The sequence below is a fragment of the Salvia splendens genome, chromosome 2 (genome assembly GCF_004379255.2).
Source record: "Salvia splendens isolate huo1 chromosome 2, SspV2, whole genome shotgun sequence".
NCBI lineage: Eukaryota > Viridiplantae > Streptophyta > Magnoliopsida > Lamiales > Lamiaceae > Salvia > Salvia splendens.
This window is the reverse complement of record NC_056033.1, coordinates 40917688-40989776: the sequence shown is the minus strand read 5'-3', so window position 1 is coordinate 40989776 and position 72089 is coordinate 40917688. Positions and strand designations below refer to the sequence as shown.

The 72089-nt window shown below is 36.4% G+C and overlaps 7 protein-coding genes, 1 non-coding gene and 1 pseudogene across 14 annotated transcripts in view; 6 read left to right on the top strand and 3 right to left on the bottom strand.

Moving 5' to 3' along the window:
• The window catches only part of LOC121792863 (uncharacterized WD repeat-containing protein C2A9.03-like), a 5501-nt gene extending 4260 nt beyond the window's left edge, over positions 1-1241 (top strand). The window contains exons 6-9 of the mRNA XM_042190985.1: positions 5-115; positions 198-395; positions 471-557; positions 646-1241. Coding sequence (XP_042046919.1) covers positions 5-115; positions 198-395; positions 471-557; positions 646-1059 — 810 coding nt within the window. The 3' untranslated portion in view covers positions 1060-1241. The remainder of the gene's footprint in view (positions 1-4; positions 116-197; positions 396-470; positions 558-645) is intronic.
• A 10486-nt stretch (positions 1242-11727) lies between these two features.
• LOC121792862 (ethylene-responsive transcription factor RAP2-4-like) lies at positions 11728-13704 on the top strand. The gene has a single exon (XM_042190983.1). The coding sequence runs from the start codon at positions 12392-12394 to the stop codon at positions 13445-13447; it is 1056 nt and encodes a 351-aa protein (XP_042046917.1). The 5' UTR covers positions 11728-12391; the 3' UTR covers positions 13448-13704.
• A 2537-nt stretch (positions 13705-16241) lies between these two features.
• On the bottom strand, positions 16242-20814 carry LOC121766716 (annotated as a pseudogene).
• An 11585-nt stretch (positions 20815-32399) lies between these two features.
• On the bottom strand, positions 32400-34568 carry LOC121766707 (probable trehalose-phosphate phosphatase D). Of its 2 annotated transcripts, XM_042162976.1 has the most exons (9): positions 34261-34568; positions 33947-34087; positions 33796-33867; positions 33603-33698; positions 33453-33509; positions 33272-33373; positions 32956-33174; positions 32777-32869; positions 32400-32669 (listed from the first exon to the last, which is right to left on the bottom strand). In XM_042162976.1, the coding sequence occupies exons 1-9, from the start codon at positions 34498-34500 to the stop codon at positions 32610-32612; spliced, it is 1080 nt and encodes a 359-aa protein (XP_042018910.1). In that variant the 5' UTR covers positions 34501-34568; the 3' UTR covers positions 32400-32609. The 2 variants fall into 2 exon arrangements, with proteins under 2 accessions (XP_042018910.1, XP_042018906.1); XM_042162972.1 differs by having other exon boundaries at positions 33453-33698.
• A 24952-nt stretch (positions 34569-59520) lies between these two features.
• On the bottom strand, positions 59521-60654 carry LOC121779956. Its single transcript, XM_042177445.1, has one exon. The coding sequence runs from the start codon at positions 60652-60654 to the stop codon at positions 59521-59523; it is 1134 nt and encodes a 377-aa protein (XP_042033379.1).
• An 811-nt stretch (positions 60655-61465) lies between these two features.
• Positions 61466-63398, top strand: LOC121766701 (pentatricopeptide repeat-containing protein At4g31070, mitochondrial-like). Its single transcript, XM_042162967.1, has one exon. The coding sequence runs from the start codon at positions 61512-61514 to the stop codon at positions 63324-63326; it is 1815 nt and encodes a 604-aa protein (XP_042018901.1). The 5' UTR covers positions 61466-61511; the 3' UTR covers positions 63327-63398.
• Positions 63399-64228: 830 nt separating this feature from the next.
• On the top strand, positions 64229-64301 carry TRNAK-CUU. Its single transcript has one exon. It is a non-coding gene; the product is annotated as a tRNA-Lys (tRNA).
• A 1450-nt stretch (positions 64302-65751) lies between these two features.
• On the top strand, positions 65752-70060 carry LOC121792859 (serine/arginine-rich splicing factor SC35-like). Of its 6 annotated transcripts, none has more exons than XR_006048954.1 (9): positions 66979-67198; positions 67308-67386; positions 67673-67752; positions 67843-67909; positions 68051-68122; positions 68489-68707; positions 68801-68987; positions 69069-69504; positions 69788-70060. XR_006048954.1 is itself a non-coding variant. In XM_042190981.1 (8 exons), the coding sequence occupies exons 1-8, from the start codon at positions 67123-67125 to the stop codon at positions 69072-69074; spliced, it is 759 nt and encodes a 252-aa protein (XP_042046915.1). In that variant the 5' UTR covers positions 66977-67122; the 3' UTR covers positions 69075-70060. The 6 variants fall into 6 exon arrangements, 4 of the variants coding, with proteins under 4 accessions (XP_042046916.1, XP_042046915.1, XP_042046913.1 ...); XR_006048953.1 differs by having other exon boundaries at positions 69069-69663; XM_042190981.1 differs by having other exon boundaries at positions 66977-67198; positions 68516-68707; positions 69069-70060.
• Positions 70061-70633: 573 nt separating this feature from the next.
• LOC121779947 lies at positions 70634-71770 on the top strand. The gene has a single exon (XM_042177434.1). The coding sequence runs from the start codon at positions 70634-70636 to the stop codon at positions 71768-71770; it is 1137 nt and encodes a 378-aa protein (XP_042033368.1).
• Positions 71771-72089: the final 319 nt, after the last annotated feature.

Genomic DNA, 72089 nt, shown 5'->3' with positions numbered 1-72089 from the left:
ACAGAACTCCCCTGGATCTATGGCTCAGACTCTTTCACGAGTTCAAATAAGCACCATGGCCGTGAAGGACAACCTAATGGTGGCCGGTGGTTTCCAAGGAGAGGTTATGTGCAAGGTATATTTGTTATTCCCTTCGCCATTTTATGTTAGTCCCCGAGCTCACTTTTTGTTAACATGTATGTTTTCTGTGGATGCAGTATCTAAATCAACCTGGGGTAGCCTTCTGCACTAAAGTAGCCACTGATGAGAACGCTATCACCAATTCTGTCGATGTGTATCACAACCCCAGTGGTGCGATGAGGGTTATCACTGCGAACAATGATGCCCAAGTGAGGGTTTTGGATGGTGGAAACTTCTTATGCCTGAATCGTTTCACGTTCCCATGGTCTGTCAATGTAAGTGAAGCTCTAGCCACTTCCTAAAATATGCCAGTGTCTTTCAACCCCATTCTTATGTTGGTTTGACCGCAGAACATCTCCGCGAGTCCGGATGGGAAGTTGCTTGCAGTTCTTGGTGACAGCCCCGAATGTTTACTAGCAGACGCTCAATCGGGGAAGGTCAGTTTCTGCTAAATAAACGACACGAATGCTTAACCTTATGATGCAAATAAGTCTGGGGCTCATGTTCTTAGCACTTAAACTGCAGGTTGTCAGCAACCTAAAAGGGCACCTGGACTACTCGTTTGCGTCAGCCTGGCACCCAGATGGCAACATTTTGGCCACGGGGAACCAAGACACGACGTGCAGGTTGTGGGACGTGAGGAACCTATCTGAGTCCGTGCAGGTGCTCAAGGGGAGGATGGGTGCTATCAGGACCATCCGGTTTACATCAGATGGCCGGTTCATGGCCATGGCTGAGCCAGCCGACTTCGTGCATGTGTTTGACACGAAATCAGACTATGCAGCAGGGCAGGAGATCGACCTGTTTGGTGAAATAGCCGGCATCTCCTTCAGCCCGGATGCAGACGCCTTGTTTGTTGGCGTTTCAGACCGGACATATGGCAGTTTGTTGGAGTTCAATAGGAGAAGTTATGACAGCTACCTTAACTGCATCTTTTAGTTCTAAAAGATGAGATCGTAGCCTTTTGCTCTGGATGGTTGGTTTCTGTGATTTTTATTATGCAGAAAAAAAAATGAAGAAAAATTTTGCAGATGTAAATTGTTGTTTGTGCTTGTTCTGTAAATGAGAACAGTTTGTCGCTTGTGTATATATTAGTAATATAAATTCTATAATTGTCTTTCTTTGCTTTGTTTTCTTTACTTTGCCAAAAAATTGAATTGTCGATCATAACGAATAATTTCGTAATTGATCTTAAATTTTCGAATGTGCAAGTAATGTATCTCTTAGATTCATAACCTTATCTTTTTTGCGAATTACTTTTTGCCCTTTGATTTGAAGTTCGCTTGCTAATTTATATATGCTCTCACTTTGACAAATGATAAATTTTTGACATCACATTTTACAAGATGTTAATTTTTGAGGTTGGCAAAAGACTCCAAAGTCGAAGCGGGTATATACCTAATTGTGAAAAAATTGTGATTAAAGTAATTAGATGGTATTTTGGACTTGTATTTACATTCACGAAGGTGTGATATCGGAAAATATTCATAAGATAAGTGGTTCAAAACTTCAAATCAAATGCATAAAAAAAGTACTCCCTCCGTTCCATGTTAATAGAGTCATTTTTCTATTTTGGGAAGTTCCAAGTTAATTGAGTCATTTCTATTTTTAGCAAAAAGTAATTCTTCTTTTTACTTTATTCTCTCTTCATCTCTCTTACTTTACTCTCTCTTACTTTTTTCACCATCCATTTAACACACTATTCTTAAACTCCGTGCCGAAAAGAAATGCCTCTATTAACAAGGAACGGAGGGAGTACTCCTTTAAGATGGAATATTACTTTACTATAAACAGTCTAAGGGTAGTTGAAGATAATATGAAATGACTCTAATTTAAAACTAAAAAAGTTTATTAAAATGAGTTGGATCATATTTTGTAGCAACTCAAACGCAATAAAAAGACTTCCGTGCTGATTCATTTCACTATAAATATTGACATATTTTTATTGGTTGTGACCATATGTGGTAGTGACATAGGTAACTATGTTTCCTGCCGACATTTAATATTATTTTTATTTTTTTTAAGAGTCTGAAACAATATAATTTACAAAAAGAAGTGATATTAATTGATTTTTCGAAGTAGAAAGAATTATTGAGCCCTTTCCAAAGAGGTTCTATTGTCTGGCCCCTACATATTTCGTGGGTAAGATAACTTTTAGTCAAATGGGCACATCCCAATTTATTGCTATGACAGAAAAAATTTATAATTTTTAAAAATCTAAAACTAACATATTATTATGAAAAAAATATTCGTATACTAATATATCGTCCGATCACACATTCAGTTTTTCCAGTTGCACGAGAAGGTGAAGTAGTGATCATCACTGATCAATGATACACTTGAGTCCAAGAAAAATCAAATAAAATGTGAAAACAATCTAAATGTTTGGCAGCTCTTTGATTTTAAATACTAGTGTGTATTGCTACAAAAAATACTATCAAATTCAAGAAAATACTAACGTGCTTTAGTTTCAAGATGTAATACTTTTACTATTTTTTACTGTTATAAATTAGTTAGTATATTTGTTATGATTTCACTCTCGAATCAAAAATTAAGGATAAGCTACTGATTGCACATAATAGTGGAATAATTTTCCGTGAAAGCCAAGTCAGCAAAATGTATGATTCCAACTGTATTTAACTTTAATATTACTACATTATTATTTAAATAATAACTATGTAAATAGTTAAGACAACGTTATGTAAACAATTCGATTTGCATAGAGTGAGATTAATAACCACTACAAAATGGAATACAATTTTCAACATTACCTAACACAATTTCGTGTGGTGTATATATTTACACACAATTAACAACGAGTTATAAAAAAGAAGCATTGAACAATTACTTCAAAAGGCATGAAAATGACACAAGCCACATTTTAGTGTCCCCTACCACACAACACTTGCTACTCATTCATTTATAGCAAAATGTGAAAACGTGTTAACATTTAAATCTATATATGATTTTCGAGTCATAAGATTGCAGATTGAAGATTAGATGGAGATAATTTGACCCGAACCGCTTAATCTTGAGATTAATCAAATTAAGAATTTTGAAAGTGTTGTTTTCCCAATAGTGTGCTTATTTTTACCACCTACGACTTGCGATGAAGTAAATTTCACATTTAGTTTATGTATGTAAAAAATTTCCTAAATTATCTAAAAACGGTTATTTCCGGTAACCAAGATTAAAAGTGAGAATAATATGTTGTCATACTACTATGGTAGAATTAATGACACCACAATATGTACTTAAGCAAAGACAAAGAGTTTAAAACTCGTTATAATGTAAAAAATGGGCCTTTTCCATCTATTTCTTTTCCAACTTCAAAATTCTTACATCTTCCATTTTTCAAGCAACGTATAGTCTAGCACTCATTAAAATACTACTACTGTTTATAGCTTTGATTTCTTTTCTTCGTATTTTGTTAGTTGTATTGAATGGTTTATTTCATAATCATGCACTATCGATAAAATGCATGCACCTTTCATATTAAAAGGCTCACTTTTCGATGAATATAACGTAAGATAATCCATATACAGCTAGCAAAATCTTTTTACTTCCTTTTCAATATAAGAACATACTTAATATATAAATATTTTTTAAATTATTAAAAATGCTCTCTGAATTGTGACTTGTGGGTGATCTTCAAACCACGAAAATGGACTTGTCAGAATATGACATGAATTTAGAAATAAATAAAAAAATATTATTTTTCATAAACTTTTTCAAATAATAAAATTAGCGTAAAATTATAGTACTCCACTAGTAGTAATTGTTTTTTACTACGCCACTCGTGATTTTGTCAAGGAAATTGCATGTACATTTAATGTTTTGATGTAGTATTAGCCCTACATTAATTTGACTAAATAACTAAAATTGGTCTTTATAATTAGATAATTACAAGTTATGCAAACATCAACCATATCACATGCATTGTCGTGTAAAGGACAAATTATAATTCAAACCCTTCTAGCATACAGTGACGTGATCAGAAACTTCTGGTGAAAATGACAATTCAATGAAATGTTACTGTTTTAGTATAATTTTATTTTATTTATGATACTTTGATAATCAATTTTGACTTATCATCGGAAAGGGACGAATGGAAATTTGGCGCAAATTAGAATTACTTTATTAATTTATGGATTTTTTGTTTGTACACTTTTTTCATGGAGTACTAAATTAATAATCACTTCAAATATAAAAAGGGTGCAAATATATAATCCATAAATTTGATGCAAATAGGATTGGGATTAAAGAAATTATACTCCTAATTGATAATTAATTAAGACAGCCAATACACAATATACACACGCTTGATCTCGAAGTCCAATGAAACAAAATATTATCAACTTGTAGGAGCATTAATTATGTGAATTGGTAAGAGTGAAGCACGATTTTTAATTTACCAAGGCAAATACCATTTGTTTGCATGTGTAATGTGTTTATTCAATATAAATACTTTTTTTTAATATTAAATAACCTACAAACACCACAAAAAAATGTATTCACTCAACGTGAATGAATCACATATTCACAAGATACTTCAACCACCATCATCCCTCAACTAACAATTTTGGCAATAATTGGTAGTATAGAATTGTATATAAGTATGCGTTTAGTGATATTCAAATTGTAATAAAAAATACGTTTAGCGATCACAGCATATTTCGTGAAATGTTCGCATTTGTGTATCACGTTACGTTACGGGTCTTTTCCACCTTATATGATCATTATTCATAATGAAATTCAAATTATAAGAAATCAATTCATCAAATCCGTTTTATTGTTATGCTATAATAATGACCCACATGATTGACATAATTAGGGGCAATAATACCGTTTTTCAAGGTGGATATAATTGAAATCGATCGGTGATCGGTTATCAATTTATCTGTAATCGGTCTGAGATTCGATTTGATCCTGAACACACTTGGCTCTTGGGTAAGGGTTTGGCTTAAGCCCTTACTCAAATTCATGTTTTTTTATTATTTTTCTACTTCTAAATTTTTAAAAATCTTAGAAAATTGTGTTAAGCCCTTGCCAAACCACTATTATTGAAAAACAAATTCATACCGGCAGTTCTTACTATTAACTTTTTCTGCGTCTGCCCTTGTCTGATTGGTATTTTTCATTGATTATAATAGATAAATCAATAAAACAATTATTTTTATTTCAATCGTAGTAATTTTTGTTGAAATAAACTCTAAGTTCCAAAGTCTATAAAATATGGATTCAAAGCTAGTTTGACATTAACACATGGACTTGAATAATTCTTTTGAAGAAATCTGTCATTCATTAGTCATCTCCTCTTATTGTTCACTCCTTGAAATGAATGCGTACAATTGGCCCATTTCTAAGTAAATGCTGTCAGAAATATTAATTACCAGTATTTAAATAATTTGATATGAAGATTTGGGTAGATACATACAATGTATTGGAAAATTAGTAGTAATATTATAATTTGAAAGTCAAACGAGGGGTTTTGAAGATATGCCATTTAGTTGAGGGCTTTTGTCTGAAATTCCTTAATTTCCGGTCAACTACCCAAACATCTTATTCTATTTGAAGAATCACAACTTAATTAGGGAGTACTAGTAAGTTATGCCTTTATGGAGTTATGGGTAGTTATAAATGTGCATAAATTATTATATATAATTGATTTTTTTAATATTTTATATTAAAATCAGATTATAAATATTAATTAATTTAAAATCAACTACTACATGCTTACCATTTCCGAAAATTCAGAAAAAATTCAAAATTTAATTTAAATATTTGCATATTTAAGATTTTTTTTATTTTTTTTACTAAACACTAGTATATAATTAATTCAAATCAAGCTCGAAATCATGTTAAAATCTGATATAAAATTTCCATATTATTTTTTTCTTATTGCTACGGAATAATATACAAGACAAATGTTTAATTTAATTCAATCATATCTAAAAATTAAAGGTATTATGTACATGTACAATTTATGTACATTTATCTTTAATGTTTATTTCCAATCAACATGTCGCAGGTTCAAATTATCTAACGATAAATCATAACTTAATTAATAAAACATTTATTTAATTAACAAGTAAAGAATTTGAATCATCAGACGATGAATCGCAACTTAAATCACTGAAACTTTTTTTTCAATCAATAGGTTGAAAGTTCAGTCTTCACATATACGAACTAATTAAATGCATTGTGTATTACGAAAATAGTACATTCGTTTATTATACTAGTAAGTAATTGGATAAGAGACAACATTAGTTTTTCAAAACTATAAGTTAGGAAAAGTTTTGTTTGATAATTTCACGTAAATCTATTATGTACTGTATAATACAAGTATATTTATGTAGTACTCCGATTTATTATAGAGCTCATTGTAAAATGACAATTAAGAATCGAGTGATGCTAAATGGCCATAATGTGGCCGGCCATAAAAAGTTAACTTAGTCCATTTACATGTATAAAAAAATTAGAATTACCGATATAAACTTATATGTGTGTGAATGGACTTGTGAGTTGATACTTATCTTTGAATTCCATTACGTAAAACACATTAATATCACGAATTACTGTATACGTTGAGCAACAATCAAGAAATGACAGTAGTAATAAGTTGAGCAAAAACTACGAAAGAACAACACTAACATGTTGAGCAACATATAATGAAGACGATATAAAAGTAAAATCAAATAGTAATAAACCAAAAATTTGAAAAAAAATCAATTTTTTTTGTTATTTACTTAATTTATGGCTGGCCATAATGTGGCCGCATAGCATTATTCTTAAAATCATTTTCGATAATAAACAGAGAGAGTGGCGCCGCAAAATAGAGATTGTGTCCCCACACGTGATACCCACGTGTTCCGCGCATCTTCTCACTCTAAACTTCGCCGTAGTTTCCGCACAAAGCCGAAACCATTACTTCTAGTCAACGTGAGTATTTGACGATTTGGTTCGAGTTTTCGATGCTAAATCCTACACCGTTGGCCAAAAATGTCAGCATGCTCATTTAAAATTCAAACCAGTTTTCCTGTATTTTCTATAGATTAATTATCAATTTTTTTTGTTATATTTTATTAATTTTTTATTTAAATTCGTGTTGTTCATTGTTAAAAATATTTTTTATAGATAGAAGTAGTATTTTTTAAATTGATGATAGATATTGTGATTTGTGACGTAAACTTTTACTCAACAAAATAAATATCATAATACAATAAGAAAATTGTAAGAGGTTTCAATTTAGCTTATATTTAGAACTCCAATTTATTGTTGGAAGTCAAACAAATATTCAATGGTAGTTGAGATAGGTGTAATAAATATATCAATATACATGGCAGCTCCAATATTTATCTCCAGAGTCAAATTATTTAATGCAGTTTTCTTCTTTTACTTCTGACTAGTTATTTTATTGTTTATTTTATTATCTTGAATGTTTTGCACCGCAAAAAAATCAAACAAAATGTCATAACACCTAATTTTGTTTGCAAAATTACAACTATCGAAATCTCACATGTCATACACTAAATTTGGTGAAAGGAGTCCTAATATCATTCCACCCTTCATCCCACAATAATTGTCGCGCTTTTCCATTTCGGTCCGTCCACAATAATTATCACACTTTATTTTTAGCATAAATAGTAAATAGGTCGCACATTCCACTAACTCACTTCACTCATATTTTATTATAAAACCAATCTAAAAAAGTGGGTCTCACGTTTCACTAACTTTTCCAACCAACTTTCTTTACATATCTTAAAATCCGTGTCCACAATAAGAGTGACAATTATTGTGGAACGAAGTGAGTATCATATGGACATATATAACTTGTTATTTAATTGTTATAAATATATAGCTCATACAATTCTTAGTTCAAATTGTATATTTTACTTTTATGGCCACAACTAAAAAAACTCATGTAAAAATTTAATGAAATTAATTCAATCAGTAACTCAAAAAGATTGTTAGGCATACATTAATATAATATTTCAATGTATTTTGGCCAACCAAACACATAAAGACAATAATTTCGACATTAAATAACAGCAACGAATTACAGATTGGATAAATTAATACCATGATGAGCCAACTATTTAGGATAGCTCACGATTGTCACATAATATTGAAAATACTTTATAATATAGCATAATATAATTAATTAATAAATAAATAATAATAAAAACAGCACTTCAGAAAATGACTCTTCTAGAATCATTATTAACTGTAAAAATCAAACACATTGTTAATCAGTTTAGCTTAATCCCCTCAATTTTACTTTAAAATAATTTAATTTAATGTCACCAACTATTATAAATATCTTATTATATGATTTGACTTAATTAAAATATGAGCATTTTGTGGTCGTAATCTTTCCCTTGTAGTTGCAATTTCATATCTCACGCATCATAGCTGTTTTTAGACGTCAAACATTTTTTCAAAATCAATTAAATAGTCAAAGCTTGAAACTGAATAAATAAGGCGCAGTCACTAATTGAATTCTGACCAAATCATGATTACTAGAATTAATTATACAATAATTGAGTGATTAAATGTTTATCTGTTTGCAAGTGCATGATGCAATTGATAATATTTTAGTCCATGTTAATCCATATATACGCCGAACTAAGAAGCAAATAGTGTGCAAAAAACACAAAATAGCAAGCGTGAAACCTAAAACAACCTTTTTAAAGACTATCTACTATAGATAGTTCATCATCAATTCAAAACAAAAAATAAACTGTATAAATAAATGGATGAATAAAAGAAGAGTATGAATTTAAATTTTCGTGTACTTTTTAAATTTGATGGTCTCATAAACAAATTTGATGGTCTCATGAGAATATACTTAATTAAAATTATTAGCGTAAATTAGATGTCTGCGATACTCTGATAAGGTCAACAACATGACTTTTTTATCTTGTAAGTACTACAAAACAGACATAACTTTTAGAAATTTGGGTCCGTCTACCCAAATTACAAATAAATCATAGCTATTAAATACGTATTAAATCCATGCATAAAAGATACTCATATTTTTTTATTTTAGTTTGCCCACCAAAATTAGTGTTAATTTTATTTATGAAAACTTTTATATTACATTTTATCTTAATCTTTTACTTAATCATTTTTTTCTTCAGCTTTATTAGTTGTGCATTAAAATTTGAACTTAATAATATCGTGGACGGATTGAGTATGCAATAGAGTCTCGATTATTATGATACTCTCTCCGTCCCAAAAAATAAGGACGTTTGGGACGACACGAGAATTAACGTATAATTGGTAAAGTAAGAAAGATGATTATAATAATAGTTAAAATAGTGTTAGTTAATAATGAGACTCCCGTTATTATTAGTGTTTAATGGTGGGCCTTACCATCTCCAATCATTTTCGCCAAACTCAAACTCATTTTTAGTACTTGGATACCAAAAAGTAGTTTTACTTTAACCAGTTACACCATACTTAAGTTTTACACCAATTTTGAGTATTTGTCTCACAAAAAAATTGAAGTAAACACCATATTTGGTGTTATTCCATTGAAAAACCCAAAAATGAGTTTGAGTTTGAGTTTGATGTATGGTTGGAGAAATTATTTATACAAAAAATGAGTTTTGGTGTATAGTTGGAGATGGTCTTAGTGATATAAGTTGTAAATAAATTGATGTATATGACTAATAAGTTTGGGAGAACTTTCCATAAATAGAAATATAATATTTTTATGAAACAGACGAAAAAAATAACATTTTTACATGACAGGTGAAAAAAAAGTATCCTTATTTTTATAGGACGAATGAAATACTAGACCTATCTAGTGAATAAAAGTTAAAATTCAAAAAATCTGTGTTCGTAATTTTAAAAAATGATTTAGCAATAGAAATCTGATTTTTTATTCTGTTTGTTTGTAAACGGAAAAGGAAGTGTGAAAAGGAAGAGGAAATACGCGTAAAGCCGTAAAGAAACTGGTCACCGGCGCTCAACGGTCAAGAAAATAGTCAAGACAATACAATTGACCGGTTGTATCGACCGCCAGGTGGCGGTTTGCGACCACGGCGCACATGTGCGATGGCCGGAGATGACGAGACCTAACTGACAAGCATTAATAAACGTGAATCATTTCACCAATTTCGATTTATTCATTACAACAAAACACATGAATTTTTCGAAAATGAGAAACAAATAAATTACTACTCCATTTAAAAAGATAAAATGACACGAGAATTAAAATAAAATTAGTAAAGTGAAGGAGATAAGAAGAATGATATGATAAATTAAGATAAATGAGAGTTGAGAGTAATGGTAGTAAAATAGTATTAGTGGATAGTAAGACCTATATTATTAAATTGATACTCCTTCCGTCTCGGGGCTACTCTCCCTTTTCCTTTTCGGCACGGAGATTAAGGAATGAGTGTATAGGAAAGTAAAAAATGACGGCTGTAGGTGAAAATTTTTACTAAAAATGGAAAGAGTGTAAGTAACTTGGGACGCCCAAAAAGGAAATAAGTGCGAGTAGCTTGAGACGGAGGGAGTATAACTTTTTAAAAATGAAATGCATATATTTTTGTGGGACGGAAGAAAATAAAAAATGCACATATTTTTATCTGACAGGATTAAAATTTTAAAATATATTTAAATTTTATGTAAATAAAAATGCAAAAGCCCCTTTCAATAATCTAAATCACTCAAAAATATAGTTTCCATACAATTCACAGTCACCTTTAAAAATAGAAGTTGCTTCTTGTATGTGTCTATGCACCAATAACCATTCGTATGCTTCAGTCCTTCTCTCTCTTTCTCCCTTAGAACACTGTACTTACATTTATATGCATATATAAATTTATTTTATTTTAATATGAGATGTAAAAAGAAAAATAATATGAAAAAAGAAAAATAATAAATAAAATATGAGAAAAAGTGATTAATATTTTTATAAAGACATGTGATTATTTTTTGTTGCTGAACTAAAATAAAATAAAAAATTATGATTAAGTTTTAAGTTTTAACTTTAGAAACTAATTTTCTACACCTTTAGCTCTATAATTTGTTGTATTAAAAAATAAACTACTCCATAAACCGTATTTATTTAAGAATAAAGCTATGTGGCCACATTATGGCCAGCCATAAATTAATTAAATAATAAAAAAAATTAATTTTTTTTCAAATTTTTGGTTTAATCCTACTTGATTTTACTTTTATATCATCTTCATTATATGTTACTCAACATGTTAGTGTTGTTCTTTCGTAGTTTTTGCTCAACTTATTACTATTGTCATTTCTTGATTGTTGCTCAACGTATACAGTAATTCGTGATATTAATGTGTTTAACGTAACGGAATTCAAAGATAAGTATCAACTTACAAGTCCATTCACACACATATAAGTTTATATCGATAATTCTAATTTTTTTATACATGTAAATGAACTAAATTAACTCTTTATGGCCGACCACATTAGGGCAATGTAACATCACTCTTTATTTAAATCCACAAATAAATAACTTTCGTGTGAACGCAGCTAGAAAAATAAAATAAAATTACAGAATTCGAGGGGGCAGTGGAGCGCAATCCAATGAACTCAAACCCCTATATAAAGAAGCAGCTGAATTCTTATCTCCACAAAAAAAAAGAGAGAGTGAGGGTAAGAGAGAGAGAGAGCACTTTCTTCTTCTTCATCTCACTTGCACACACTTCACAGTTCTAGAGAGAGAGAGAGTGAGCGATAGTCTTTCCTTTTCTACTGTAGATTTCTAATTCTTCAATTCCCCCCTTTTCTGTTACTCCCCGCTTCTTTGATCCCTTTCTGCAAATCATCTGTTTCTCGAAATATCTCTGATTTCTGGGTTTGTTTCCTTGTTTTCAATTAAAAATTCATTTCAAAAAGCAAACTTGAACCAGGATTTCAAGATAGCCAGGTGTTTTTCCAGAACGAGATCCGTTTTATTTTAGATAATTTAACCCTTAATTCTTTTTCATTTTTTGTGACCTGATTTCTGCTTCTCCAAATTTGAGGGCTTTATTTGTCGTTCCCTCAAAAAAGGCTGTTTTTTTCTCAGCCAAATTGGATTACAAGGGTTGCCTATTTTAAACCCTAATCCAAGAAGCAATTTTTTTCTTCAAAAAAAAAAAAAACAAAAAAATCCCTCTTTTCCTTCTTTGTCAATATTTCTTTATTGTTAGCAGCCTTGTTTCTTGAATTTTACTAAGAAACAAGCACTTTTGTTATTTCCCCTCCCCATTTCTTTAATTTAGAATTACTCGTATTATATATTGTCATGGCAGCTACAATGAATATTTGGAGTAGCTCAGGTGATGTAGATCCATTTATAGGTGGAGAATTAATGGAAGCACTTGAGCCTTTTATGAAAAGTGCTATTTCCTCACAACTTTCTACTTCTTCCAATCTCCCTTCTTTCCCCCCTTCTTATTCAAATGATCAATTCTTCTCTATCCAAACAGACCCTTCGCCCTCTTATTCCTCTTCCTCCCCCTCCAGTTTCTTCCCCTCCAGTTCCTACTTTTCCCCTATTTCCTCCTCTCAATTCGAGCCCAATCTCTACCAAGATCAGGCCCAAACACAATATTCCTTCAACCCGGCCCAAACACCTCAATTTGGGCTCGAGCTGGGCCTCAACCCAATTTCCCAACCTCAAATCCAAGATATTCATGCCCAAATATCCTACCCGGCCCAATACCCATACCCGCCCCCAACATCCCACGGACTTGGGCCGCGGCCCGTACCCATGAAGCAGTCGAGCTCGCCGCCGAAGCCCATGAAGCTCTACCGCGGCGTGCGGCAGCGCCACTGGGGCAAGTGGGTGGCAGAGATCCGCCTCCCGCGGAACCGGACCCGCCTCTGGCTCGGCACGTTCGACACCGCGGAGGAGGCCGCCCTCGCCTACGACAAGGCCGCCTACAAGCTCCGCGGCGACTTAGCCCGCCTCAACTTCCCCCACCTCCGTCACAGCGGCTCCCACATCGGCGGCGAGTTCGGCGAGTACAAGCCCCTCCAGGCCGCAGTCGACGCCAAACTCGCCGCTATCTGCCAGACTCTGGCGGAGGGGAAGAGCGTCGACGCCAAAAAGGGCGGGAAAAAGACTTCGGATTCAAAAAAATCGAAGTCAAAAAAGACCGCCCTGGCCTCTGCCTCAGCAAATGAGGTGGAGGGTGGAATGGTCAAGATAAATGAGGCCGAGAGCGACGGATCGGGCGGGTTGTCGCCCGAGTCGGAGCTTGTGTTCCCGGAGTTTGTGGAGGAGGAGCAATTCGGGCTGGATTTCGGGTCGTTGGAGAAGTATCCGTCTTACGAGATAGATTGGTCGGCTTTGTGATTTGGCGGGAGTTGTTTGCAAATTAGTTCTTGTTTTGGTGTAGTAGTTTGTAAATTTATTGTTTTGTAGGGGACCTGCGGTGGAATTTTAGGCATTTGCAGGCGGTATTTTGTAATTTGTTGTTGTTTATGTTTTGCTTAGTTTTTGTATTAACCGGTTTAGCTGATTTTTGCATGGCTAAATCGGATTAAGGAGAGATCCTTTGTTATCTGTTTTATGTGTAATTGTTATTTTAGTGGAATTTAGCTTCATTATAATTCTTGTGTATTGAGTTGTGTGACCAATTTATAAAACTTCTTTCATCTTTGAAAAATAGACTAATTAGTATTATCTGTAGCGTCACCCAAAAATAAGACCAAGTCTAAATATGAATTTTATTTAATCAATTACGCATCATCAATAACGTAGACTCCATAATTTATTAACAATACTTTCCTGACCTTTATCTACCTCTCTTTTCTATTTGATCTCTTTTTCAAATTTGTTTATTTTTGAGGATGAAGCGAATATACTTTTAGGTGAAATTATATAACATTGTTAAGTAATTTTCTAAAGATAGCATCATTAATTAATTATCTAAAGATATAAGTTTAACTCTTTTACACATTTAAATATAAGTTACTTAAAATTTTAGAATGCGAAGAACGTTTTTGGGATGCATTTAAAAGAGAGAATTCTTAAGACGTTGACTTAAACACCTTCGTAATTTCTTAATTCACGTTAGAGAAAATTCCTATTTGTACAAGTTTGAGATACTGCTATTAATCTTTGAGCAACGGGGAATAACAAAAAAAAAACAGAAATAGATATGGGTTTAAGTTTTAAAATAAAACAAAGTTCTAAATTCTCAAATTTAGCTAATTCAGTTAAGTACTAGTATTAGTATTTTTTGTAACATATTATATTTATCATATAAAATCATCAAAATACACCTAATTTTTTTTCTAAATTGTTGGCCATGGATCTAACTAAATTATGTGGAGGTGCATTGACACCAAATATAATATCATACAAATTATATATACAATTTCTAATCTAAATAGTATAGCAGATATTTTGTCATTTCTACTATCTTTGCTTAAGATTTTTTTTAACAACAATTATTGAGTGGGATGTTGCAGTCTTTGAAGCTAATTTTGCTTTGTATTTTTCATAAGTAAGAGACCAAAAACAAGGCATAAAATTCCAAATAGTCGGCCGATACCCATTCCCATTTGATAAATCACTGGTAACAAAAATCCCCTTTCACTATACTCTCAAGATTCATATAATCATTTCAAATCTATTCCAATAATTTCTTTTTTGTCCACATTTTTTCTTGTTTTTTTAACTATTCCTTTTGTACAATGATGAGTTGGATTTTGAACAAATATGGTCAGCAAATTAAAACAAGTGTCTAAAAATTAGTACTACCAATTTGTGTTAGACGAGATCTGACAAGTCAAAAGTCTCTTCTAAACTTAACTTTAAGCGCCCGTCTTTGATGGAATATTAAGAATTATTTTGGACATACACAAAAGTACCAATTTGGTACTTTAATCATTCAATTATTTTGGACATACACAAAAGCACATTTTGAATTAATTCACTTAAATTTTTTAAATAATTACTTGAATAACGTATAAATTAAACTTTATAATGAAAAAATTACTATAGTTTACTTTAATATTTTTAGTAAAAAAATGTTACTTGCTAGAGTTCGCTTTAATTTACATTAGATATAATTCACTTAAATTTTTATTATTTTACTTAAATAATATTTTTCTCTATACTATATTTTAATTAACGTAATTAAAATATTTATTTTTCACTTAAATATAGGGAGTAACATTTATAAAATAAAAAATTAGTATAGTTTACTATAATATTTTTTTCTTCTCAAATTTAAAAAATTTAAGTTGAATTTTCTATAGTTCACATTAATATTTTTATTAAAAAATGATACTATTGGAGTATTTAATTATAAAAATAAATAAAGCATAATTTAAACATTTGGTTTCTTATTTAAATTTTTGCAATCATAAAGCATCAAATATTATTTAAATGAAGGTTTTATTGAGTTTTTAAAAGAAAATGATTATGGAAGAAAAAATAAAAAAAATTAAAGGGAGAGTGGAAAGGTTCAAAATGCTCCCGAGCATTAAATATTCACACTAGTAGTGACTAGGGTTACTTTAGTCTTATTGTACTAAAAATGATAAAAAAAATTTAAGTACCATTGATGCATTTTTTAACAAATTCAGGGACGGCGAGAGTATAATTATCTCAATTTTTACTTTTCTAGAACCTAGTAATTTCAGTTTACATTTGACAAGCTTAGCCAAAATTACACTACACATAATCTTACTACGTTTACGTTACGTTTTCTTCGAAGGCACATTTATTTATGTTTGGAAAATGGATCTATCAACATCATAACCAACATCACTGATTAATTTTTCGTTTATTTGAGGTAACTAATGTGAATATTTTTCAATGATGGCAATAGAAATTAGCAATATGAACACGGCTAGAAAGTAGAATCGTTTCTTTTTAGGGTTTAGCGTAACGGCTAAAAAGAGGTATTATTTCAAACCTCTTTATTGAAGGACGCAGTGATTTATATTTTCTACCGCAGGTAATTTTGGCTTTCGGCTTACTTTGAATTATGCTTGCTTTTCTTAGACAAAGAGATCACTAGTAAATCAAGCTTTAATTTTTATAAATATAATTTATAAAATTAATCATGTGAATAATAAGTAACTTTTAAGGCATCAAAAGTTAAACATAAAGGAAAAAAATGACCGATCAAACATACACGTTAAAATTGTTATTAAAACTAATAAGCAAATATATTAAGTATAAATGAAGTAAGATATATATCTCAAAGTAGCGTGGAACAACATTTGGATGAAGTAAATATCAAAGCCTGTCTACATCTAAAACATAGTCATGTGATGAGAGTATACCATTGTCGTGACTGTTGATTCATCTGATAACTCCAAGCATGGACCGGGCAGCACGAAAGTGCGTTCCTTCCGTTTTGAAGGGACGCCCTATTCCAACTGAAAATAACCAAGTGCCATTGCATCAACCATTAGGTGAACTTACCTAGTTCCATTTTCTTTTTTATTGCCCTATGGCCGTGATATACAAAGGAGTCGACTATCCCCGAAACTGTGAATATGCCTGGAAGTTAAGCACACACAGTCAGCATTCAAGTTATTGTTAAATAGAGAGAGACAGAGGAGTGCAAAAAGGGAACATGCGTCTCTGTAAACATCACCTGTCCACAGAGGAAACGGAATAACAAATTGAAGATTATTGTGCTGTTCCTGATATATAGTAACCAATCCTCCTCTTGTACTACTGTACTAGGGAACGAGATGCCAACCTTAATTGGGGAAAGATCATAAAAGAAAAACACTCCCGGAAGAGCTTGGAGTTGGCTCAATTCGGCACCTCTGACATGTTCAGTTACGGAAAACTGCGATAAGTGGAAACTTCATGAATTTAGTGTGGTCCTCCAGAAAAAAAATTCAGACAACAAATGCACACTGCAAAATAGAAAATGAAACAATTAAGTCCTAATAGAACCTGATTTGACTGGATGGTATGTCCACCTATATCTGTGAACACAGTTGATACCACCTGCAACGTAGTGACATTGCTGAATATTCATTTGACGATTCGAATTAGGGAAATCAGTCAATAGTGCAGCAATGCCCAATGAAAATGAAAAAGAGGGTGGAAGTGACATGCATTCTATTCCAGCTTTTCTGAGGCTCAGTATCACTGAATTTAATTATAATTGTACGTAAATGGGATGTCAATGAAATCTGGACACTAATAAACCTGGTGCAAAAAGAAATCGGTAAACTATCAAACAGAAAACAACACAAAAGTGGACGTATTTTAAACTATCCCACTGACCTTGAGAAAATACTGATACATTGCATTAGCTGTGTGCTGTGTCCATTCTGCACTGCAGGGGTAACAAATGTAGATAAATTTCATATCAATTCAGAGATGCCGTAAGAATATATATATATACATCCCTATATATATATATATAACAGTTAAATTGCAGTAGGAAATTTACAAAAAAATACCCATTAAGAGGATTTACACCACCAGGGAAGAAATCTCCATATGCTAATCTGTTGATTTTGTAAGTAAGCTGTGGAAAAAAAACATTATTTATGAACTTCAGTCTTGTGTGTGAACTTCATAAGGAAATGAAAACTACAAATGTCTCATTCAATCAATAACAGAGAGTGGAGCAAACTCGAATCAGAAGGATCTCTTACATTAAAACTGTCCTTCTGAAAGGACAGCAGATCATGAACATGGGAATTTGACTGCTGGAAACTCTTCCCAGGTGCAAAATGAAAATTACCAGCTACCTTATTGACATCCAAGAATCCATAAATGTTGCAACCCCCCCCCCCCCTCTTCATCCTTGATCTTTTGTAGAAAACCTTCTCTTTTGCACTGATTTGTTATAAAGAAATATGAAAACCATGAAATGTATGGTTCAGAGTCACGACATGAACTATCAAGACATGCATTAAAAAAATTTACATTTGCTACTTACAACTAGTTATGTGAAATATTTTGGTCAGGAACTGAATTACAGGAAAAGAAAAGTAGAGAGCGTCTAGGTAAGAAAGGTGTGCGGGGATGCTTCATCATTCAAATTCTGACTACATCTACATTCTACACAAAGGCAGGTAAGCAAGAGATTCCAACCTGATCAATCATATCCGGATTTGATAATGCCCAGCCTTTCTTACTATATGCTTCACGTACTTCTTCACAGTTGTTACAACAATCATCATCCGACTGAAAAATAGAGCAATTTAAGATGGCATGAAGGCATCAACATGACCATAGGCATAAAATACCAATGAACAGCATCACACTGAAACTCATGAATAGATAAAACAACATAGGACAGTAAACTCGGATTACCGCTTCTGCACCAAAACATGAACCACATAAGTTTCATTGTGTTCAAGTCTTCCACCATGCTTTTGTAGAGGTCGATCAATCTGCCAGTTGAAAATGATACAAACAGAAAATAATATGTCGGAAAAATAAGAGTAAAAACCAACTTTATATCTTTCTACAAGTTCTGCAACCAAGAAAGGCTAGTTTGGCAAACTCTAAAAAAGATAACCCTTAGTTCACATGCAAAAGTCAGAAAGATGGACTAGTTCAAAAGCTATACTATAAGTGATTTTTCAGTTTATGTACAGACTAACCTTGGGGGAACCAATGGTATCAGCTCTTGTCTCTATTGCATTACCATGGGTATCAATTCTTTTCTTGATAATGTCATGTCTCTGCAGGAATAAATAAAACATCTCGTCAACGGATATATGAACAAAAATGAAACTACAGTCTACATTATAGATGGCAAGGAGAAATCTATTGTACTATATTGAATTCATTTATTGTCTTCATAAAATTATGTGTTTATGCATTCAACTGGGGAACCCCAATTCACATTATAGATGGATCCATGCTTTATTACACAATTCACACTTGTCATTTGGCAAAAGATATCCATTTTGTAAACACATCTCAAGTTTGGAGAGCATATACATAGGATGTACAAATAGTTTGCATAGGATCATTATATGATGGCAAACTCCAGGAGAACTAGACAGAATGATGTTACAATAACCATGATGCCAGTATGCCACACACTTCCAAGGAATGTAAACAATCTAAGACTGCCTAAAGAATACATAATAACAAAGGAGACAAGGAGGTGGCTATCACTTTGAGGAACTTACGACATCCAAGTGCTGCTCTCCACTTATATCCATGGCATCAAGACTGACTATAGAGCACGGTAGTGCTGGGAAAGTCACATCAAACTGCAATTTAAGGGGTAATATGGGAGCTGTCAGTGATTTTTCTAAGTTGAACACAACATGTTACTAAACTACACATCTGAGTACGGGTATTCAAAAACAGACATAACAAAAGAGTATATTACATTAATACGGAGCCTTTCTGCTCTAGACGTATCAACCACTAACTTTGTCTCAGTAACTGCATGAAGATATAATCCTGCAAATTTAATGAAAAGGAACAAATAAAGAAGATTAACAACCCCAATATTGGTAAGAACAAGCTAGTCCATTAATACGTCACACATAGCTAAGGACTATGACAAAATTCTAATGCAAGTGTCATGAACTTGTAATATACATTGACAAATAAATGTCATGACTTAATATTTAGAGCTAATCTTCTTACATGCACACTTACTATAATAACGTCCAAGCAGCATGCATCCATATATAAAGTTCGGCCGAGATATAAGAAATAGTTATATTTGGAAGGATCGCATGGAAAAGTGAAACAATTCTTGTTTTGGCTTAGTTAAAACATGCACACATCAGAATGGCAAAGATCTTCGAAACTAAAACCTCATCTTAGAGAGGAGAATACTATTCCACTATTACCAATCATGCATATGTGAAGCAATAAATAGTAAGTAGGAGTATAACAAATTTGCACTTTTTCGTACTGGTCCACAGCTTCCAGCCCCCGAGCACAACATAGATACTAAAGAGTAAAGCACAGGCATGGGAAAAGCGTACAAGCAGTTTTGTTCACCAGCATTTCGTTTGAACACTAACAACTTCCCACAAAGTATCTACCCAACTCAATCTCGTAACACTTGAAATTCAGCCTTTCTCATACCCACACACAACACAATCACCATTAAAACTCAGCCAGAATCTTGCCAAAAGCACAGTTGCACACAAGAAAACACTAACACTCCCCCAATCTAATCACCACGTCAAACCAATACCGCAAACCTTAAAACAAAATTCACCAAAATTAAGCAAACAACAGCTGACAATTCACACGCAAGCACAAAAAACGGATAAAATCTAGACGCACAGATACAAAATTACAGGCTTAAGTGTACATACTGAGCTCAGAAACGAAGAGGAGGAGCATAACGATGGACGAAGCTAGGGTTATAAAGCCGCCGGAGAGCGTTCTGCTGTAGAAATCTTCATTAACCTTATGATACGCATCCAAACCCCGAATTCTCCCAATCAGGCTCGCCATCATCCATTAATCACGAAATTTTCGAAAATAAAAAAAACCTACACTAAGAAAACACTGAAACAAACGGATCAAAACTCGGTATATGATCGGAAAGCCGCTGCCAGTGGCCTCCGACGAGGCGTTTTAAGTTTTGAACTGGATTTTGTTGAGGAATTCGCCTGCTGTTGAAACTGGAAATGAATTTCTCCAGATATTTTATTTTGAACAGTAAAATTGGAAGCAATTGGGGAAGAAGACGAGGAAGTAAAAGAGTCGCCGGAGAAGAGAAGAGCGTCAGCGCTGCTTCTTAGGCGTTTTCTCCCGTTGGGCCTAAATTGGTATTTACGTTAATGGGCCTTAATAACCCAATCCAATTTCCAATCCTACGCAAATAGTAGCAATATTTTGATTATAATTTATGTGCTGAAATAATAAGGAGAAGATACCGAATAATAGTAGTACTATTAAATCACTAAAAATTGATATTTTCGCAATTATATCGTCCTTCTCTTTTTCAGGCGAATTACGCGCTGATGTGGTAGTCGGTTTAAAATATGTGGATAAAATGTATTTTCAAATTTAGTTAGTGTTGTTTTGCCCTACTGTTTTGTCTACGTGTTTTGAACCGACTTTAATATTAAATCTGTTTTGTTCAATTTTTGGTGAGAAATTAACCAGGCCCATTTGAACTTCAGTGATGGGCTAGGTCTGGTTAATATTACAAACACAGATAATTAAATAAAATTCAATTGGAATTAAATACTAATACTAACTTTTAAAGCCTCCAATATCATAAATTTTTACGTAGATCAATTGCACTAACTTAAATTAAAACCCGATACAAGTCAGTTTTGAAAAACTGGGACAGCCTAAAATGCACAATCAGTAACAAATAATTTCTCTTTTTGGTTGCAATTCGAATAATCTCCATTGTAAATTAGAAGTATTTGCTAAAGTTGGTTCATCAAAATTCAAAATGCGTTTAAAAACTTCTTAATTATGTCTTAATTGTATACTCGAAGGGCTAAAGTTAGAAGAAAACACACAATATTGCTCCTCCAAACAAAATACGATTTTCATTTTTTTCAATTTTCAAAAAACTCACTATCCAATAATTAACTCCACAACTACCAAAAATATATTACTATGTTTTTACAGATTGTATACAAAAAAATATACTAAGATTCCAACATCTCAGCTCTCTGCTCCCTCCAACAACATCACTTTTTATTTCACATGGAAATCGAACTGTCCAACGTGAACCAAACACAAGCCACAAATCATCGATGCAATTTATTTATTTTTTTTATAATATTTAAAAATTCATTTAATTGCGAAAAAAGAATTTGTGGCTCGAGCATCGAGGTGGGGACCAAATTATAAATTCGACACGTCTATTAAATTTAGTACTACAAAATATGTCTAACATTGCCGCATGAAAAAGCTTTAAATAATGTGAAAAAAAATATAAAGGAATAAATCCAAGTGTTTCACATTATTGTCGCATGTTTATGCTTTTTAATGCAAAGAGTGCTTTTACCTTAGGTAGTTATTAATTATATGGTAGTATTGTTATAGGGGATCTCAATGGGATTAATTTATATGGGTGTAGTACTTATGGGGGTGATGCTTCTTTAATTTCCACCAATAATTGATGATTGTGTGTGATTAAAATAATTTATTTTGTTTTGAGACATATCTGATGGATTCAATCTAGTGGCACCCATTCTTTACACGTATTTAAAGATTTATTGGTCGACATGTTAAAATCAAGAAGGCATACAAATGTCACTTTATTAGAGTGCGTTGCTCATTCATGTGTAAATAATTATGATCTAAACAATTTAAAGTTTGTTTGTTAAAAAACTAGTCTTGTACGAGAAGATCTTACTTCAAACGTACATTCATTCATTCATTCATTCATGTGTAAATGCCATCTGGACGCTTTTGAGGGACAAGCAGAAATTCCAAGGTGGAATTCTGCACACTAGTGCGCCAAAGAGGATGAAGACCACCGAAGTTGGTGGTTACACGAGCAGCGGCAGCGGCAATCAACCGGTTGACCTCAACCGGTTGTACGTGGACGACAGCGGTTCCGGCACACCGATGTCCTCCCGACGTCCTCCCGGCGTCAAGGCTGCGAAGGCCAAAGGGAAGGCGGCCGCGACCTCATCCTCGACCGCTGCAACCCCACCTCCGCTCCCGGAAATGCTCCCGCCCCAGGCAGCCGAAGTGTATTCGTCGTTGGCGACAGCGTCGATGGCGAGGACGTTGTTGGAGACGCACAAGGCCCTCAAGAAGTGTACCGACCCCGACGAAGCCGAATACCTCCGGGCATTGATAGATGAACTGCGTCGGAAGTTGGGAATTGCACCGACTTAGTTTTTTTTTTTGTAAGTTGAACGGTGTAACTTCTTTTTTTATTAATGTGTCCCCGTTTGTTATTTCGACCTTTTTATTTACTCGTTATTAATTGTTAGTTGAAAACATTTAAATCAATTAAACAAATAAATAAAATGATGATGTGGCGCGCCATAGGGCGCGCCTTAGGGCGCGCCTTAGGGCGCCCCACTGCAGGTGGGGAGGTAGGAGGATAAAACTGCTGACGTGGCGCGCCATAGGGCGCGCCTTAGGGCGCGCCTTAGGGCGCCCCATTGCTAATGCCCTAAAAACGCTTATAGTATGTTTTGACTGAAGATTATAGATGTATCTTTTGGAAAAATAAATCATATATAATTGATCATATTATCTTTGAATCAACTTGTATTGGTGAAATCTCTACATTTACATCTGTTTATCTAAGGATTCGATTATGTACTTTAGTAACTGGATGGTGGCACCATTCTTCAAATTTGAAAATAAGATTTGAGTATTTCTCTTCCACGTGATTTCAAGGCATTTGGTAGGTCATGAGCATAGTTACTTAATTTCAGGAAATTATAGTCGAATTGGGATGTTGAGAAAAACTCATTCTTGGAGCCCTATTTTCCTCTCTCACCATGACAAGTTTGCGAGGGTTTACTCGTGTTAGAAGATGGGAGGGAGGGACTCGAAAATCTCACCGTACTTAGGTCATCTTCTATCCCTTCGTTTTGTTCTATTCCTTCTTGTCTCCTTATGATTTTGGTGAGTTTTACTATTAGTTGTTTTTTGTTTCCATTCAGTATTTTGTTTTCCTTTTTCGCCGTCTACATTTATGCTAGTTTGCTAGTTTGCTCATGACTAGTCAAGCGATTTTAGCCTTTTATCAAATCGGGTTTTTTTTTCCATACAATTATACTTTAGTCATGTTTTTTTTATTGAAGTAGTATAATAATTGGAGAATGTGTAGGTCACAAACTTTATATTTGAATCATAAAATTTACAGTCAAAAGTTATACTAGTAATGTTATTGTATCCGTACCTCATCCTCGACTACATTCATTAATTCCCATACTATTTTACTTTGCCTTCCAATAAGCTTTGATCTCATTATATAATTATATTTGGAAGATCTCTTCGATATCCTTTTGCTAGAAAAGAAATAAATATACGCTACTCCCTATTTAATTAAGTGGTTTCCCTTTTCCTGATTTCTTGCTCTAAAACAAACAAAAATGAGCCAAAAATATACTGTAATGTAAATTCTTGCAAGTTGCTATGGTGTGTGATTAGATTGCAGTACTTTATGAAGTGGGTTATATTACGAGAAACAAGCTAAGTTTTTTTTTTCCTTTTCTTGAGTGACTTTGATAAGTCATTATTATGCAGTTATGTGCAGTGATCAAACATAGTGCTTTTGTTGCATTTCACTATCCACATCTCCAATCATGACTCATATTTTGTTCCATATAATTTACTTATATATGGTTTCCCAATTACATATTTTAGAACATACCTCACACTCTAAAAATTGCTTGAAGGTTTATAGATTTTTGGGGATAAAATCACTTTGTTCTCAAATGTTTTAATATTAGAATAAATAGCTCAAGTCAAAGTTCAAGAAAAAAAAAGTACTATATAAAGTCAAATAAAAATTGTTGCACACAAACAATATAATCTAGAAACCAACAAAAGAGGAGAATGAGGCATCCTCGGTCAAAGAAAGCGAGGGAAGAAACTAGCTCCCTACCTAAATTATGGTACAAAATGATAATTTTCCATTGTCTTCTCCCACTCCTTGATTCATACAATTATTTGATATATAGATGCAACATATTATGAGTTGATGGTGTGTTTATGGTGTCTATGTCTTGTTGTAGACAAAAATCAAGCACTTAGAGCATTTGTAATGGCGCCCGTCCTGACGGACGTTCGACCGGCGTGCCAGACGTCCGTCATTAGGCGAGAGAGGCACGGATACGGACGTCCGCTGCGGACACCGGAGTTCCGCGGCGTTCCGGGGACGTCCGCCATTGCGTTGACACGACGAAAGTCCCGATTTTTTATTTTATTTTATTTTTTATTTTAAAAAAACTCTATATATGCTAGGGAGATTTTTAAGGAGTTTCGAACATTGTAAATCAGTCCTTCGACCCCAGCCAGGGGCTGCCGCCCCTTGTACCCCGCTACTCAGGGGCGCTGCCCCCGAACCCCGTCTAATCTTAATGAATTCAAACAAGAGTGCATTCCGCGCTTCCAAACTTATATGATGTCTCATTATGACAATATTGATCAATCAAGTTAATCCAATGACACTAAAATAACCAACAAAATATACGACTCGTTGAACTATGTATTTTTTTTTAGAAATTATGTATGTTTTTTTAATAATTATGTAACTTTTTTTAATAAAGTGGTTGTATTTTCTCCGTATTCGTGTCGAAAATTTAATTCCGTAAATTATTTAATTTGGTGAATTTGTGAATTTTTATTATTGTGGGAAGTACGACGGGATGTCCTTGGGGATGTCCGTCACTGTGCAGTGGGAAGTCCTTATGACGTGTCAGTGCAGTGGGAAGTCCTTATGACGTGACATAAAGTGTTTTTGGGATGTCCGCCGGGACATCCGCACCACTGTGGATGCCCTTAAAGTGGAGTCCAACTCCTTCTTCAACAATGGGTGTATATTTTTTTCTTCTAGGAAAGTGGGGGTTTCACTATCACCACCTAACCCTCTATAAAATAAAAGAGGAAAGGTGGCCTTGAACTCCATTAACTAAAACAACTTTGTGATTGGCTTTAGTCTTTATAATGTGGGGTCTCACAAAATCCAAGTGCCCAATAGTGTACATTTGTTGTTGTGTTTGATTTGAAAGCAATGCCCTCGCTCAACCCATTATGGGTATCTTGCAATTTTGCAAAACCTATTGAGTTCATTTTTATAAGATTTTTGGACCATTTGTCGACAATTTGGAGGTTTGCACATTTGCTCCATGTAGCAAATTTGTAGAATCCACCACCCCTAAGCTTTTGATCATTCTTATGAATATCGTGTTTCTTTTAAAAGTAAAATGAATTTTTGGTATGAATAGAACATTTTTTATTTTTCCTTAAGTTTAACAAAATATTAAAACTAATGAGGCATGGTGCATTAATTAGATAGTGATAAAAGGGTAATATAGAATTATAGATGCTCGGAGTCATATGCTTATGACAAGCCAAATGTCCAACAATAAAAAAATACTAACAAATTAAACAAGATACAAAAACATAGAATGTCAAAGACACATTTATATTTTCAGAAAAAAAAAAGAATATTTATGATGTGAGTTTTGTCTCGTGTGTATCCTTCGATGTGTTTCGTCGCTTCTGCTTTGTCTGCTTTTATATTTGCCTTAGCCGGGAGTAGAGGTGCCCATGGTTTGTCGAACCGGAACCGTAACCGCGAAATCGCGGTTACGGTTTCGGTTCCAAAACCGCCGGTTTCAGTTTCGAAGCGGCGGTTTTTCGCGGTTCCAGTTTGAAACCGCCCGGAACCGAGGGTTCTGGCACGGTTTCGGTTTGAAAATTTTTGAACCTGAACCGAACCACGGTTCAAAAATCGACGGTTTCAGTTCGGGTAAATTCTCACGGTTTCGGTTCGGAACCGTAACCGACGGTTAAAGTTTCGGTTTTAACCGTCGGTTCGGTAAACCTTGGACAGGTCTAGCACGGAGTGCCTCTCACTTTATTTGGGTTTTTTTATGTGTGAACATTATTAGTGTTGTTGCCTTGTATTTATCTTTTGTAGAATGCCTTTTATTATTATGTGTGAATGCGTGATACTTTGCCCCTGCATCACTCTTTTATGTGTGTGTGATGTTGATCATTTATTTAGTCATGTCATGATAAATGGATGAGATCAAATTATAGTCCTTAAAATTCAGATGGTTTTTGCCTAACTAGAATATATTCATACTTATATAAAACGTTTTTTTTCACTAACTCATACTTAGTTATTTCAAAACAACTTTATAAAAATGGGACCATATTCTACTATCGATCACATTTTTTAAAATTCAGAAAGAAGTGTATACAAATGGGACATCTATAGATACGTGACATATGTTTAGAAAATCATTGAAATCGAAAAGTTTTACTATAACATAGAACGTGTATGGTGAATGTACATTCCCTTCCAATAGAAGAAAGAAAACATCAATCATGACTGCAACATTTCATACAAGCATGTGCATAGAAGATCATTAATTACCTAATAAGAAACCAATTATAGATCATATCACTCAAATAATTACCATATTTCACGGGGATATGGAATCACTATTTTTGTGATTCTTTTTCCCTCTTTCAAAATATATAATTATAGCAAGATGAATAAAATGCCAAAGGACATTATAAGAGCATCTCCAGTGGGCGGACATCCCACTAGGACATCCCAAAAACACCTCCTGCCACGTCACTAGGACTTCTCATCCCACTGCCACGTCACTAGGACATCCCCTGCACAATCCGCCCTTCCCACTAGGACATCCGGCAATAAAAAAAAATCACAATAATTTAATTACGTAAAAACAGAAATATAATTTTGACACGGAATACGGGAAAGCAAAATACGGGCAAAAATACATATTCATAAAACATAAAAAAAACATAGTTAGAAAAAAGCAAAATACATAGTCATTCGAAAAAAGAAAAATACATAATCTGTTGGATATTTTAGTGTAATTGGATTAACTTGATTGATCAATATAATTATAACGAGACATCAAATAAGTTGGAAGTGCGGAGTGCACACTTATTTGAATTCGTTATGATTAGACGGGGGTTTGGGGGCAGCGCCCCCGAGAGCAGGGTCCAAGGGGCGGCAGCCCCTGGCGGGGTCCAAGGGGCAGCGCCCCTGGCTGGGGTCGAAATCTTCATCCGGAAATGGAATTTTCGATAATTGAAGTTACTGTGCAGAAATCTTCATCCGGAAATGGAATTTTCGATAATTGAAGGACCAAATTGCAATTTTATAACCCGCCAACAATCAGTTATTTTCGGTTGTGAAATGAAGGGATGCAACGCTTCATCCTAAACCTCTACATAATCCAACATCCCCGGCCCACTCCGCGTTGAAATGAAGTTCAACGAGCCGTATATATAGAGTTTTTTTTAAAAAAAAATAATAATTTCCGGACGTCCGACCGGGACGTCCGACCCTTGCCACAGTGGCGGACGTCCGCCCGCCCGTCGCCGGGACGTCCGAGGACACCCGACGTCCTCACGGGACGTTCGTATCCGACCTAAACGCCACAATGGCGGACGTCTCGGTCGCCCGTCACGACATCCGACCGGATGTCCGACCGGACGTCCGCCATTGGAGATGCTCTAATAATTGGTTGAAGTCCAACATTAGACTCGTCCGACAAGACCCTTCAACTGCCAAAAACAATGACAATAATTGAGCTATCGAGTTTCAAAATAATCTAACTCAACTAATCGGATTGGATGGCCACTAATTACTTTTTCTTTAATCATAATGATAGTAGTAATTCTTTTGTAAAAATGTTTTATGTGATTTTTGTTTTTTTCACGTGTTCAATTTACATTCACTCATTTGAAAAGGGGTGCTTATGTGCTGGAAATGTTATGATTTCTAAAGATTCTACGAAATCAATTTAAGTACAAATTGAGTGTGAATTGTTTTTTATATATATAGTTCATTATATATATGCAAGCGAAATCCAAATTAATTGTACATTTATAAAGAAGACATGGAATATTTCAAGCGTGGGTCTTTATTGATGTTGTACAAATGCCGAGGCATGGAAATTACGAGCAATATAATTTATAAGCAATATAGAATAAAATCGGAGAAAAAAATGCAACAAGATTAAAGAAAAGCAAATCGGAAACCTAAGAAACCAGAAGAAAAAAGACAAATACTACCGTTATCTGCAAGTTTTATCTACCAGAGATGAGTGGTCTTACAATAGCTTCAAGCTGAATGAATAAATCCAAGCAACAACCATAAAATACACCAGATAAACAACAACTAGAACAAAGCCTTGAATCGTACAAGTAGACGGTATTCTAGAATTTAAAGAGCGTTCTATATTCTGCTAGTCGACAACTACGTCCTAAGAAGAAATTTAAAGTTAGAAAGAATATAACCAATTTAACATAACAATATCTAAGTTTGTAGCATCACCATATATGAAAAAATCAACTCATTGATTTAATGCGACTATGCTCACAACTTGAATGGTGCAATGACGACCAAATTGAACAAGGCTATGATAAAACGCACTATTTTTTTTATAAAAAAATTAATCAATAATGGTTTCACATTTACATTCGTAGTGCGTTGAACTTCAACCTATTGGATAAATATGAAGCGTTTTGCTGACTAAACTTTGTATCATCATTACATATATAATTCTTGTCTATTCTAAAGCTTCTACCGTCACCCCTGAACCATTTGCATTGCACGACGGTGTGAAAGAGTTCTGACTTTAATGTTGATTTTGTTGGAATTTAGCAAAAAAATTAGTACTAATACTTTACAACACATCAAATGTAACTACATTTGCACGTGCATTCATGATACTAGTCAGTTCTATTTGTTAATCTATGCTAATCTATTGGTTCCAATGGTCATTCAAGTCAAACTAATCAATACACAACCTCAATTATAACCAAGAAATGTTTAACGACAAGTGATGCATATTCTTCTTACATTCATAATTATTTTGGTTAGAATCCTGATGACTTTTTTTCTGGTCCCAAGTGTCTTTACAACTGTTAAGATGCCTTCCAAAGTATTTATTTATGTCACATAAACATGAAAGAAAATGGAAATTTTTTGGATCAAGAATCAAGAAACACACTTTTCTTAACGCCTAAAGTTATACACCTTTAACGTTTTGAGTTATTCAATGCATGTGAATGCCATTATCCCTCATTTATAACCATCATAATTGGTTCGTACTCATTTAAATAAAATTGATGGTACTATTCACAAAATAAAAAAACGATAGAAAACTAATTAAGTTATTTGCTCACATAATGTGAAGCTTATCCGTGGTTTAACATAGTCAGAATTTGACCAAATTTTATGATTTATCGAACAATTTATCCTAAAGTTTTAAAGGTGTGAATAAAATAATAAAAGGCACATCATGTTTCATGCACCTATTGGCTGTAGAGAGAGCGTGCTTATGCACGAAAATACATGCATTAACTGCATACTTAAGAATCTGCAGCATCGTGCTTAAGCACACATGCACATTCTATTCCATTCCTTAAGCACGATGATGTTGATGGCCTCAACTTTCAAACTGATAACTACATTGATTCCTCATTTAGATAACTTCAACGTATTAAAATATCGGTACAAAAACAATAGAATAAAAAAATACGATATCTTTTGAGAGGGTTTTGTATACAAATAGGCCCCCTGCTTATTTTACTTTGATTTGTTTTTTTTATGAGAAATAAAGGCTTAAATCAAGAATGGTGAACTTAAACCATAGAATAACAAAGCAAAGTAAAATATCAATCCATGCTAGCAAATAAATCTCTCTAAGCGGTTGCAACATCAAGCAAATTAACAAATAAACACACAAAAAACAATAAGGTCAACACACCGTGACATCAAATAATCTAGGAGAAAACCACCTAATAAAAACACTAAACAACATATTGGATAAAGTTATCTAGAGCAAGATTTTCAAGGAGCACCAACTCTCAAGTCGGCAAACGCATAGAATCGGACTTCAATATCTTGAAGTCAGGATTCAGTACCCCTATAATCTCGGATTACACTCAATTCTAAGAGCATCCACAAAAGCGGACGTCCGCTGGCGAGCGGGTCGTCCGTCCGGGACGTCCACTATTGGGGCGGACGAGTGCGTGAAGGACGAGCCAGACGGACGGCCTCTCGTCCGTCGGATAAGGCGCTCGTCCGTCGTCTCGTCAGCTATTGTAGGTGCTCGACAGACGAGAGCATTTTCGTTTTTTTTTTAATTTCAACTCTATATATCCGACACCCCCGTTCGGCTAGCGGCAAACTATAAAGATTCAAGGCATACTAAACTTTGTTTAAATTGTTGTTTTTTTTGTTGCATTGTATTGTTTTAAATTTTTTTTATTTAATTCAATTATTATTGCACTTTCTCCACCTGTATTCGTGTCAAAATTTTAATTCCGTAATTGCGTATTTGTGAATTTGTGAATTTTTATTATTTTGCTTGTCCGCCGGGATGTCCTAGTGCTTGTCCACTATTGTGCAGTGGGATGTCCTAGTGATGTGACAGTGAGGTGGGAAGCCCTAGTGACGTGGCAGAAGGTGTTTTTGGGAAGTTCTAGTGCTAGTCCGTGGGGAAGTCCTTCCTATTGTGGATGCTCTAACGCAATATCTATGCTAAAACAAATTTTTAAAAACAAGTTCTCGAATATTACTCCATATATCTCATAATAAGAGTCACATTTTGTCATTTCTGTCTGTCTCATAATAAGAGTCACATTTCACTTTTACCATATATGGTAAGTAGGTCTCATATTTAACTAATTCACTCCACTTATATTTTATTTTAAAAAAGTGGACTCATATTCTACTAACTTTTCTAACCCGCTATTCTTTATATTTCTTAAAACTCGCGTCTACATCAAATGTGACTCGTATTGTGGGACGAAGAAAAAAAAAAGTAAAAAACTGGTCTAAACTGTTTTGACTTTTGCCCTTCAAACTTAATCTACCTGATTCCAGCTCTCTATTTTTCTTTTTTGCAATGTTCGATGTTACTTCGATTAAAGCTAATAAAAAAAGGAAAAGCGGAACTGTTTTTAAAGAAACATACAATAACAAAACAGCAATAATTAAAGAGTACAACATAATCAGTTGCCTCAAATTACTTGAAATATTATAAAGACAGTTTTTCAGTTTTGTCAGAATTTGCCTTATGAGATTCAATAGCAATCCTGATGTCCCACTTCTAATTTTTCTTTATAAAAGTTCTGTCATTTTTTTCATCTTTATTTTCAATTTTGTAACCAATAACTAGGATTTAACGTGACTATTTTTTTGTTTAATTTTAAAATTTTATATTAATAATTTGAATCGGGATGATATTTAATGGTCCACTTTAATACCTAGCTCAATATATTATTTTGAAAATTTTAAAATTGACTTTAGTATGCTTTAGTTGTTTTTTTTATTAAATTAGGACTTATAATTATATTTAAATATATTGCCACTTTTTTTTGATAAATATTATTATATTAATTCAAGAGTAGAGTATATATTCTTTAATTTTAATTTTTTATAATTTCTTTTTATTTTCATCTTTATTATTTTTTACTAGTATTATTTACTATCAAGAGTTTAATTTACTAAATTAGGATATATTTCCACTTTTATTTAATAAAAATGATTATTGATCAAATCAAAAGTAGAGTACACAATTTTTAAAATTTTACTTGTCGAAATACAATTTTTTAGAATTTTACAATAATCAACTTAAGGATTGGACATGATAGATTCGATACGGACATCACGATACTGAATCTCATCCAATAAACATCAACCCCTTTGGGATCAAATTACAATTGAAAATATTACAAAAATAAAAATAAAAATAAAAATATAAAAAAGAAGAAGAAGAGCAATTACAGAAATTCACCCATATCCCTCATAATTGAATCAATTAGGACAAGGTTATATCTCTCTACAAATCTCTCTCTCTAAGAGGAACTCTCACTAGTGTCTTAGCAAGGACAACTTCTTCCACTCCACCAAGCTTCGTAGGAAGTGCATTACCTGTCAAAAATATCACATGTTAATAACACTTAAAAATAAAATATAGTTCAAGTAGTTATATTAATTTAATAATTAGTTTGTTACAGTTTGTTTTGTGTGCTACTTGCCTCGGTTGGTTCTTGCAAAGTGTAGGAGGCATTTGTTTCCTTTGGAGCCTTCGAAACTAGGATTCCTAGTCCTTGACCCCTTTCTCGCAAAACCTAAATAAATCCCGACATTAATATCAAATATTCGATCAATGAAATAAAAATAAAAACTCTATCACACGTGCGAAATTATAACTTACTCTAAATGCATCTTCATCAGTTCTATCGTCGCCTATGTAGATAGGCAACACATCACTCGACTCACTGTAGCCCAACGATTCCAACAAGAACTCAACCGCATTCCCCTTGTCCCACTTGATAGTTGGCCGAATCTCGAATACTTTTCTACCGTGATTCAACCTGAGTTGCGAGTAGTCCTTGATCACCAACTTAACTTGATCGGCCAACTCGACCCATTTCTATAAAACAAAACCACTTTTTAAGTAAAGTCCATCCCGCAACTTTCAAAATAAATATTTCAATTTTTTGGCCAAAATGAAGGTCGGGTTTTCGCACCTTTTCCTCCACGCAGCGGTAGTGAACGGAGAGACAGAATCTATTGTTTTCCACTTTAGCTCCGGGAATGTGCTTCACTTGCTCTATCAAAGCTCTGTATACCTAAAAAAATAAATTTTTAGAAAAATTTAAATTACTACTTACTGAAAATTTTAATGTATTTTGTTAAACATAAGCCTACCTCATCAATTATAGGCAGAAATGCCCTTGCAGGCTGGCAGAGGACAGTTTGATTTCCCTGAATAATACATACATTAAACATAAGAAAATTAGTCAATGAAAAATAAATTTTGTGACAATAGTAATCAAAGTAAATTCGTTTTTTACTCACTTTTCTTTGTGATATATGCCTTTTTGATGGCCCTTTAATGTCCATTCCATGGCTACCGGCGTAGTAAAGCTCCGACAATTTTACGAAATCGTACACCTGAAAAATGCAAAATATATTGAAATAAAGTTTTCAACATACTATTACTTTATATATTTAATTGAGTTATTGGGTAATAAATGAAATTTAAATGTACCTTAGCTCTGCATCTCCCACTAATAATGGCCGATGGGAACAATTTTGCGACGTCTCTGACAGCTTCTCTCATCTGATCACAGAAAAAATTGAATATTTAGTTATATTTCGTTTTAGAGTTTGGGTAAGGCAAAGGCGAATTGGCGACGAACCTCAGTGGTGATGAAGGCGCGGTCAGGGTCCTCGACGATGGGGGAGAGAGTGCCATCGTAGTCCAAGAACACGACAATCTGTTTGCCGTTGGCGGCGGCCGTGATCTCATCGAACATGGTAAGAGCTGATGGGTGGTGGAGCTGCACAAGCAGAAACCCACGTGCGTCAGCCACACATATTACAAAATTGTAAGGACAGCAGTGGTTGTTGTCAGTATGAAGTTACTGCTGCTGTCCTAACAGGCATTTACATATAGTAAAATATATATATATATATAAAAATAAGCAGGACAGGGAATTTTAGCGGGACATACATTCCAAGAGCCGTGGTCCTCGGCATCCGAGGGCCTCCGTGTGGGGGAGGAGGCCCTCATCGAGTCGAGCAAGGCATTGATCCTTGCTCCGTTCGCATTGGGTGCGAGCTTCTTGAGCAGTTTTTTCACTGGGAAGAGGTTTCCATTGAGCGGGAAAAGGGCCGAATCGGGCATTGCAATGGGGAAGGCCATCGGGATGCCCGATTTCGCGTCGGGAATGACCATTTTTTGGTTCGTCATTGCGTGGAGGTAAAATATGCAGAAGAAGAAGAAGAGGAGGAATATGAGGTTCTAGATTTTGATGAATGAAAAATGTGGGAGAAGTGAGATAGGGAAGGTGGGGTGTGATCAATTTATAAGTAACTTAGAAAGCATTATGAGACGAAGTATTCCAACTTTTCTTTACCACCTTTATTATACTATTTATTTTACAATTATGCTTGGCCCCCACAATATTTAAAATAGTGCTACTAAAGGTTTACATTCTCATATTATTCGTGTAGATAATTTTGAGATCCAAGACATGTTGCATGGGATAGCGACACGTGTAGATATGTCGATCGGGCCCGCGATCGCTAAGGGCATTAGCAACATTGGCTCGACTCGCAAGTCACCCTTATTTGCCCAGGGCTTACCGCCATTATGGAATAGAGACCCAGAGGCTAGAGCCTCGCCTTAGGCTCAAGGGTCGTAAGTTGCACCTTGCGCCTAGTCAGAGTGTGAATGCACGACACGCACTTTGCTTGGGATTTTTCTATTTTTTAATTTTTGTAAAAAAAATCTGATATATTTTGTCTTATATGACATCCGTGAAATTAAATGTTGACATCACCGCTAATAAGTTAAATGATGTCTATCTATTTATTAAAAAAATGATGAAAAACACCAACAGTATTACATTATATATAGACGCGCTGCCGAAATTCGAATTCGCTGAATTTGATCAAACTTCGTAGTACTATTTTTTTTTTCTTTTTTCCTGAGAATGTGCCCTTTATATATGTTGAAACAACAAAGTTTACTAAACAACATTATGATATTCTCCGTTATAAAAAAAATTAAAAAAAAACTTGGATACATAGAGGATGAGTGTGCGACATAGCAATATTTTATCAGTTGAAAAATAATCGGTGATACCAAAAAAATCATTGGGTTATTGCAGTTCAAGAGAGAAAGTTGGATTATACGTAGTATTTTAAACTAGTAGGAGTAATATTTTTCGGTGGAGCTCCCACTTGTTTTCCAGATTAATTATGAGTGTCTTGGACCTTAACAAAGATAGTGAATCGCATTAACATAAATAAATAAAACAAGGACATTAGGTTTTTATTTTATTTATTACTCTGTGGTTATCTTTTAATCTTTTTGTGTAATTTTCTTTGCATGACAAAGAATCTGACTTTCAATTCATATAATATTTTTTATTATTATTTGAGTTTAACATCGTTACTTCTAATAATTTGCATTTCATTTATTGTTATTTATTGAGAGGCGGAGAGAATATATATTTTAAATTACTAGAATTATGAAGAAGAAAAAGTATCAAATTAACTTTTTATTCTTCAGAAAAGAAAAGATGGTTGGATCCATTGTGTGCATTAGTGAATAGTGAGAATTATCTAAGTCAAATCGGGAATCATTGATGAAAGAAAGTTATAAATTTAAAAATAATTAGAGGTTAGTATTATAGTAATTTGTAAATGAAAGTGTAATATGACCGTACGTGTGTGTGTGTGTGTGTTATGGTTGATGTGATTTACTGATTAGTAGGTTTTACTATACCGTGACCACTAATAACATTGTTTAATATTTCAATAAATATGACCCATTATTTTATAAAATGTCCCAAATATAAAATCTACTTTATATAATATTTTACAAACATATTCCCTATTTATACAATAGAATACACATTGCTGCGATCTAATTGTCACAATTAATGGAATTTAAAATAGGAATCCCATTTTAATAGTTTAAGAAAATCAATGGGTAGGGGCAATTAAACCGTGTTCTAGAAGAGACTATATTTCCAAGAAGTAATTAGCAATATTATTATAAGTTTGACGACTGGAAAACCCAAATTAATATGAGATGGTGAGGAATGATATGCTACATACCTTATATGAGCTTTTTATGTGATCACCGGTCTCGTTTGACGCACATTTAGTATTGTTTATTTCGATTTATATAGTTAGTTTGATTCTAATACATTAAAAACTATTATCAAAATTTTTAATTTCACAAAATTTATAAAAATCTAAGCTTTATTTATTATTTTATTAATTATTTGAAATTATAGAGAAAACGAGCAAATCGAGCTTTAAATTTTTAAATTTTTGTGAAATTAAAATTTTCAATAACACTTTTTTACAGTATTTGAATCAAACTAAATATATAAATTGAACAAATACCGTTAAACGTGTGTCAAACGAGAGTGGAGCCCACATAAAGTATTTAGCATATCATTTCTCATTTATTTTTCTAAAATGAAGAAACAATCAAACAAATTAGTCTAAGCTACCAAATTTCATGAGGAAAGCAATATTGTTTTGCTTTCTTTATTCAAAATATTATGATCTGTCTTATGATTCCATTAGTTAGTTTGCACACATAAATTTTATTACTACTAAAGTTCTAGAAAATAAATAATACTAGTAGTTTATTGAAACATAAATATTGCATAAAAAAGTTAATACTAGTATAATCTATATATCTGAAAAAAAATGGATCTTGCATGTATATATTTGAATAATACTCTCTCCGTCCCACAAAAATATGCATTTTTTCCTTTTTAGTCCGTCCCACGAGAATATGCATTTTTCAATTTTGAAAATCATTTTCACTCTAATGAGGTGAGACTTATTCTCCACTAACAATACTTTAATTACCTTTTCTCTCAACCTCTCTCTTACTTTACCAATTTTACATTAAAACCCGTGACGAACCTAAAGTGCATATTCTTTGGGGACGGAGGGAGTATTTTTTTTTCTAATACTACCATTTAAAAATTTAATACTTTCATAAAAATTAGATGATAGTACTAACTAAAATTATTTCTTAACATTTTAATTTTCAGTAAACATGCGACATTAATATTTTTGAACAAATGACAAATTGAAAATATCCAATAAAATAATAGGGGTCACATGTCATGAATTCAAATTCAACATTTATATTGAAGACCATTTAATTAGTCTATGCTCGTCCTTATATATTTTGCTAAATTTCTGCCCATGCATTATGAATTGAATTGACAAAAATAAATTATTTTGCATGAGAATCATAATATTTGGTAGTACTACTAAATTTTGCAGCTACTTCACATGTTTGCAGCCACTTTATTAAAACTAACAACTTCAACCAAACCTGTTGTCTGAAAAACCAGCAGCTCTCTACATTTGACACTTCAAAAATATTTATTCCTTTTTTTGTCAATTTCTTTGCTGTCTGATTTTCATTTGAGTCAGCAAAACAAAACAATTGGTCTTTTTTTATTTAACTAATTAAGAATCAAGTTCTCTTATTAGGACCTTAACCACTTCTTTGCAATTATTTGTTTGGAAAGTTGAAACCTTTTGACAAATGCAAAGTATGATTGAAATGTTTTGAACATTTTATTAATATTTTTTGGGGAGTCCACTTTCTGGTTCACGCACATTGTATGTGTATTTATTTTAGCACTAACCAGAAATATGTATACATTCAAGAATCGTGGATGTCAATGTTATGCTTTATGATGATTGATAATATTTTTTGTGTTGGGTAAATATTAGCCACATTTACATTATATATCTATATTTCCAAAAGTTAAAAACCAAGTTATATGGAATTAAAAAAAAGTCTATATATGTATGTGTATGAAATGGGCGAGTTGTGAAATGGTGAATATTAACTTCCCGGAGAAATTTCTATAAATAGAATTTACATTATGTATTACTACTATATATAAATTTACTTAAATATATAAAGTAGATACTATTATTTGCTTATAACATGCAAATTCTTTAAAAAAATTGATAAGTCAAGTTCCTCAAAAAGAAAATAAAGAAATATCATGGAATGAGCTGTCTATAATAGGGACAAGGAGTTTTGGTATTTTTCCATTGCCAAGAATGTCAATTTCAGAATCCATAAATTCAATGAGAAAAGCAATGAGAATTCGATGTTGCTAGAAAAAACACATGTCAAAAGGAAATGAGGTTTAACTGTTGTATTATTGTAATTTACACCATAGTTTGTATGTCACTGGTTAATGTCCGTTAAACTTAGGTTCGAGTCTACTATACTCCTGAATGCAGTCTTTAATTTTTGTTTCCATAAAAAATTAGGCACGCCGTAATATTAATTTATTTATGCAATACTAATTTTATTTTTATTGTAATTACAATTTTCATAGTATAAAGTTCATTGAAAAGTGGGAATGTTATAACTGTAAAAGGGAAATAGTTATAGATATTGTAGTTGCAAAGTTTCTATATTCTTGTGATTAAAACAAATTTGGGAATATTGTGTGACTTGTGCCATACTATTAGATGATTTAATTCGCTATTTCATTATTATTGTTGTTGTCATTACTATTATTATAAAAAATTACGAGATTCACTCGCTCTTAATAATTGGACGTACTAACAATAAAAATAAATACACTTCATATAACTGAAAAATCTCAAAATGGCATTATTAGCTCCTTTTAAATGGTATCAAACTCAAATTTTCCAAAATAAAATAACAGAAGAATCGAGCTTGATTTCGGATATCAAAGAGATTAAGGTCTAAGGATTCTAGATCCTTTTCGAATTATTACTTTTTCTTACTATTATTTATGTATTATAACCGACACTAGAATTATTATTAAAAAAATTTATACTATAGTTAATTTGAAATTCTACCACGACATTCAGATTCGTTAAAAGAAAATAACCAAATCATCTCATAAAGCTATAGTCAAAAAGAAAGTTAGGCAACTTAAAAGATTCGAGGTCGATGAAGGTGTGGATCTTTGAATAGTAGTGTAACTATTATTAAATCATTTGAATAATGCCAAATGAAACCTAACTTCCATATAATTAGGATATATTAAGAGCTAGAAATTTCATGTGGAATACCTAATAAGAAGTTTCACAGGATTTAATTTGAATAACAAAAATTAAAACTCAATTTACATAAATTTAACAAATTTTGAAAATGTTATTGCATTGCGAGAAACATATTAGCTATGGAATTAAAGCTATCACATTACACAAATTTATAGATCTCAATTTTAATTATTAAAATAAAAATAATATTAATATCACTAGAATACTCATAATAAATTACATGCAATGGAGAATAATTAATTAATTAATTGTATATATACTACCAGAAAAAAACTACCGAAAAATAAAAAGGGCCCATTAAGATGAAGAGAAACGTAGACGAAATGTGGGCCCGTCCACTTAGTGTTATGACTTAGTGTTATATTTTTTGTGTTCATCTATTTTTTTTTTGTCTGCAATGATTTTGGATAGAATATGTGTTTTGACTTTGAACATTTTATAAATAGCATTGTGTTTAGAACCCCTAGTCTTTATAAATTTTCATGAAGAAAATATAGATTTTAGATTCATTATAGAAACTATTATTTATATTATTCTTACACATTCATACGATTAACTAACTAATTAAAAATCCTTCACCGCCCTATGTTGGCCTACACATTTAGTGCACCAATTAACTTAATTTGTTATGTGGTGAGAATATGATACTAGCTAGTGCTTCCACTTTTGTTACTCCTTACTATTTTTAGTTAAGAGACACGACACCATCTGAAAATATAATGAAGAGTTTAGCATCAATCGAATTGTAATTATTGAGATGCTATTACATGGTGTGCTTTAATAAGATGTTAGGAATATTTGGGCTATCAATTATTTGGCCACAAATGTATTTACCTAAAGTGTAAAGTAGATATATATAGGTAGGTTACTAGGTCATAATTACTTCAAGCCAAGTTGCAATGATACTAGAGAATTCCTAAAACAAAATAATTGTACCATCTCCTTCTTAGAATGTGTATCATTATGTAATCATGACTGCATTTTTCTTCATTTTATGCTTTCGGATTACATATTAATTTCAATCATGAAGATGATAAGATTCCAATGTCACTTAGTGTGAAATGCATATGTTATGGATTCTAGATCTATGAATGTTTAGTAGATTTGTCCCATGTAAGAATATATCAAATGAGATGCTTTGAGTGTGTTCTTATGGAGTGTTATTGGTTATTTGTGTGTTTGTATTGTTATGAGTCGAATCGTCATCTTTGTTTTTGTTGTTTATTTTGAACGGTTAGTGATTAGTCATCTCTTGAGACTTTTTGGTACCAGTTCTTTTTACGGTCTCATGGGACAAGTTTTGCATGAACCTGTGATATTGTGTTGTTCGTTTTTAGACTCACCATTCTTAATTTTATTTTAGCATTTTTGCATTTTATCTATTTATAAGGATTACTTACAATCAAATCAATCTACTTATTTAATTTTTACCACACACAAAATCCTTATAAAATGTCTAAAACATTGTATATTCCAGATTACGTATACCAAAATAATACGTAAATCTCACATCTTTAGACCTAATGTACCATCAGTCATGATGAACACTGCTCGCCAGCTATCGATTTTGAGCATTTTTTTTAATACACTACTCCACCTGACAAATTAATTTATCCTTTTCCAATTCCGCATTAGTTCAAATCTCACTTTTTTAATTTGATGATGGACAACAATAGTTGCAAATAAGATTCCTAAGAACAAAATTGACAACGTGTCGGTCTATTAATTTGAACTAGTGTAAGAAGACTGATTAATATAGTTTTACATAAGTCTCTTAACACAAATTGAACATGTTAACCTTTTGACACTACCAAATTCCACAACTCTTCAGTTCTTCACGAGCCTTTTTAAGGAAACCACGCCGACCAATAATACAATAATAGCAACTCAATTCTCAAATTAAAAAAAAAAGATACTTTTATACATTACATAGTATTTTATTTGTAAAACGGAATTCTAAAGGCAATATACGATTAAGACAGTTACTAAAAAATAATATTGATCCCTAAAAAGCATTAAGCTTTCTCGAATGTAGGAGTATATAATATTGTGTTATTGTCCTCAAATTATATAAATTGTTAATTAAATCTGGGTTTTGCGATTTTCTTTTTAATGTTAATTATATACTTTTACTAAGCAGCTTTATCTCTGCCAACTCAATGTGATATTTTTCAAACACACAACGGTAAATCTAGGTAACAACGGTAAATCTAGGTAGGGCCAGACACTGCCAATATGCTAATTCTGTCTCAACTCTTTGAGGTTAGAATTTACTCCATGCAGTAAAAAAAGCGATTCCGTCACCTTGGCGGCCCCCACACTCTGGCCCGACATCATGTGAGGGGGTTCAATCAGAGTACGCAGTAACCCGTTAAGGGAGAGGTCTTAACCCACTGGCTGCCAGAAGCTCATCTCCCAAGGCCTCTGTTACGGACGTTCTCCGTATGAAAGCACCAGTTGTTACGGACGTTCTCCGTAACGAGGCCGGTTAACTAGCTTCTCGGAGTGATAAGGTGATCGAACCTTCGACAAGCTCGAAGGAAAGGTCACGATTTGCTGGTTCTCGGACGTTCTCCGATGAGCAACAATAGGGAACGATAATATGCTCGTTGCACAAGTCAAATTTAGGAAAAACATTTCATTGATTCATTGATTTGATTGATTTCAATGATATAATCTCTCCTATTTATAATACTAGAACACTACTACCCTAACTTAATGAACAAGAAACAAATATCTAAACAAATAAACAAATATCTAAACAAATATGGGAAAGATATGGTGAATAAAGGAAAACTAAATAATTGGAAGATCATAAGAGATATGATCGTATCAGGCTCACACTTGTGCCTGAGAGATGGAAGCAACTACACGACAGTAGTGGGATTCGAACCCAGGCTCATTGCAGCAAGATCTGCCCCTCCGTTGCCAACTGTACTACGCCCCAGCGGGCTACGTCCTTTTTTGCTTCGTCCGCCATATATAGTCAACACTGCCTTTTTAGTGCCGATCACGACCTTTTTTGCTTTGTCAATCTCATGAGTTATGTTTTAGGGATCCATCATTGCACTTAACAGAAGTGTCATTCCTTTTTAAAATTCGGATTATAGAATAAAAACGAAACGTGTAGTATTATACTTAATAATCATGGAATATGTATACCTTTCAAGAAAAGAGCAATCTTTCTGATGGGGTGCGTACTAAACAAGCCCAACAGCAATGACGGCCCATCAGCCCAAAGCCCAAGGAAGAGTATGAGTTCGGCATTACCAAAGAGTTCGGCCTCAGCCTACAGCTCGGTAAAAGCCAACCAATCAAGCTCTGCTCTCAGGTCGGCATCAAGCTCTACTCTCAGATCGGCTACCAAAGCAGTTCGGTCTCAGTATTCGACCGAACAAAGAGTTCGGCCTCAGCCTACAGCTCGGTAAAAGCCAACCAATCAAGCTCTGCTCTCAGGTCGGCATCAAGCTCTACTCTCAGATCGGCAACCAAAGCAGTTCGGTCTCAGTATTCGACCGAACAAGGAGTTAGTGGACCCATGCAGGATTTCCACAACTTCCAACACACCCACTACCACGTGGTGTCAACTCAGGCCACGATCGTAGGCCATGACCTACGCTACATCCACGATCTTAGGCCATGACCTCCACGACATCCACAACCATCATTAGTGGTGATGCAAGCCACGATCTTAGTTCAATGTATAAATAGAACTTAGATCAGATAGAAAAAGGTTAAGCTCTCTAGAGATAAAACATCATATAGCAAGTCTGTGTTGTAAGCTGTAATCCCAGATCAAGCAATACAATCTTGCCCTCCCTTCTTCCCGTGGACGTAGATTTACTTCAGTAAATCGAACCACGTAAATTCTTTGTGTCGTAGTCTTTATTCTCTACCAGCATTTACTAACATCAGAAATTCGCGGATCCATCACTGGCGCCGTCTGTGGGAACCAGAGAACAAAATTTGTGATAAAGCGAATTTTTGACCCTTTTTCCACCCCAAAAAAAATGCATACCAGATCACATACTACCCGTAATACCGTTCGTGAAAACCATGAGGAAGCTAGTCCAGCCCGCAGGTCCGGAAAACAGCCTCGGGAGACATCTACTTCCAGTTTTCACGATGAAGGAACAAGCCGCTCAAAAGGTCCACACACCGAGTCTTCCCAGCAGCCTGATTTGAATGAGGCTGTCAAGCTGTTCTTGGCTGAGAAGCAGGATGAGTTCTTAGCCTTCCTGCAAAAGAGCCAAGAGCCGAAGACGAAAACGGTGGATTCTCCTTCCTCATCCAGACATGAAAGTCACTACCGCAGTAGTGCCGTGTCTTCCAGGAGGAAGAATCCTCAACCCCGACATGTTCCTGTTCCTCCTCGGTACCGGAATCACAGGAGATCTCCATCTCCTCCATACCGAAGAGATGTCGGGTTCGCCATGTACGGAGCATTGAAGACTCCGTTCTCGGACGATATCACCCGAACTCCCCTTCCACAGAACTACCGAACTCCGTCGATGACTTATGACGGGTTGGTGGATCCTCATGACTTCCTGGGACGCTATCAGTATAACATGGCGAACCAGGGTCTCAATGAGGTCCATATGTGCAAGCTGTTCCCCGAGCTGCTTATCGGGAACGCGAGAAGGTGGTTCGATAGCCTCCCCCAAGGCAGCATTAGATCTTACCGAGATCTAATGGATGCTTTCCACAGGAGGTTCTTTCAGAAAGCGGAAGCCCGGATCACTTCGGCTCAGCTGCTTTCTATACGTCAAGGTCGCGACGAAAGGATCAGCGACTTCATGACGAGATTCCACAAGGAATGCCTACAAGTAGATGATCTCAACGATCTACTTGTCATTTCGGCATTCCAAAATGGAATCCTGCCCGGAGCTCTCTACAGAAAGCTCGTGGAATGCAGTCCGCAAACAGCTCAAGAGATGTGGGACATTGCGGACCAGTTCTCCCGTGCCGATGAGGCTGACCGTCGCAAACGGTCTTTAGACAGCTCATCCCGAGGAGACAGGAGGAAGCCCGATCATAGCGATCAGGGACATCCTCGCCGAACTCCTTTTGGCGATCAGGGACATCCTCGCCGAACTCCTTTTGAAAGGATTCAAAGGACTCCGGTGCAAGACAGATTGGGACCCCGTCTCAATCCCGAGAAGCCGCCCGCTCAGTTCGTACCGCTGAACAAGCCGAGAGCGGAAATTTTCGAACTGCACTCTGACCTGTTCGAAAAGCCAAAGCGGATGACGAAATCAGCCGCGCGCCGACCCCAGGATAACTACTGCTCCTACCATCAAGACCACGGTCACGATACCGAGGAGTGCAGAAACTTGGCTGCAGGTATCGATGTTCTTGTGAGGGCAGGGACATTGAAAAAATACCAAAGCAAGCAGTCAAAGAAGAATAAGAAGCAGAGAGGTGCGAACTGCGCTCCTCAGGATCCGAAAAGGCAGCCGGATCCCGAAGACGATGACGAGCCGCAATATGATGGCGTAATCCAGACTATTGACGCTCTCCCTGCCGGGAAGACCAAGTCGTCCCTGAAGTCAGAGCGCAGAGGCTCCAATCGAGAGGAGCCAACGCATAAAAGGCTGAAGCAGGACGAAGTGATTACGTTCTCGGATGCTGATCCCGTCCCGGCCATCTCTCCTCACCAAGACGCCATTGTCATCCAAGCCGGAGTGGCAAACAAACTGATCCACAGGGTGTTTGTGGATACAGGAGCGTCAGTCAGCATTCTTTTTAAAGAGTGCTTCGACAAACTAGAAGTGGACCCAGCTCGGCTCAGTCCGGCTCCGCTTCCCCTGAAGAGCTTCGCCCAGGAGGACACCCGCCCTGAAGGTATTATCAGCCTTCCGATCACGGTGGGGAAAGCGCCTACTAGCTCCAGTACGATGATTGAGTTTTTCGTGGTGAAAGCTCGGTCCCCGTACAACGTCATCCTGGGAAGAGACTGGCTCAACACAGTTCGGGCCATTTGCTCCACTTATCACCTCACCATCAAGATCCCTACTAAAGGAGGGATAGCGGTCATCCGAGGTGACCAAAAGAGAGCAAAGGAATGTCTGCAAATTGCGCTTAGAAGTGCCGAGCAGTCAGATCGGCACCACCAAGCATAGCAATCACAGCAGCCGGAGTCAGAGGCAATGACCGAAGTCATACCGGAGCCGAATTCGATGACAGTTCAGCTGTACGAAGACGATCCATCCAGAACGGTTAAGATCGGCTTCGCGGGAACGCCTCTACTTCGGGAAAAAACCATCCAGCTCCTCAAGGAGTATAAAGACGTCTTTGCATGGTCTCCGTTGGACATGACCGGAGTGCCCCCCGAGGTAATCACTCATCGGTTAAATATTGATCCTTCGGTCCGGCCGATAAAACAGAAGCAAAGACTCTTTGCGGCAGAACGAAGTCAAGTCATCCATGACGAAGTCCGTCAATTATTGAAGGCGGATGTGTTATTCGAAGTGAAGTATCCTTCATGGGTGGCCAATCCTGTCATGATCAAGAAAAAGGAAGGAGGATGGCGGATGTGCATAGATTTCACCGATCTAAATAAGCACTGTCCCAAAGATTGCTATCCCCTTCCGAACATAGATAAAAAAGTAGAAGCTTTGATAGGCTTTGAAATTTTTTGTTTTCTTGATCTATACAAAGGATACCATCAAGTTTTAATGGATGAGATTGACGCTTCAAAAACGGCCTTCATTACTGATTTCGGCATTTTCGCTTATAAAAAGATGCCATTCGGTTTAAAGAATGCCGGAGCCACTTATCAAAGGATGGTAGACAAGCTTTTTCGGCACCTGATTGGAAAGGAGGTCGAAGTGTATGTTGACGATATAGTCGTCAAAAGCAAAAGCACTTCGGAGTACGAGCACAACCTCAAGTCCACTCTCAACGTGCTCAAGAAAGCCAACCTCAAACTTAATCCCCAAAAGTGTACCTTTTTGGTAGATTCGGGAAAGTTTCTGGGTTGTTGGGTTTCAAAGGACGGACTCAAGGCAAACCCCTCAAAAGTTCAAGTCGTTCAGAACATGGCAATGCCGAAGTCCATACATGACGTGCAAAGGCTAACCGGATGTCTAGCCGCACTGAATCGATTCCTTTCCCAAGCAGCCGAAAAGCAACTGCCGTTCTTCAAGGTGTTGAAAAAGGCACCAAAGTTCGAGTGGGGAGCCGAGCAGAAAAAGGCCTTTGACGAGCTCAAAAGTTATCTAGCCGAGCTTCCTATTCTCTCTGCTCCAACCGAAGCCGAAGTAATATTCTTATACTTAGCGGCATCGGATCAAACCATCAGTGCTGTGCTTGTACGAGAAGAAGGCCTAAAGCAGCTTCCCATCTATTTTACAAGCCGAGCATTAAGAGGTCCAGAAACCAGGTATCAACCTCTGGAAAAGATTGCTCTAGCATTAGTAAATGCAGCAAGGAGACTGCGGCCATACTTCTATGCTCACAAGGTATGCGTCTTAACTGATCTGCCACTTCGGCAAGTGTTGACCAAACCAGAAGCATCAGGCAGAATCGCCAAGTGGGCTATAGAGTTGGGAGAGCACACAATTGAATATCTACCTCGGAAAGCCATCAAGGGACAAGCCTTGGCAGATTTTCTTGCAGAAGCAAAGTTCGATCAAGCAATTCCTGTTATTGCCGAACAGAAGAATTCTGCCAATGCCGAACTAGCACAGCCCTTGGAATCCGAAGTAGAGCCGCCGGACTGCTGGAGCGGATTCGTAGATGGAGCTTCAAACAAGATGGGAAGTGGAGCTGGTATTCTACTTGTCGCTCCCGACGGACACGAGGTAACCTACTCACTTCGGTTCCTATTCCCCACTACTAATAATGAAGCCGAGTACGAAGCCCTCCTGGCCGGACTCCAGTTAGCGCAAAGTCTGCTCGTCAAATCTCTCAAAGTCCATTGTGATTCACAAGTCATAGTAAATCACATGTTGGGTACAAGTGAAGCTCGTGACGAGAGAATGAAGAAGTATTTGGACAAAGCGCGAAGCATCAGCCGAAGTTTCTCCTATTTTCGGATAATCCGCATTCCCAGAGCGGAAAATAGCCGAGCAGATACCTTAAGTAAGTTGGCCTCAGATCCGAGCTCAAAGGCGGAAGAATTAATGCATCGAAGCATTGATGAAGCCGAGGTACATTCAGTATCCAGCTCGCCGAACTGGATGACGCCGATCTTGCAGTATCTGGATCAAGGACAATTGCCCGAGGATAAGAGAGAAGCTCGGAAGATCACGTGCCGAGCACTTCGGTACGAACTTCATGAAGGAGTCCTCTTTAGAAAGTCTTACCTCCAGCCGTTATTGCGGTGCGTAGGACCAGAAGAGACGGACTACATCCTCAGAGAAGTTCATGAAGGATCGTGCGGTAGCCACATCGGAGCCAGAGCTTTAGCTAAAAAAGTTCTGAGATGGGGATATTATTGGCCAACCATGGTACAAGAGGCAGTGCAGCTCGTCAAGAAGTGTACGAAGTGCCAAATTCATGCAAATGTCCCAAGGATGCCGCAGACCGATCTATACACTATGCAAAGCCCTTGGCCTTTCATGCAATGGGGCATAGACATAGTGGGACCACTTCCTCAAGCTCCTCGGCAAATGAAATTCCTTATCGTTGCCGTGGACTACTTCACGAAGTGGGTGGAGGCTGAACCATTAGCTACGATAACGAGCTCAAAGGCATTGGACTTCGTCTGGAAGAACATAGTGTGCCGATTTGGCATACCCCACATCCTCATCTCGGATAATGGGACTCAGTTCACCGACAAGACGTTCAAGAATTGGTGCCAAGAGCTGAACATTCAACAGCGGTTCACTTCGGTCTCCCATCCCCAAGCAAACGGACAAACGGAAGTAACGAACCGGATTCTGATGAAAGGGTTAAAAGCTCGGTTAGAACAAGCCAAAGGACAATGGGTAGAAAATCTCCCTCAAGTCCTATGGTCCTACCGAACTACACCCAAAACCTCCAACGGTGAAACTCCGTATAGTCTGGTGTACGGCACTGAAGCCGTAATTCCGGTGGAGATCGGCGTACCCAGTCCCCGAACTCTAAATTTCTCCTCAGAAATGAATGACGACGGACTGAGAGCAGAACTAGATCTCGCCGAAGAAAGAAGAGAATTGGCGTGCATAAAAGCAGCCAAGTATAAGGAGCAAGTAGCCCGGTATTATAACCAAAGGGTGAAAAAGCTTCAATTTCAAGTGGGAGATCTCGTCTTGAGAAACAACGAAGTAAGCCGAGCAGAAAAGCTGGGCAAACTCGAACCCACATGGGAGGGTCCATATCGGGTGTCAGAAGTCCTCGGCAAAGGGTCTTATAAATTGACTCACATGTCAGGAGAACAAGTACCCCGAACATGGCACGTCTCCAACCTCAAGAAGTTCCACTTGTAAGAGACAAAAGTCCGGTCAGTCCGTCTCGTGTCTAGTTCGGTCATAGGGGTATATGTTTTTATTTGTTTGTTTCTTACTTGTACCTTTTACTTGTCGTTTTTTAAAAAAAAAGTTTAAAGTTTTTTTCCTTCATCTTTTTCATTTTTTCTCTATGTGTTTTGTCTCTATGTGCTTGTCGTCTCTTACAAATGGTACCAAGGTATATCGTTCTTTAAAGACTGATCCCCTTTTTAGATCGATTATTAAAGACTATTGTGAGTCCAAGCTTCTAAGGAGGATATAAGACCACAATTCAGCTTAACAAGCAGTCCGTCTGAAACGAACTGCAATAAGCCAACGATTGTGAGTCCAAGCTTCCAAGGAGGATACAAGACCGCAATTCAGCTTAACAAGCACTTCGTCTGAAACGAACTGCAATAAGCCAACGATTGTGAGTCCAAGCTTCTCTGGAAGATACAAGACCACAATTCGGCTTAAGAAATAAGCACTTCGTCTGAAACGAACTGCAATAAGGGAAAGTCCGATCCACGCGATAAACCTCGCCGAATTAGGACGACCAAGTTCGGTCAAAGAAGTTTACCTCATAAGACCGGGGACGACCATGTCTAGTCAAAGAGGTTTACTGCATAAGACCACTTCGGTTAACAGGGAAAGTCCGATCCACGCGATAAAACTCGCCGAATTAGGACAAGGGAAAGTTCGATCCCGGCGACAAAAATCGCCAAATTAGAACACAAACCAAGTCCGGTCAAAGAAGTTTCCTTCATAAGATCAAAGACGAGTCCGGTCAAAGAAGCTTACTTCAAAGTCCAAATACGAGTCCGATCAAAGAAGCTCACTTCATAAGACCGATGACGAGCACGATGAAATTGTTTCGCAGAGCTGTAAGTAAGCAGTGATAAAAGCGAAAGGAAAAAATTTCATTTATTAAATCTCGTTCGGCTGACAATTCAGCTCCCCTACGAGAAGGCATTACGCCATTACAAAGGACTATTCTACTGTCCTCGGTTGCTAAAGTTAAGCCACCTATCTGCAAAATCCTCTGGAAGCCGAGTTCGGTTGTTCCGAGCAGATGAAGAATAAGCAGGTCGACGAGATGCTATCCTCGACCCAACACCTCTTCCGCGAGCCCCAGAAGCTCTAACCCCTCGGCGATGAAGAGTCTCTGCAATAAGCATCTGCTGATCTTGCTCGCTCATAGTCACAACTCCTCGGCGAATTTCAGTCCGTCCCTGTCTTGACGATTCCGGTTGCTCCTGAGCCCGTTCTCGTCTTGACGTTTCCGGCTGTTCCGGAGTTCGTTGTTGACTGGGAGTAGGATTTTGAACAAGGGAACCAGAGGCTTGATCTGGAGTGCGAGCATCTGTTGGCGGGAAATGCCTAAGGAATCTCCCGATTGAGGGACGCCGGGAAAGAATGATGTCGTACCGAGAAGCCCAGCGCCGCAATGATTTCACAACTTGTTGGCAAGCCGAGCTCTCCAGCGCATTGTTCCTCCGGAGTACATGATATTCCTCCCACAGTTCGTCAACTCGACTCTGAACATCTGATATGGTCACTCCCCCGCGCACACGGATGTAATCCTCGTACGCAGTCCTCTCAGCAATGGTCGTATTCAGCTCGGCCTCCAGATCCTTCTTATCGGACTCTAAGTCCTTATTATCGGCCTCCAGCTTCACTAAACGAGCCAGAAGCTCGTCATTCTTCGTCTGATCGGCTATAGCTCTTTTCTCAGCTTCGTCTAAAGCCGAAGAGTACAGCCGTTTCCAGTGAAGTATCTCCATCTCCTTGAGTACAAAGCAGCTATATTAGTTCGGCAGCTGTACCGAGCAGATAGTAAAATACAACAGGAATAAAGGCGAGTACGAAAAGCTATACGAAGACAAGTGTAGAGAATTTTTCATTCACAAGGAAAATTTTTTACACTAGGAGGGCTTCAAGGCCATTTTACAAGGAAGAAACTAGACTAAGAGAAGGGAGACGAAATCATACTCCGCCAGCTTCGTCTCCGGCTCCTCGGTCTGGTTCAGCTTCTTTCTCCTGAGCTACCTCAGCCTCGGCCTCGCATCCTGCCGGCCTCGCCTCCGCCTCCTGATCGGCTTCCTTCTCCGGATGCCCGGCCCGCTCGACTTCGGCCTCCAGCTCCAGCGGCTCGGCCTCACCCTCTCCGTTGTAAGTCGAAGCGGGTGAAACGGGTCCCACGGAGGCAAAGATAGCCTCCAGGTTCTCGTCCCGATCAGCTCGACAACTCCGGACTCGGTCTGCAGAAAGCAGGACCGAGGATGAAGCGAGCTCCTCAAGGAGCGGCAGATTCTGAAGCCGAGCTGCTATCTCTCGGCTGTACAGAGGCAGCACGACGTCGGCCCCCTGCTCGCCCTTATCGGTAATTAGCCTTACCAGACTACCGACAAAGGCCGAGAACTGGCTGCTCAAAAAGAGTTTCTCCGTGTAAACACGGAGAGCCTCCCCCTGGGCAGCCACGGCGGCAGCCTCCTTCTGAGCCTCCCGGTGCTTCGTCTGCTCTTGCAGGATGATGAGCTGGTTTTTGGCTGACCGGGCTTCATCCTGAGCCGAGATCCTAGCAGCTCGGGCCCTCTCAAATTTGGCCTCAGCCTGTTCGGCCAGACTACGAGCAAGATGCAACTTCTTCTGCATCTCCTCGTAGTCGTGGGATGCTTTGGAGAGCTCCACGGAGACGAGCTTGGCTCTCTGAAGATGAACAAGGAAAAAACTCAACAGAATGGCCATCAAAAAATGTGGAAAAGAAGCCAAGTCAGAAAGCTTACCTCCACAAAATTCGTCGGCCATTGAAAAGGCTCAGGGACGTGTTCCGGGATGTCTGCAACCACCTCGGAGATGACCAGGTCTTTCCCCGGCACTCTTGGGGACTCATGAAATTTCCCCTTCCCTTTAGCCGAACACGACTCCGGCACTTTCGGATCCGAAGAAGAGGTTTTTTGCCTCTTCGGATTCTTCTCGGCTTCAGACGCCGAGCGAGGGGCTCTCTGCCTCTCCGGCTCCACAAGCTCGGAGGACTTTCGGATAGCCTTATTCAGCAAGTTCACTGTCAAAAAACAAAAAAAAAAAAAAACAACAAAGTCAGATTTTCTTCGTTAAAGCAGTAGAGCATAAAGATAAAGAGAAATCCTCACCCTCGGCCTCTTCGTCCGAAGACGAGATGTCGAACACGACGTCGCCCTTGACGAGCTCAGACTCCGTGTATTGTTTCCTAACTATGGGAATCTTGTTGAGCTCGCCATCGAGCTCGTCCAACGGTTCAAGCCGAGGATGACGGATAACGGACTTCGGCCCTCTCCAGGGAAAACTAGGAGCCGCGGTCCTATCATAGTAGAAGAAGCGGTTTTGCCACTTCGGCCACTTCGTTTTACAAAAGGCCCTAAAGGGCTGTACAGGGATCAAGTAAAACCAAGACCCCTTCCTCTTAAATTGAAAGAATTTAAGGATCGCCTTCAAAGACAAATCCCTTCCTAAATTACGGAGTTCGGCAGCGAAGGCCGACAAGTGCCTCCAAGAGTTCGGAGTCACCTGGCCTAAAGGAAGCTGAAAAAAATCTAGTAAATCTATAAAGGCAGAAGGGAGGGGGAAACGAAGCCCGCATTCTAAGCAGGCCTCGTACACGGTGGCGTAACCCTCCGGCGGGGAGTCAGCCCTATGATCACCGTCAGGTACCACCGCCTTCCCCCCAGGAAAAAAGTATTTTTCGGGTAGGGATATCACAGTATCCTTACTCAAAATACTATGGAAATACTCTACGGTCTTCTCCCCGGACTCTTTCCGGCCAGAAGACCCCTTACCGCCTCTCCTACCGCTACCCGACTCCGAAGAAGAAGAAGAAGACATTTTTCTTACTTTTTGAAGGTGAAGAAAGTCTGAAGAAATTCTTGAAAGCGGAGAGAGAATTTTCGCAAAAAAGAGAGAGTGCAGAAGAAGCAGTCGCAAAAGTGCTTCGATGATGAAGAAAGGAGGTATTTATCAGATTCGGCGAAGATTTCAAAATCGTCGCACCGTTTCGAATCCCACCTTTTCAGGATTCAACGGCCGGATTTTACTGTCGCATTTAATGCAAGGCACGTCCCCTGACATCAGCCTCCCCCTTGCCTTTATCCAGAATGCCGAAGTGACTCACTTTGCCGAAGTGATTCACTTCGCCCTTCGGGGGGGGTAGTGATGGGGTGCGTACTAAACAAGCCCAACAGCAATGACGGCCCATCAGCCCAAAGCCCAAGGAAGAGTATGAGTTCGGCATTACCAAAGAGTTCGGCCTCAGCCTACAGCTCGGTAAAAGCCAACCAATCAAGCTCTGCTCTCAGGTCGGCATCAAGCTCTACTCTCAGATCGGCTACCAAAGCAGTTCGGTCTCAGTATTCGACCGAACAAAGAGTTCGGCCTCAGCCTACAGCTCGGTAAAAGCCAACCAATCAAGCTCTGCTCTCAGGTCGGCATCAAGCTCTACTCTCAGATCGGCAACCAAAGCAGTTCGGTCTCAGTATTCGACCGAACAAGGAGTTAGTGGACCCATGCAGGATTTCCACAACTTCCAACACACCCACTACCACGTGGTGTCAACTCAGGCCACGATCGTAGGCCATGACCTACGCTACATCCACGATCTTAGGCCATGACCTCCACGACATCCACAACCATCATTAGTGGTGATGCAAGCCACGATCTTAGTTCAATGTATAAATAGAACTTAGATCAGATAGAAAAAGGTTAAGCTCTCTAGAGATAAAACATCATATAGCAAGTCTGTGTTGTAAGCTGTAATCCCAGATCAAGCAATACAATCTTGCCCTCCCTTCTTCCCGTGGACGTAGATTTACTTCAGTAAATCGAACCACGTAAATTCTTTGTGTCGTAGTCTTTATTCTCTACCAGCATTTACTAACATCAGAAATTCGCGGATCCATCACTTTCGAATATATATAGCATGCCTCAACCAAGTTGACATTTATTTTCAGAAAAATTCAATTGAGAAATGAAAAGAAATAAACACACACACACACACAATACTAATACTAATAGAATCTAATTTGGAAGCCAAAATCAAGAATCTAATAAAGTTATACACCAAATCTTGATTTGATACCTACTTTTATCATTTGATAAGACAAACCTCGCGCATGCGTTGCGAACCAAAAATCCAATATTGATTTCTTTCTATCTAAACCTCATGTAATTTTTATCATAAGAAATTAAGGGTCTTCTTGATAAGTGATGTGGGATATACCTAGGTTAGTTAGTGACCAAGATTTAGGACCAAGTTAGGGAAAAATATAATTTTAATAACACACGTTTGATATCCTAGTTAATCTTTTTTCTAATAAGCCCACTTTGTTTGATAGGAAAGTTATGAAATCAGAAATAAGAAATTAGAAATAAATATGCAATGACAAAATTGTCCTAATTAAATTCAATTATTTCCTAAATTGTCCTTATTGCGTTGACATGATTAAATCTTATTTGCAATATAATCTAGGTGGGAACAAAAAAAATTATCATATTTGGCTCTCTTTCTTCCCTCCTTATTTCTCACGGCGGCTCGCTCAATAATATTGTCACGTAAAACATCAATAATTCGCCTATATATTGGACCGTAATTCACTTACAAATGATTTAACTTCTCAAACATATAAGGCAGACCTATACAAAATTACAAAAATTTACTATGATAAGTTTTTTAATGCCAATAATCATCATATTCCTGAATTCCGCACAATAGATTGTAGGGTATATGAATACAAAAACAAAGATAAAATCAAATTATTGAATAAGTAATGCTTTAATATTTGCACAAAGAAATAGAACAATGCACAATTGTGGGAGGAAGATAATGAGTTCACCTCAATTGTGAGAAAGCCTCAAACAAATCCTAGAGAACAAGTGTACGTAATCACACATGTAGGGTTTATAAACAGAACTCAAACAAACAGAACTCTTCAAAAACCTATGAGAAAAAAATTATTCCAAAAATCAAACAAATTCATCGGTTATATTGAATTGAAGGAAACAAATAAAAATAATATCATCACAAGAAGGCAACAAATTGAATAGCTCACAAAGAAATTCATTATTATAAAAAAAAGAGATAAAATTTGGTGATGAATGAGCACCGAATGGAAATTTTGGCAATGGACTTTGGATTTGCTTGTTCATTTTAACGCAGATTTACTTAGAGGAAGAGTGGATACAGATTTACTTGGAGGAAGAATTGACGCAAAATTTCTTGGAGTACATGGTTGAAGATTGATGCAAGGGTACGAAGGATAAATTTTTACTTTCTAGGTAAACAAATTGAGGGAGATATGCTATCCGATCAAATTTGTGAGATACATATCACTGTATTTTGGGGGCAAATCTGCGGGCTCGAATGGGCCATGGAGATAAACAAGGGCCCAGATGGTAACTTAAATATGATATCAAACACTTGGAAATGACCATATAATTATCTATATGTAGGCATTACTAGCTTATCAAACGGGTCCTAACAATTAAGAAATAATAGTACTACTATTAGTAAAGAATTTACATTAATGACAATAATGCAGTGAGAAATTTGACATAATTAAACCATAAATTTATAAAACAAGACATTTATTCGAAGACAAGATTCTATTTGTTTCCAAACGGACTTCTATAGAGACAAATGAATTCCTAATGTGATTATAATTCTAGACACAAAGTTTCACAACTTAGAATTAATATTACGGAGTAATACATTTCGTAAGTATGAAAAGTCATAGTACAAAACAAGATTCTATGTGCATATATTATAATGTTCAATTTAAATATAGGTATTGTATGTGCAACCAACCAAAAATGTTTTGTGGAACCAAATTTTCCAATGGCAAGTTGGTGGTCAATTAATATACTTCATTTGATCAAGAATTTGCCACCTTTTCTTTTATCAATGAGATCTTTGTAGAAATAGAAATTCCATTGGCTGGGAATATTTAAAACGTGAATAAAAATATCACAGTACCCTTTTGGCATTTTCTCTCATGGAATGTTCCATAAATTTTTTGATAATATGGTAATTTCAATCACACAATTTCTAAAAGTTATTATTTTTTAGTTTCAATTGCCAACACCCTCCATCAAACCCTTCAAGATGAACCTGGAGGGGGTGGACTTTTTTTCCGATCGATTGGACTACTGGCCCAATTTTTTTCCGATTTGTTGGACCATTGGCCCAAATTTTAAGTCTAGATATACTGCTGAGTCATTCAGTTTTTTTCGATTTCAGCCCAGATATACTGCTTGGTCAGTTAAATTTGACTCAGAATCGGCGACCCGCTCTGATACCATGATAGAAATCCATGGGTTCCATCCTAAAACCAATTGGTGATAGGAGGAGTGGCTCATGGGATTTATATACTAGTTTCAATTTTCTCTTGACACCGATATGCTACAGTTATATGTTATTATGTTATTTTTTAGTTTCAATTTTAATTATTCTAAAGCTTTGAATAACATTTTATTATTTGAACTAATGGGCCATAAATGTAACATCAAAGTAGTATGATAGTTAAATATTTTCAAATTAAAGATCATATCATAAACTATAAAGTGCCTACGAGGTCAAAGGACGTATACTAAGTGAGTAAGTGACAATTAAATCGTAAATAAATTAAATAAACCCAATGATTAGTGTCTTCTAGTATGACTTGATAGGAAAAAATATACTATAGTATTGTCCAAGTGCTTTGTCTAAAAAAGGAAAGATATAGTGATTTACTTTAGCAAGATAATGTGAGAGATAATATAATTTTAATGCAATATATAAGTATATATTTGATTGAATATATTGATTAAAAAATAAAGGTAGTTTTATCCCAAGTATATCCCATTTCTTATCATGATAAGTTGATAGTTGCCAATATGTGTTAGGGCTTCTTTACATGTCATTTGTGATAGCAAATGACAATGCTTTTCTCTGTTGGAAATAGCTCAAACACTAAATACAAACACTTGGCTTCCACACTTTTTTTTTTATCTTAGTATGTAGGCCATTCTAGCTTTTTCTTTACCTTATCATATTATGTTTCCCTAGTACCTTTTTATCTTAAAGTATACTACTTATAACATACTAATCAGTATCAATCGTTAATTTACGTTATTACATACATCTATTTACGTCTGTAACATAAGTTGTAATATAGTGCATGATCTCCAAAACAATGGAAAAGTGACTCTTGTATCCTCAAAATAATTTTATATAGAAATTTTCTCATGTAATTTCGCGACTCGTTAATGATTTTTGCAGACTATTACACATGAACCGAAAGTGTTATAAATGAAATGAGTTTGTTCGAGGATTGAAACTATCACACTAGGAAACTGGGTTAGGCCCATTACTCAAATGGGCCAAGATGAGAAATGTGCTCAAGATTTTGTCCAAGCCCATATAATTGCATAAATCCCCATATAATTATGTATCAATATTATAACATACCTCCATTATTTGAAAATACAATTAATACCATTACCAACAAAATAGTGTTCAGATGTACAGGCATACTGTATTAACTCTTCGAGATTCTCATTGCATTTTTTTCGTACAATTAAAGATAAGTGGATGAAGGAATATTTGATTTTTTTCATATCCATGTACTGACTTTGGCAATTAAAAACGTGTGAAATAAAATGTTGCATGATTTGAGGTGAATTTATGCCAAGGAATTGAGCAAGAAAATATTGAGAAAACTGATTAAGCCACTAAAGAAACAACTTGAAAATTGAATAAATTCATGAAAGTGGGACCCAAAAATTGGTTCCAGGATTTTATGCAAATAAAACGCTTGATTTTGGGGTTTAGGATTCATATGTAATCTAGAAATTGGATATATCTTACCTCCTTTTATGCATGTCGGCGATTTTATTCACGTGGAATTTTAATTTTCTTAACATTCTTCCTTATCTTTAATTGTGGAGTATGATATTTCCCCTTTCTTATCTCCAACAAAATAGATAAACATTTCCTTTACGAATAGATCATAGATGACATTACTTTTTCTTTAATGTGAGAGCAGTTGTCTAGTGTGACCTTTTTATCCTTATAAATTTCGCCCATTTCATTGTCTTTATCCTTTATGTTAGAAGCACTTCAATTAAAATAAATAAATGTGATTGAAAATGATTATAATCATTCAAATTATTATCTTGATCATTCCCACCATCCACTTAGTGCAGATGGTTGTGTCAATTAGAAATACTACTATATTTAAAACCTCCAAAAAATAGAAGAATCAATATTAGTAGTAGTGGTAGTAGTAGTAGAATTTATTAGATGAGTAGAAGTATATTTTAAACCTTGATAAAACAGAAGAATCTATAGTACTCTAGTACTGTAGAAGTATACTGTAAACCTTGAAAAAACAGAAGAATCTAAGCCCATAAAGCCCAAAAATATGACCTATTTAATTATCCAATACAAAATTAGGTTTGTAGATGCATAATTCGGCCCGTAAAAGTGCAATTACTATATGAGCCCAAATATAATCATTAATTTGTAGTATTCGTATAGGGCTTTCAAACAGACAAAGTTACTGGTTTCGGTCAGTTGTACCAAGTTGTCGGATTTGATTTATAAGCAGTATAGGATTGATATGGGCACTCTACTTTTTTATCTTGAAATAATAAAGTGAGTTCGTACATGCATTTTGGATGATGCTTAGCATCCACAATGCCGCCCTTCCCGGCGGACGTCGGAGAGGCTTCGGGGAAGGGAGCGCGGGACGTCCAGCATTGGGGCGGAGAGGGGCGGACACGGGAGGCGCGGTCGTCGCGGGACGTCCGTGCCGACGTCTGCCGCGACGTCCGTCATTGCGGCGACGCACAGAAGTCCGGCGCGAACTTCCCATTTTTTAATTTTAATTTTTTTTATAAATCTATATATACGGCCCGCTGCACTGGCGACGGGGACGACGAGGAGTGAGACGGGGGGTCGCATTTGTCGAAGCTAGGGGGTTGTATTTTTCTTGTTTCAAAATTATGTATTTTTTCAGATGATTATGTATGTTTTTTTAATGAAGTTGTTGCATTTTCCCCTTATTCGTGTCCAAATTTTAATTCCGTAAATTGCACATTTGTGAATTTGTGAATTTTTTTTTGTTGCGGGAAGTCCGCGCTGGATTTCAGCCATTGTGCAGTGGGATGTCCTTATGACGTGGCAGTACAGTGGGAGGTCCTTATGACGTGATAGGAGGGATTTTTGGGAAGTCCGTCGGGAAGGGAAGAGGGACACCCGCAGCATTGCGGATGCCGTTAAAATAACGCTTTTAGCTATACCTTCAATTACTCCAACCATTTTATATAGTACTTTGCCCCGAGAAACCATTCTATAGAAGTTCATTGATGGAGTATTTTTTTTATAAAGCAAAACGACTTAGATTCTTAAATAATCTGCATCACTTCACTTCTGCTTCTAATGTAACACAAGATTCCACATTTATGTGGAAAAGGCACGTATCAATAATTAGACAATTCTTCAATATCTTGTTCATTCGCAGCATCACTAGCAAGCCAATAACTCTATTCATAATCACATGAAATCAGAGAAGATGAAGCAAAACTATCTCGACCACACGCGCAATCAGAACACGAACACGAGCACACTGCATAATGTTACGATTTTCAGCTGAAATCTACAAGCATTATTACTCATGTATACCTCCTTAGGCATTACTACTCCATAGCTACCACTTCTACAAGCATCAGTTGTCAAAGCTTCATTGCTTTATGCCTTGCACAAATAACTTCGTGATGTGTTCATCCCTAATCACATCATAATGAGGCCGAACAAATCTGTCAAAAAATCTAGCATCTGTCAGCGTAGTAACAACTGCAAGACATGGCCACTTCTTAATCAGATACCGACTCTCCAAAAGCATCAGAATTTGCATACGCGGCTCAAGCCTCTTCTCTATACTGCACACAAGTGCTGACGGAGAGGCCACAATACTGGATGTATCGTACTTCCCGCTAGCAAGCAGAAACTCTATCACCTCCTTCATTTTCTTCCCTGACGCTGAGAAAACTTGTGCCTGCTTCCTAAAAATTGCGAGTATGTCATGTTCACCAAATCCCAATTTGCGGAGAGTCTGCAGCTTGACTTCCCACATCCCTTCGCTAGTGTGATTGAACACAATGACAGCTCGGATAAACGTCAATGAAGTGTGAGGGACACCGAATTTAACAGCCTTGTCCACGGATTTCCTCAAGATATCCGGCTTCACTAAGAAACCCCTCGGGTGAGTGTAGAGGAAGTGAAGAACACGCTCCATCGGTATACCACAGCTCTTCAAGATCTCCACATTTGGCATCAAGGTTTTCTCCAAATCAGCTGTCACAAACCATGAGCATTTCTTCAAAAGTCTAGCTACATCATCATTGGATCCCAATAGCCCTTTCAGAATCGATAACGAAGGAATGATCTTGTTCGACATACTCGAATGCAGAATCGTTGGATTGCTGAAAACTATCTTGGCATTCTCATCGGAGGAAATCCCCAAATTTTGAAACAACTTCAATCTGGAATTCAATCGCTCAACAGTGTACCCTAGAATCAGAGGACTGTACAGGACCAATTTCTGGAGCTGAGGAGTGGTAAAGCGGTTCTCTTTTAGGAATGATAATACGGAATCGGCTCTTTCGGGTGTTCCGAATTTAGTCACGCGTGATGCGGCTAGTGAAGCCAGTTCATGGGGGAATTGGTGGTTATGGATCAACACATCGTAAATTGCAGAGATCCTAGAACTAGAATGGAATTGGATTGAGGGGAAGAAATGAAGATTGGAGTTGCAGAGGAATGGATTAGGGTTTAGAAATGAAAATGGGAGATTCCGGCGCGCAATTGCAATCATATTGATTGAACGATCAATAGTGCTGAGAAATGGAAACGGAAATTACTTGCCTGCGAAATTGAAGGGATTCACTGCCTCAATTCTTAATGAAGGAATTCTTCACCGGTCACCACCGTCGCCATGGAAGTAAAAGTGATGCAGTAGTCAGCTCGAGAGAGCGACCCATATTTTCAATCCGAATGAATGAACTAATTCAATCAAAATATTAAATTCAGGTAGAATTTTTCTAATTTCACAATTAAATTTCCTTTTCTTTAGAATTCAGATTTTCAGTTGAATCGGATGTTTTTTAAACATAAAAAGTTGAAAGCCAAATTTATAAAATTTTATTCAAATAAATTTTTATACAATTATTCTAAGCAAACACTCTATATGTAATGATTTAAGTATTTTATTTTGAAAATTTTCTATTCTGGCTCAGGCCTATATTTTTTCAAAATTCAGATTTTTGGATCAAGTCGAATTTGGTAAAATTTAAATTTGAAAGATTAAAAAAAACTCGCCATTAAAATAAATAAATCGAAGCACGCTCTATTTGAAGCATTAATTGAAAACAAAAACGTAATATCATTTCATAAAATAAAAAAAATAACATGAATTGGGATGAAATCATGAAAACAATAGAAGTATAAATATTTCTTGATTTGGAATAATGTCTAAATTTATAATTACACACTTAATAAGTTATAATATTGGTAATTAAATAATTAACTAATAAGTAGAGCATAATCAGTTAATTACAATTATCCCCTAAATAATTAAAAATATAAAGCCCAACCGAATTTCACTAACTCCGCCGCGGACGGTTGAAATCACTGAAACTCCCGTGAAATGCAAAGAGACAACGTTAAAATTAAATGCATCATCGCTTCGTCTCAACATCTTCCTCCGCCGCATCGCAGCTCCACGCCAAAATCAAGACCCTCATCTCCCAAGAATCATACGAGCACGCCCTCACCTTCTACGCCCGACATCTCCACCCTTCCCAGTTGACCACAGACACCGCATTCCTCGTCCCCTCCATCACCAAAGCATGTGCCCATTCCCAATCCCACCGCATCCTCGGCCGCCAGCTCCACTGCAACGCCGTCAAACTCGGCTTCACTTCAGATTTCACCGTATCGAACTCGCTCCTATCAATGTACGCCAAGTTCTCCGACACGGGCCTTGCGGAGAAGGTGTTCGACGAAATGCCTGAAAGAGACGCCATTTCATGGAACTCAATGATCAACTGCTATACACAAAATGGGGACTTCTCTAAATCACTCAGCATGGTTAAGGAGATGTACGGGCTCTGTCTAACGCTGAAGCCGGAGCTGGCTGCGGGAATTATCGCGGCGTGTGCTAGGAACGGGAGCTGGGGATTGGTGAGAGCGATACATGCGCTTTTCATCGTTGATGAGAGGATGGAGTTTTCGATGTTTGTGGCGACAGCTCTGGTGGATTTCTACTGGCGGTTGGGCGATCCGGAGATGGCGTTTTGTGTTTTTGGTGGGATCTTGGAGAAGAATCAGGTGTCGTGGACTGCAATGATCACTGGATGCATCGAGTTTCGGGATTATGGTTGGGCGTTTGATTGTGTACGAGCAATGCAGCGTGGTGGTGTGAAGCCAAACAGGGTGACTTTGGTTAGCCTCTTACCAGCTTGCTCTGCACTAGGCTCGATCACACACGGGAAGGAGGTTCATGGCTTTGCTGCACGGCGTGGCTATGATTTGGATGTTCGGTTGTCAACAGCACTCTTGCACATGTACTGTGAATGCCCGGGAGGGCTAAGGATCGCGAGGCTTGTATTCGAGAGGTCTGTGGAGAAGGAGGTCGTGGCGTGGAGTACTATGATCGCGGGATATTCTAAAAGCAAGGCTGCTGCTAGAGAAGGCATCGAGCTCTTCAACCGGATGCGGATTAATGGGATTGTCCCAAATAACGCCACCATCTTGGCCGTGATTTCATCATGTGTTAGCTTGGTATCTCTACCCGATGGCAGTGGCATCCACTGCTACGCCTTGAAGTCGGGTTTGGGAATTGATCTATTCGTACAGAACGCCCTTATCAACATGTATTCGAAGTGCGGCAGCCTTGGAGACTGCGTGCGCGTATTCGATCACATGGCGACTAGAGATTGCATTTCATGGAGCTCTGTGATCAGCGCGTACGGGATGTACGGCTATGCAGGGGCGGCTCTGCAGCTCTTTGATGAGATGCAGAGTGATGAAGGAGTGAAGGCGGACGGGGTTGCTTATCTGGCAGTGTTGTCCGCGTGCAGCCATGGCGGCCTTGTGGAGGAGGGGCGGGCAGTGTTTGAACGGGCGTTGGACGATGGGGAGGTGTTGATGGGGTTGGAGCACTATGGCTGCTACATTGACCTTCTTGGGAGGGCAGGGGAGGTTGAGGAGGCTTATGATGTGGTGTGTTGGATGCCGATGGAGCCAAGCCCCGGGATGTTGAGTAGCTTGGTGTCTGCTTGTAGGGTTTATGGGAGACTGGATGTGGCAGAAAAGGTAGGGAATATGCTGGTGGAGATGGAGCCTGAGAATGCTGCAAATCATACTCTTTTGGGTATGGTTTATGCTGAATCGTATAAATGGTGGGGTGTTGAAGAGGTTAGAAGAGATATGAGGAGGAGAAAATTAAGGAAAAAGTCTAGTTTTAGCAAAGTTTTAACATTGTGAAATGGTTACCTTTTTTCCTATGTTACTGCAATTTGATGCATTTTTTTAAAATTGTGAAATGGTAATTTCAAACACTCTTCAGTTAGATTGTTATTTTCACTTTAATCAGGGAAGGGAAGCACAAATTTAGTTTGAAAACTAGTGTGATACCAAAGTGATGGGGAAAATAATTTAATTAAAATGTTGTGTGCTTAAAAATAGAAAAAAAACACGTAATAGTCCTCCATGGAAGAAAATGGTTATATTTTTCATATTTTAATTTGTAAATTAGTGTATTAAAAAAATACTCCCTCCGTCCCAAGGTAATTAGGGCAATTCTTTAGGTCGCGGAATTTAAGAAATTGATTTGATAAAGATTAAAGTGGTGAGAGGAAATAAAGTAAGATAGATGAAAAAAGAGTAAAGTAAGATAAGAGAGGGAATAAATCTTTTACCAAAATAGGAAATGACTCAGCTACTATGAGACAAACAAAAAAGGAATACGACTCAATTATCTTGAGACGGGAGGAGTACTATAATACTTGACCATCGTGCCCAGCTTAACTAGTCGGGCTATGTCGACTGATTTCTGAAAATATACTCCATTCGTTTACCAAATGTTGTCCACATTTAATTCTATACGAGTTTTAATAAAATGTGAAGAAAAGAGTGTTGAAAAAGTTAATGCAATGTGAGCCACGTTTAGTAATAGAATGTTAGTGTAATGAGTTAGTTGAAAGTGAGTCAAAGTTATCAAATTTAGAAAAAGCAAAATGGATAATATTACGGGGACATATCAAAAAAGCAAATGTGATAATATTTGGTGGACAGATAGAGTATTTATTCATTTACAGGTTCTCGATTTACTCAACTTTTAAACCTAAAATTTATGTATATGTCTATTGCAAAAATCAGCCAACATAGCCCGTCTAGCTCAGTTGGTAGAGCGCAAGGCTCTTAACCTTGTGGTCGTGGGTTCGAGCCCCACGGTGGGCGAATATTATGTTGTTTTTTTCTAGGGATATTATGTTGTTTTTTTTCTATTTCCATGCATTATTAATATATTTTTCCCAATTTTTATTCCCATGAATTAAGATTCAACAAAATCCAACGGTGGGCAAATATTATGTTGTTTTTTTTCTATTTCCATGCATTATTAATATATTTTTTCCCAATTTTTATTCCCATAAATTAAGATTCAACTATATGTCTAGGAACATTAAATTAAGATTCAACAAAATCAAAATTTCGACCCCACGGTGGGTGAATATTATAATTTTTTTATTCATAACTTTTTTGATAGTTTCGCATAATTTTTTTTTCAATTATTATTCACATAACTTTTTTGATAATATTTGGTCACAAATTTTCAGGATGAACTATATGTCTAGGAACATTAAATTCGGATTCAACAAATCAATTTTTGCCAGTACGCATTAGACAAAGCACAATTTATTGGATAGAATATCACTCCATATAAAAATTACTTAAGAAATCCGACTTGGGATATTTTATCAGTTAAGCTTACCAAATTAGATTAGGAGCCATTTGAGTTTACAAGTATCAATGTTGTCATCCATGGTGTACACTTCAAATCATTCTAGGTTTTGTTGTTTCATTTTCACTTTTCGAATACGAAAACAACGTTATCGACTTATATCGCTCAAAATTCCGTCGTCTTCACAAAAACATCCATGGGTGGACCCCACATGGAGAAAGGGTGGGGCTTTAGCCCTTGATGGATTAATATTTTTAACATTTTTCTTTTGTAAATTTTTATAATTTATTCCTCTTTTATGCCTATATTTATATTAAAACCCTTATTAATCACATAAATTATCTAAAAAAATATTTTAAAATTATATATTTTTTAAAATATAGCCCTTACTAATGTTCATTTATGTGTACGTGGTCTACCCCTGCAAACATCAGATCATAATGTTAGCAACTTCTAGGCTGGTAGAAGTTCATGTGATGAAGAAACCTGCATAGAGAGAAAATGAGGAAACTGGAAGAAAAGATGATAGATTTTAGAAAAATACTCAAATAATTCGGTGTTTAATAAACACTATGTATAACAGTATAAGTAATCAAATGTTAGAAAAATACTCAAATAATTCGGTGTTTAATATCTAACACGTATATAAGGTTTCAATTGTACAAGCACTTATAATTTAATTTCATAAAAATATTAATTGTCGGTTCACACTAGAGAAACAAATATAGAAAAGGAAAATGTTACACTTGCAAAAAATTCTTTTACTTTATGTCGTATATTTTGAAGAGATAAAAAGTTGATGTCCCTTTGAAAATCAAATCAGTACATATCAACTTTTTTTCACCATAGTAATAATTACTACATCTACGAAAATGTAATCATCCACCACATATTTCTTTCTACACTGTGTTTTTCCATCTTATTTATACTTGAATATACAAAATTAAATCAACAACCACATAATATTTCTTTCTCCACTACTTTTTTTCATCTTATAATAATTGAATCTACCCTTCTTTCTTACTCACTCAACTCCACCCGAAGATGGCAGCTTTGGATGAAGCAATTCTGGCTAAGGCAAGTCTCCTCAATACTGTAACATTTTTCAATTTTTAGTTACTAATTCATTAATTCTTGTGATTGTGATTCCATTCTAGTTCAGATATCTACTCCAATTTTATATACAAGGAAAATAAATTTTGAATTCGAACAATTTATGTGGAGGTGGATCCCTTCTGTTCCTCAGTTGTTTTTTCTCTACTCAGTTTAGTAATTTGGTCAATTTTAAAGTATGTGCATTGGTGAAATACTTATAATCCAAATGCTTTTGATACAAATTTAGTAAATTGTTTGAGCATGTTATAAGTAGATCCTTTCAATTTTATTAATTTGGCTGAATATACTGTGAAGAAAAGAGTCTTCCATGGAAAGTTATAAATAAACTATTGAATTATGTGAGATAAATTTCATTGAAATAATTAATAAACTGGGGTCTGTGGAGTACTATAATACTATACTGGATATAAGAATTTAAGAATACAAATGTATATATTTATCATAAACTACAATGGCGAGTGGAGCGGGTGTGATTACATAGAGAAGAGATTCATCGTATTCTAAATCACATCAAAAAGAAGTGTGAATGTTTGTTGTTTTGTCTGAATCGAGCTTAGCGAGCGTAGGAAGAAGGTCAAATTGAGAATAAAAAACGACGTCGATTTAAGCTACATGCTCGCAACCCTATTTTGTATGTTATTCTGTAGCCAAAGGAAAATCTTTTATCGTCACTTGGAAATCAATCGGATTACCGTATCTATTTCAATTCGCCTAAACTACTTACAGTATCTATATTAGAGTTAACTAAGTATTCCATTATTAAGTGATCTCTCAATACATTTAAAATACTAATTTAATTACACTAAAAATTCAATCCCAAATTATTAACGAACAAAAAATGAAAAGTGCGAATAATATGAGACGGAGGGAGTCTTTTTTTAAAAAAAATTATTTTATTAATCATGCAATTTTCAGTTTTAGTTTTTATTAATGAAAATTTAATCTATTTCCTAATATTACAACTAACGCGATTATACTAATATAGAAAAACATATAAATGTGAATAATTTATGGATTATGAGTGATGGAGATAAACACGTGTAATACAGAAGGGCAAAATGGTCCGAACATGCTACATGAAGAAATGATCTAGCGAATTCTATCGCTAGAAAGGCTCCAAATTTCCCTCAAAAACAGACGGAAAAACAATAAGGCTCCAAATTACAAACCCTAATTCTTCTATCTTCGTTACCGATCGAAGAAATGTCGCACTTTGGAAGATCTGGGCCGCCGGATATCAGAGACACATTCTCTCTCCTCGTCCTCAACATCACTTTCCGTACTCACTCTTCCGCTCGTTCTATGTTTCACTTCGCTTTTGGTTTTTGTTTTTTTTAACTGCTAAATTTTGTGTCTTTGATTTTTGTGCTTACTTTTGGATTATTCAGGTACTTCAGCTGATGACTTGTTCCCCCTATTTGACAAGTACGGCAAGGTGGTCGATGTGTTCATTCCTCGAGACCGGAGGTAATTTTAGGGGTGTTTGTTTGTGTATGTGATAGAAAATGAATATGTTTTTTTGCTTTTGTTTTGAATTCCGTTTGTAATATGCGGTGCTGAATAGTTAAAGATTACACTTCAATTGTGCAGTTTCTGGTGTGTTTTTAAAATGTATACTACATATTTGGCTTGGTGCCGAGGATAGCTTTTGATTTAATCTGGTTAGAGTAACCATTGAGCTTTTACAATATGTTTTCACGAAATGTATTTTCTGAAATTTTATTGTTCACTCTTGTTTTTTTTGTAAAACCAGAACTGGAGACTCCAGGGGTTTTGCTTTTGTGCGATATAAGTATCAAGACGAGGCTAAAAAAGCTGTTGAGAAGCTAGATGGTGATTTATGGAGAAAATTGAAAATAGTTTGCATTATAGTGATACGCCACTTCTTTGTAATATGATGAGTCAACATTTTATTTCTTGCAGGAAGAGTTGTTGATGGGCGAGAAATAATGGTTCAATTTGCAAAGTATGGACCCAATGCTGAGCGAATGTACGTTTTCACTGCTGAACATTTCCTTTGTTTATAACTACAATTTCATGGGCTGGGTTTTGGTTAACTTCCTGTATGTACGCATTTTTCTCTTCCGCTGATTACCTGATTTATCTGATGGATGTTTGTGGTTTTGATCAGTGATAAAGGTAGAATTGAGGAACCTGTTTACAAGTCTAACGGCAGGTCAAGAAGCCGCAGTCCTCGTCCAAGGTATCTCTGCTTTTAAAACTATACATGTCGCCTTTTTCAATTTGAGTATTTGTGTCATGTGTCACTTGGGTGTAAGCTTGTTTCAGTGTTAGTTAAATACATATGTTCTACTTTATTGCTGTTTTACTCATGATATTATTAACAGATCATGATTTCACATTTTTGCTTGTTCTTAGGTTTGTTACCATTTGTTCACTGACTTACCAAACTTTATTCGAACATTGTTTATCTTACCTTGGCTAAAGTCTCATTATATTTCCTTATGCATATTACCAATTAATTGAAGAAAAATTTTAGTCCGTATCTTTTTTGGGTGGCTGCCTTTTTCATATGTTAAAATTTTTGCTAGTGAGGTTTTATGTTCAGGGGTGATGACAGGGATCGGGATTACAGGAGGAGCAGCCACAGTGGCAGAGGAAGAAGTGAGCGCGAGTCTCATCGTGGCAGGCACAGGGATTCTCGCTATCGAAGCAGGAGCCGGTCTCGGAGCCGAAACCGTAGTGTAAGTCCTGGCTATCGCAGAGAACGTGGTAGAGGAAAATATGATGATGGTGAGAGACGTAGAAGAAGTCGTTCTTATGGAAGGTACTCTTTTAAATATTAGTAATAGCATGTGTAACAATGCTTTTTGCTGTTTTATACAATTTCTTAATATTTTTTTGGCGGTAAATATGTTAGTGCATCTCCTGTTCGTCGAAGTCTCAGTCCTCGGAGAACTCCTTCCCCAAACAAATCACCTCCATCCAGGGAAGGAAGTCCTGATGTTCGTAGTGCCAAAATCGAACGATCTGCCAGCCCCCCTAAGAGTCTCTCTCCTCGTGGCCGTCGTGATTCTCGAAGCCCGTCTCCACGTGATGAGGCTGATGTTAGTATTCCCCCTACCTTGTATCCTGCACGTGACAATTTATTCTTCTCGGTACTAATCATTTATTTGGTCTTTCTCCAGGAATAATGGATTGGCAGCATCTGCTTTCTTGAGTAATTTGACCTATCATCATATGGTGGTTGCTATCAATGCTTTTCTGGAAGATCTTTCATCAGTTTGAATACCTATGCGTTGTACTAGACTTGTTTTGTTGTTTTACGTTAGATTCTGCTCCAGACTAATGGTTTGGTATCAGTCTAAACTCTATTATCTTTCTTAGGTGGATTGAGCTTTATTTGGTAGATTTCCATTTCCTAATTTGAATGTGTGCCATTGAACATCTCACTCATATGAAGTCTTTATTTGCCTTCTATAGTTTGTGAACGTGAGGTAGTTGCTGATTGGCAAGATGATGCAGCAGTTATCGATGCTGTTTTTAGATGATGCCGTAGGTGTTGATGCTGCTTTTACATTGCTGTTGATTGTTATGATTTCTTGCTGGTGATGATGATATAAGGTTTGTGTACAGCTCTCTGAGCATGTCATTATCTGTGAGGATAATAGGTATATATGCTTGTTATTCTATAATCACTTTTGACTTCCCATTATAATCTCTAACATCACTTCTTTGTGGGATTTGATTTTGCTGATAACATTGTAAGACTTCTCGACGATGGTAAGATGTGAACTTGCTAGGTTATTCACAATTTTTGCTCTTTCAAATTTGTGCTTTGGAGATTTTGATTCATTGGTTGTGAACATTACCTCACTTTGTGCTGATATTGGTTACTTTGTTACAGCACATGAGATTGTGGCTGTAGCTGTGAGGTACCGGTTGTAGATCGATTGTTGCTGATAGCTATAAAAGCTGATGCTTCTTTTTGATGAATGGTTTTAGTAGCTGTGTTGCAGTTGGAATGGCATCCAATCCTTATTTGTTTACCTCACCTTTTTTGTTGTTCCATTGTGTACATAAATTAGTCTTATCTCAGCCCAATTTTTTATTGCAAGCTTTTTGTGTGATATGAATACTCCTTTTGGTTTCTTTTCTATTTGATTAATCATTGGATAAATCAAGTTTCAGGCTTGTGGTTGTGGATTCATTCTCTCTTGATTTGCTGTGTTTATATGATTCTAATATTTAAATTGTGATTACGCTTTTACAATATAAGGCTAATATCAAGAAAATACAGCTATTATACACCAATTCAAGTCTATGGTTTGAATGTGGTAAAAGAATAAGGTGTACAACTATTATACTCCATATTCGAAGTGAAATGTTAGAATGTTTGAAATGATGTTAAGGTGACATGTCATTATGTATGAAATTTAAATTAATATAAAAATCACCAGATTATCCATTAAATAAGATATTTTGATATGTTGACTTGTCACTACAATATCAATGTTTTATATCAAAATAATTGAACTTAATATGCTCTAAAAATAAAACGCTCTAAAAACAAAACGAATTTAATTTTGAGGGGTGGCCGGAATTAGTTAATCAAAACTCATTGGCGCTACGATGACATTGAGGAGACGAACCCTAACCCATTTAAACCCCCAAATTTTGGGTCTTCATTTCCCGATTCAAGTAATGTCTCATTGTTGAATCTAAGCCAACGGTTATCTATAGCTGTATGAATATGGTATTGTTTCTGCGCAAGAATTTGGGTGGTTTAGTTTCGAAGCAAAATTGCAAATACAATGTTTCTCTCCTCCGCAATTTATCGGCGTCTCCGGAGAGAAAAGTAGTAACCGCCGCCGTGGTTCACGATGTGCTGGTGAACAAACACGATTTCTCTCCCGAAATCGCTTCAGCGGTTTCCTCCGCTCTGAGCCGTTTCAGATCCCTCGAAAATGCCGATTCGATTCTCACTCTCCTCGAAGAGAACCGCTTTTCGAGTAGTCAGCTGCAGAGAATCGTGAAAAACTATCCTGTGATTCTGACTGCAAGATCTGATGCCGTCAGGTACAAGATCAAAATCCTCACTGACTTCGGCTTTTCTGCTGAGGAGATTGCGAAGATAATGTCGTGCAGTAACGCGATTCTACATTCAAGCGCGGAGAAGAAGATCATCCCGCAGCTCGCCACGCTCAAGGGCATGTTGGGATCCAACGACGAGGTGATAGGGCTCGTGAAGAGATCCGTGTGGTATATGACTGTGGATTTGGAGAAAATCTTCCTCCCAAATGTTGATTTCTTAAGGAGCTGTGGAGTAACTACGGAGGGTATACGCGTCTTTTTGCACAGTTACCCGCGTTGCCTCTTGTTGAAGCCTGATTTGATGAGGAAGGCAGTGGAGAAGGCGAAGGAGATGGGGGTGGATCAAAGGAGCAAGACTTTTGTCCATGCTGTTCGCGCCATTGCTTCGCGTAGCAAACAGAGTTTGGAGCTCAAGATGCTAGGCTTCCGCTATATGGGAGCCTCCGAGAGTGAGGTCTTGGCGATGTTCAGGAAGGCGCCCACAGCGTTCTGCATTTCGTTGGAGAAGATGAAGGAGATCAAGAGTCTTCTGCTTGGTACCGGGAGGTATGAGATGTGTGATCTCATCAGTGATCCGTCGACATTCATGTGCAGCGTTGAGCAGAGGTATAAGCCGCGGCTGCAAGTCTTGGAGATGTTGGAGAGTAAGGGTCTGATTGAGAAATGGCCAGCTTTATCATCGATTTGCAGATGGACGGATGAGAGGTTTGTGGAGAAATTTGTGAGGCCTTATTCAGATGAACTTGGTGAAGTATGTGGTGCATTCAAGGGTAGTGAGAAAAGCAAGAAGCGATAGTTTGGTTTTAACATTTTGAGAATGTTTAACAATTGTGAAAGGGTGGTGATCTTTCATGGTGTTGAAAGGTGGGATTGTGTTCTTGTTGAAGGTTATAATTCCTAGCAAATTTCTTAGCCTTGTTAGGTTAGCATTGGGTGATGAGAGTAGAGTGTTTTGTAGTCCTGAAAAGGAGCTAACAATATAAAAAAAATTATCATTCTACACTGTGTTCGAGCCAAGCTGATCAAGTCAGTAATAAGAATTTAGACAAATGGGAATGAGATAAGAATTTGTTCATGGATTGATTCTTGGTGGACAAAATGACAAGAATTTGGTC

Coding starts and splice junctions, on each gene's coding strand:
- LOC121779956 (XM_042177445.1), bottom strand. CDS start 60,654: ATGATTGCAATTGCGCGCCGGAATCTCCCATTTTCATTTCTAAACCCT.
- LOC121766701 (XM_042162967.1), top strand. CDS start 61,512: ATGCATCATCGCTTCGTCTCAACATCTTCCTCCGCCGCATCGCAGCTC.
- LOC121766707 (XM_042162972.1), bottom strand. CDS start 34,500: ATGACGAACCAAAAAATGGTCATTCCCGACGCGAAATCGGGCATCCCG. Junction 34,088..34,260: donor AGGACCACGGCTCTTGGAAT/GTATGTCCCGCT, acceptor CTGCTTGTGCAG/CTCCACCACCCATCAGCTCT. Junction 32,870..32,955: donor CTGATGAAGATGCATTTAGA/GTAAGTTATAAT, acceptor GGATTTATTTAG/GTTTTGCGAGAAAGGGGTCA.
- LOC121792862 (XM_042190983.1), top strand. CDS start 12,392: ATGGCAGCTACAATGAATATTTGGAGTAGCTCAGGTGATGTAGATCCA.
- LOC121792859 (XM_042190979.1), top strand. CDS start 67,123: ATGTCGCACTTTGGAAGATCTGGGCCGCCGGATATCAGAGACACATTC. Junction 67,387..67,672: donor TTCATTCCTCGAGACCGGAG/GTAATTTTAGGG, acceptor TTGTAAAACCAG/AACTGGAGACTCCAGGGGTT. Junction 68,708..68,800: donor AGAAGTCGTTCTTATGGAAG/GTACTCTTTTAA, acceptor TAAATATGTTAG/TGCATCTCCTGTTCGTCGAA.
- LOC121779947 (XM_042177434.1), top strand. CDS start 70,634: ATGGTATTGTTTCTGCGCAAGAATTTGGGTGGTTTAGTTTCGAAGCAA.